Raw genomic sequence first — 72089 nt, 5'->3', positions numbered from 1 at the left:
GTTGAATTTAATAATCAGCAGCTCTGGTGTGTATAGTTTTTTTTTTAAATGCTATTTTCATACTGATTCTGATTTTATACTCCTTGATGTGCTATAAGTAGCACAGTTATGTTCTGTTTTATTGTATTTTTGTATAGCATTGTTGATTTTTGTAATTGCTACGTGAGACGCGGTGGCATTAAGAGATGAATTAAGTTCAGTGGGTAAATCCCCACTGAATGTTGAGGCCCACCACTGTCGTTCATAATTAATAATTTGAACAAATATGGAAGTGTGACTGTGACCTTTAAATAGAATTGACATGAGTTTGCAGTGTATTTATCAAGCAATCTTACCATGGTGTTAATGAACACACTGACCTACCTGCCTTGTGACTACTTTATCATTCTCCAGTGGCTTCTCCCGAACACGCTGAAGACTTGCCAGCAGTAAAATGGGGAAAGATGCCAATCCACGTGTATGACACACACACACACACAAGCACACACTTTAAACACACACCGTCTGAAGGTCGCCATCGCTCATTCAAGTCCAGGAAAGGTGCCCTTCAACACAGAAGTGCTCGACTGGTCCAAAATCAATGATTTTCGGTGGTTATGGATTTTCTTTTTCAGTGTTAATATTTAGGCCAAGGACTTTAATTACAAAAACGTTTTGAACTGACGCTCATAAAAATTAAACTCCTTTTTTAGACACAGCTCTGAATCTGATCAGTGTACAGTGAAATCTCAAGATTGTCTCAAGAATTCTAAAGTCTCGCATAAGAATGTATGGTATGATATGATTTATGCGTTTTTCTAAAATGTGAAGACCATCAAAGCCTGGAGAACATAATTTAGGACGAGGACTTTAACCCTGGATAACCCAAGAACCCTTTTCTTCTTTGGAAAATTATGAATTGTACATTAAATGACTGCTATAAAGTTCACTGAACACCAAAATATATGTTTTTTCAAGGTTTTTTTCAATTTATTCCCTAATTTAGGATTAGGGCGAAATTTGACCCTTTGGGATTTAGGGGTATCATTTTCGAAAAATCTGAATAACAAAAACTGTCAGTACTATTTAGAATTTAAGAAAATAATCAATCAAATACACAGCTACATTGAACAAGATAATTTTTTTGTTTTATTTGTTGCATTTTAGCCATCTTGTCACCACCACTCTGGCTCATGTAAGTGCAATATTCATCCACTAGATGGTCCCATGCAGGGGTCAGAAGTGGCACTCTGGACTTTTGAAGTTAAATTTGTAAAAAAAAAAAATTGTCTTTGTTATTTGAAAAGCAGAATTTATAGGGGCCAAATTTGACCCCGTGGGTTCTCCAGGGTTAATTACAACGCCTACTTGGACAGACTCTTGTAAAAAAAAATTGAAATGTATCTGCCATTGAAGTGTTCTGTCAGCTTTTGACATTTCCTCATCAAACGGGTACTCTCATTGGTGTGACGGCCAGAGGGCAGCGGCCAAACCGGGAGAAGGGGAAAAAGTAGCTTCTCAGCGTGAGAGCGAGGTCGCGGCAAAGAAGCTTTAACAAATGAAGGCTTTTTTTTTTTTTGCCAGAGCCTCCGGAGACAGAGTGTGCCGGGATACCGTGCCAACGCCTCGTCTGTCGGGGTGAAGGATACGCGCTCAGTCATACGCGTCGTACACACTGTCATCCCCTTGTCTGAGCAGGACCCCCACCAAGCTGGCTGAGCTCCAACACGGAAGGTCTCTCACCTGGCAGGCTGGGCAGTGGGGGTGGGGGGGGGGGGTGCTTCGGTATTATTCCTGGACCTGCCGGACCCCCGTCCTGGCCTCCTCGTCTCCCTTAACCCCCTCTCTGGGAGCGCACGTGGCTGGAAGACAAGCGTCCTTCAAGTATCACCGGCATCCTTCATTGTCTTTAAACGACGGGCAGGATGTATGGAGGGTCTAATTGCTGGCGTAGATCACGAGAGGCCGCAAGTGCCGAGGCGAGCGTCCCACACCATCTGCAATGTGTTATTCTTATCATGTGACAAATGTACACACAAACTTACTTCCATTGGTCGCTCTTTTGTAAAATAGGAGATTCTCATGGAAATACAACCATAGTTAAACAATGTGTCTACGGCAAAGCAGCGCCACAACATAACCGAGATCAAACTTCTAATACCTGTCAATTCATTTTGCTCCAGAATGCCTCTTGAAATTTCATTGTAGCCTGTATTGCAATTGGCAAACTAGCCCAAGAATATAACCAAGACCAAGATTTGTGACATTGGACAGCACAATTTGCTCCCCTTGCTAACAGGGCTGTAGTCAAGTCAACCTTTATCGAGTCCAAGTTAAGTTCAAGTCACAAAGGTCCGAGTCCAAGTCACGTCCGAGTCCACAAGGTCCAAGAGTAAGTCCGGACGAGATCAATAGTAAACCTTAAGACAGAAAAATACCACCATATTTTCACAACCACAGAATTAGAGAACTTTCCTAATGCTCAACACTCCTCTGGCATGGAACCCTTTCGTTACCCTCTTAAAACAATTGCCTCAGTCATTTTTTTTTTTGCCTAAATCATCTCCTCATGATGCAAATGGTTAAATTTTTTTGTGTGTCCTGAAAAATCTGAAAAAATGACTTAGGCATTTATTAACTCATTCACTCCCAGCCATTTTCACTGAAGCAACCCTCTTCGCTCTCGGATGTTTTACTGGATTTTGACCGATTTTGCAAGGCCCACAGAATATTGTGCAATAAAAAACATGGAACCTACCAAAAGATTAAAGTCTCTTTTTTCATCAGTACTAAAAGTATATTTCTATCTGTTTCCGTTTCACAGCAATTAGCATTAGAATATCGCTAAGTTTCATCATTATTCACAAATCTGTTTAGAACTGTGGGGAAATGAACTTGTTGCAACATGGCCCTGGTTGATCTCTCATATTCTGCTGCTACCTGCTGGCCGTTTTTTTGTAATTACTGCTTCACCTGTTCTCTGCAGTTTAGAGGCTGCATTAAAGCCTTCTGTATGCTCTAGCATAAAAACAAACAAACATAAAAAACGTAGAAATGCGTCTTTGGGATACTTAAACATTTAACATAGAACGTATATATCCGTTTTTTGGAGCAAATGAGTTAAGAAGGCGTTGCTTTAATATAAATAATAAAAAACATAGTTGGAAGGGTTTGCAATATATAACGGTAACCCTTTTGTTACCCTCTTAAAACAATTGCCTCAGTCATTTTTTTTTTTTGCAAAAAAATGTTAGTTTTTTTGCCTAAATCATCTCCTCATGATGCAAATGGTTAAATTTTTTTGTGTGTCCTGAAAAATCTGAAAAAAATGACTTAGGCAATTATTAACTCATTCACTCCCAGCCATTTTCACTGAAGCAACCCTCTTCGCTCTCGGATGTTTTACTGGATTTTGACCGATTTTGCAAGGCCCACAGAATATTGTGTTCTATTGCAATAAAAAACAGGGAACCTACCAAAAGATTAAAGTCTCTTTTTTCATCAGTACTAAAAGTATATTTCTATCTGTTTCTGTTTCACAGCAATTCGCATTAGAATATCGCTAAGTTTCATCATTATTCACAAATCTGTTTAGAACTGAAATGAACTTGTTGCAACATGGCCCTGGTTGATCTCTCATATTCTGCTGCTACCTGCTGGCCGTTTTTTTGTAATTACTGCTTCACTCGTGCTCTGCAGTTCAGAGGCTGCATTAAAGCCTTCTGTATGCTCTAGCATAAAAACAAACAAACATAAAAACGTATAAATACGTCTTTGGGATACTTCAAACGTTCAACACAGAACGTATATATACGTTTTTTTTGGAGCAAATGAGTTAAGAAGGCGTTGCTTTAATATAAATAATAAAAACATAGTAGGAAGGGTTTGCAATATATAACCAGCAACATAATGTACATTAGTGGAGTAGAGAGTGCAGTTTATTTATCCGATTCATTTAAATGACCTGTTGCTTTGTGTGTTGTCTTTTCATTTCAAAGGGCCCCATGCCTACCTTTGCCTGGGGCCCCAAATTTCTTGAATTCACCCCTGTACGAGTCAAATGCCAAGGACTCCAAGTCAAGTCAGAGACAAAAAAAAACCTATCTTGAGTTGGACTTGAGTACTACAGCACTGCTTCCTAATTTTGAGATTTTGTTATACCTTGCTGAGATTCATGAGCACAAGCAGCCGCAAAACATACCGATCTTGTTCTCTTAATTGTACTATTCATTGTAGAGCTGGTGTATTTGCCAAAAGAGTTCTAATCGTTGTGGGCTTGTCTTTTTCTAATGAACAACAACAAAAAAAAAGTCCACATCTGTATAAAGTACTGAGCTGACAGTGGTTGAGGAAAAAACAGGAAATGTTGCAATGTGTGAGATTTTCGAAAGGAGGCGTCCAAGAGCTTCTCAGGGGCAAGAGGAAATGAAAGAGGGAAGACAGGACCAGTCAGGCCCTCGGACAGCAGGTGAGTGTATGACGGCAAGGGGATGACAGATGCTTCTGTCAGAGTTCCAACCGTCGCCGCTTTGTGGGAGCTGCGCAGATGCCCGCAACATCCCCACCCCCCTTCCAAGCACCACCTTCTTCCCCATCCCTCCATTCCTGTCAACAGGCCATGAAGAGGGGCTAACAAGACAGGAGCGCTCCCTCTCAGCGGTCAAGTGACCGCGTTGGCACTCCGGTGATGGAGAGGGCCCCGGGCCTGGGCCCGAGGCTTTGAGGGGTAATAAATGTGGGGGTCATCGCGCGAGGACAGCGGAAGGGCTCGCTCTCACCGGGGCCGCGGCGGCCAGCTGAGGCGCGGGGGTCCGCGGCAGTCGCGCCCGTGAGGAAAGCAGATGTTTTCGCTCGGGGGCGAGCCAAGTTTGCCAAGCAACCTTCAGCTGCTTGGAGGTCAGCTGTTTAATAAGGGGAGGGTGCCGGGCGCGGGACATTTCTGAGGCAAACGCTTCAACTTTGATACGACAACATATTAATTACAATGCTGGAGTGTCGGGCCAGAGGGTTGTAGCGGAACATACCACCCCACTGCTCCGTTGCCTCCATCAGGCTGTCATCAGCCAAGAATGGCTGGCAGCAGTGCTGGCGTCCTAGCACTGACCCTCAACTTGACCACTGTCATGCAACACAATTGCTACCTTTTAGGTGATACCCAACAAGGAAGTTCTATTTCAGATTGTCTTTGACACGAGGTGCCCTATTAAACTGCTGGGTCAAAAGTAATCCAAATTGGCTGAAATAGCCAGAATATTAGAATGCTCAAAGCTTGTGGTTTTAGGCTTTAGACCTAAAATGGCAGCTGGGGAATATTTAGCTTTTCCCAATCTTTTCCGTCATTGTAAATGCTCCCTGGTTCAAAATTCTCCATGATGCTTCTCTCCCTGTTTTTCTGCCTTAGTCCCTAAGAAATCAATCAATCAATTACAATTTCAACTGCGGTTGACCTTACCTCTATGTCATGTGAGGTGCGAAATTTGGACTCCAAAGTAAAAAAAAACGGAGTCTTTATGTACAAAAATACAAAGTAATAACAGAGCTGGACTGGATGCAATAAAAAAACTTGACCAGTATCCGGGGGGTGAGCACAATACAAAAAAAAAAAAAAAAAAACTTGACCAAGAAAATCTGCACGTGTCTAACTTTTTGGGAACAGTTTAAGTAAAGCTAATTTTCTGTTCCCGGTACCCAAAGCAAAGTTCACTAAGGCATGCTTGGATGAGTCTTGATGAGTTTATCCCTTGAACTGAACTGGAACTGAGACTAGCCAGCAGGCCCATTCAGCTATTCGTGACTGGGCCAAGGGTCCCAATCTTTCTTTTACATCTTAGGCAGTACATAATGAAGTTAATCATCTTTTCCTAAAAGGTCAAAATTAAGAGAATATTTGCCTTATATGGTCCAAAAACAATCCGTACCAAGACCTGCTGTAAAGGACAACCTGTGAAGCGGCGAGAGAGCACGAAATCGCACCATTAGTTTCATCATGGCGCCACTGCGATTGCAAAAAAAAAAAAAAAAAAAAGTGATCCCAGGACTTTATCACTTCCCAGCCCGATGAGTTAAGAGGGAAGTTTCACCCTCTCTCAACCTCGGCATCGATTTCCGAGAGAGTGGGAGATCTGGGGATTACGTCGATGAAGACCCGGCTTACTGGGTCTTTTTTTGTATTTGGCAAAAAGATGGGGGAGACAAAATCTAGGGCTTACGGCCATGGCACCCAAATGGGGTAACTTGAAAGCGGCGGCGGGATGGGAAGCTGGGAGAGAAGGTGCCTCATTTAGGAGCGGTAAACTTGGACGGGAAACGCTCTAAGTAAACCACCGAGGCCCCAACAATCGTCAGGAATTGAGACGTTTTTAAACCTTTAACGGGGGACTGTGATCAAAGCCGCCGCCGATCCTCGCTGAAAGCAGAACCGGAGGGAGCAGGGGAGGGATTGCGGGGAGGGATCATGGCAGGTTGAAAACGTAAAATCAGCACATTAGCTTTTATAAGGGGCGTCGGAATACAGGATGATCGGAGGGGATCACGGGACCCGTGGGGAGCCCGGCGGAATCGGGCGTGTTTCTTAGCTGAACGCAAGAAAATCAGGCCACTGTTGAGAGGAGAGCATCTCTTATCAACTGTGCAGTGAAAGCACAGAAAGCTGGGAGGCACAATTCCCATAGAAAATCCACACATTAATACAATATTTCCGGTCGTGGGATGTTCATTTAATAAGGGAGGGTCCCCCTTATTTTTTGGATTCACACTAAAATGGTATATTCCAGATTATTTTAAATTGATCTGGAGTTTAAAATGAAACCAAAGTGACTAATACAGACTATTTTTTTACAACATTGGTCCTTAAACATCAGCAATTTTGGTCCCGTTTTGACTGTGCTGTAACCTTCGCACCTGTAGGAGGAGCCATGGAGCACCAAAAAAACCAAAAACTTAACTTTTCCTTCTGAAGTGACTGCTCCCATCTTTCATTTATTCAGTTCATATGCTTCACCTTCTTTAGTTTGTCTCTGTACGCCACATTCTGTGATCTCACGCCTCGCAGGTACAGGTATGGACCTCACGTCTCTCCTTCCCTTTTTAAATCCACCTCAAACGGAGCGCAAATTAGTCGGCTTCTTTCGCTCGAGCCCCTATCCTCCGCCTCCCCTCCCGCTGCTGCACACTCTCCCAGTCGCGGGTCTCATTCCGAGTCATCCCCTTAGCCTTGGGTTAGCAAGGGGGGGTGCTTGCTTGCTTGCTTGCTTGCACTGAATTATAAATCAAAGCGCTGCTACGTGAAACTCTCTAATTGCGCTGTTTTCTTTCCTTAGAGTGTCGCTTTAGTCTGGCACTGCAAGGTGCGGGGATGCTTCAGAGCGACCATTTTCCTGTCATTACCTTACATTGATGTTAATGCTCTCTACTTTGGGCCCTGTCCATGTGTGGCCCAGTGGTGGGCGGACTAGCCCAGCAAGGTATTTCATTTTTTTCTGTTGTTCAATCAGAAGCCCTTTTCTTATTTTATTCGATACATATTGACTTCAACTGCTCTAGATGTACGATGGCGTATTAGGGCCACGTATTGAAAGAGGAATAAAATTATTTGTCCTCTTTGCGCGTTCCAAAACTTGCAGACAGATTTAATGTAAGAAAAAACACCTTTGCAAAAATGATTTTAATCTAACAGAGATCTCTGGACATCGTGACAGTCTCCAATTCATCACTTAACAGGTGGAATTCAGAGCGCTGAATGTGCCTCTTCCGCGTGTAAAATGGCTTCTTATAGTTAAAACCGACCGCCTCTCTTTCATTTGTAGACAAAACATACTCTCTGGGTACTTTTCCATGAGCGATGGCGAAAACAGAGTCAGGGGTGCGTGTTCGAAACAGATTCTGTTCTCAGGGACCAAATGTGTTTTCCCACAGAGAAGGAACTTCTAGACCAAATAATATGTCCCAACTTAAGGTCAAATTATACTGAGTTCAACACTACTTGCTTTACACGTCTATAAAACCTTTCAACATGGTTAATATAAAGAATTAAGATGTTAATAATGTATAACAATGGTTAATATATGAAAATAAAGAATTTAAATGTTAATAATATCTAACAGTATAAATATATATATTTTTCAGAGGGGTGTAATATTCCCCAAAAAACTAACCAATTTACGAGAAAAAAATGGTATACTTGCGACATTAAAGTGGCAAATTTGCGACAAAAAAAACGAATGTATTTGCGACATTAAAAAGCAGCAGTTTTTTTTCACACAAATTTACGAGAAAAAAATCGCAGGTGTGTGACATTATAAAGTGGCAAATTTGTGAGAAAAAACTCACAAATTCACAAGAAATAAACTCGCAAATTTGTGACATTATAAGCTGGCAAATTTGCGCGAATTTTTTTTCATAAATTTACGAGAAATAAACAAAAAAATTCTGAAACTTGCGAGGAATACAAGTAGCATACTCGGATGTTTGTGCCAATACTTTTTCGGTTGGGTTTTCAAATAAGGAGATAATGATTGCTTTAGCAGAGATAAATCATATCATATTAAGCATTCACACTTTGAAGCATTGGGGAGAAGTCGCTAAATTATAAGTCATTCACTTGTATTTACCTAAAGTCTGCTAGCTTCTGATTGGTTAGTGTTAGTCAGCTGATAGGAGATCAGGAAGTGTTGTATAGCTTGCCGTGTGTAACGAGTAAAGTTCAGAAATCCGTCTCCATCCTGCCTTTTCGTTTTATAAAGATTGTTCCATGAACCACCAATGAATCTTCACGTTATATAGCTCCAGGTGGACAAAAGCCAGCACCTCGTCCAGACTATAGCTATGCTACGTCTTGCAAGTTTATAAGGTTCGTTCTGGCAAATCTACGAGTTTATTTCTCGTAAATGTATTAGTTTTTGTTCTCGCAAATTTGCCTCTTTATAATGTCACAATCCTGAGAGTTTATTTCTCTTAAAAATCGGTGAGTTTTTTTCTATGAATATTACACCCCCTTTAAAAAATATGTATACAGACGCTCCCCTACTTACGAACATTCGAGTTACGAACAACGGTACATACGAACATTTCTGCGCGTACAGTATGTCGAAAAATGTTTGGAAAGAAATGCTGTAAGTTAGATTTTGCATTGCGCGTAGTGCTTCTTTCCGCCGCTAATACCGACGCTTGGCGCTGTGAGCGCTCATTGGAGGCTGAGCAACGTGGCGAGGAGGAGGAGGAAGAAACGCCGGTCCCCATAAAGGAGGAAATAACTTTTGAAGCCGATTCCAGCGACGACGAAGACCCCCTCTCATGATATAAAATCCTCCTCTTCCTCCTCCTCCATCATCTCCTTAAGCATCGAGTACATCTTCCAAAAGTAAGTTAAACTTCATTTTATTTATCTTATTACGTACATGTACATACTGTGTGTGTCTCTCGCTCTCTGTCTCTATCATACGTAGTACAGTACAGTACTGTACGTATTCTCTCCATTTTATTAAAAGTTTTTTTCAGTACAAACCAATGCAGGTTACTTGTACAAGCCTTAAACATACTTATATAAACCTTCAATATACTTATATAGGCTTTAAACATAAATTATAATACAAAATATAGCACTGAAGCAACTTACGAACAAATTCACCTTACGAACGATCGTCCGGAACGTAACTCGTTCGTAAGGTGGGGAGCGTCTGTATTTATACATGGCCCTAATACGCTGTCATACTAGATCTGTGTTCCAGAGTTGCGTATATTTCCTTTTTATTGTAGCAATAGTGATGGTATTAAGAGGTGAATTAAGTTAAGTCCCCGCCGAATGCCGAGGTACCATTCGTTGGTTTGGCCTCCGGTCCAGGAAAGTGGAGCAATAAACACAAGATATTTTTACCTACAATCGCATGTATTTGTGACTTCCTCATCCCCTCCGTGTCCTCTGAGTGTCATTCTCTGCCCTCACATCCCAAGTCTGCGAGGCAAACCAATTTATCACTAGTCATCACTTGTAGTCAGTTTTCCGGGGGCGCTCCTAATGAAAGGGGGGGTGCTGAGTCCTGACCAGTCCGCGGAGACTTGAGGGGGCCAAGAAGTCCAGTTCCAGAGTCCAACTTGGGGAAGTAATTACCCCTCGGATGAACTGCTCACACAAAAACGTCGGCCCCCGTTGTTAGAGAGGTGCCCCGAAGCTGGATGTCATCTGACCTGGATAAGGGGGGGGGGGGGGTCGGACTCCGCAGGCCTTGGCTCGGAGTAGCTGGTATTGGCGAACACACACGAGGTTGAGTGCCAACCTCAGCGGAGACCAATGCGGGGATGGGGGTGGGAGGGGCTTTGACAGGAAGAGGGATGAAGCGTTCCAGGGAGATAAATAACGATGGTGAAGAGTGGGCAGTGGGTGACCCTCGACAGGGCGGCCTCGTTGGGACAGCGACCGACTGACCTACAGGCTGACTTTTGTGGGTCGGGGGGGGGGGCATTAAATGGCCATCAACACAGTAACGTCTTTTGAATAGACAAGTTTAATGCTAATGTTTTGCAAAATTATTTAGTACATATACATGAGATAATAGAAGATTACATTTTTTTTCCACAAGTCAATGTGACTTGAAGGCAGGAAAAATACGTTCAGAGCATTACGTATACATGAATGCCAAAATGTCCTCAACAAGTCACAAAAGAGCATTAGCTAACGGAGCAACACTTTTGCTAGTTTGTGGCTTGAGTGGCCAATTATGTCATAGCTTGACGTAGAGCCAATCACAAGCTGGGATTTCGAGGACTGGGTGTAATGCTTCACATGATAGGTGGAACCAGGTAACATTCACGGGTTGAGAAGATTTGACCAATGAAAAAATCCAACAGACTCATCTCCACTGCTCACAAATGTTCCTTAAAGGGGAAGTACAACCATCCATCAATCCATCCATTTTCTGACCCCCCCTTACCCAAAAAAATAAAAAATCTTGACAATGTGTTCTATGCAACCCCACTAGTCTAAATATGGTATTTTGGTTAATATTGTTAGTGGAATATGAGTTAAGCAGCAAAATCCAGCAGTTAAAAAAAATTATGATTAAATATCAGAAGGCGGCCATTTTGCCACTTGCTGTCAAGTGTCAATGACATCACAGTTGCTCAGGTAACAACCATTCACAGCTCAGCTTCAGAAAACAGGTGAGCTATGATTGGCCATTGCCTGAGCCCTGAGCAACTGTGATGTCATCTTCAGTCGACAGTAAGTGGCAAAATGGCCGCCCCCTGAAATGGATAAAAACGGCTGGATTTTGCTCCATTACTCATAATCCACGAATGTAATATTAATCAGAATGTCATGTTTAGACTATTGAGGTCACATATAACATATTATTGTCAAGAAATGGTTAAAGCTGACTTCCATTTTAAAATGTGGCACCATTAAAAGAAAAATATACACATTCCAATGTTACAAGTTAATGTTTATGTGCCTTGGCTCAATAAAGGTTGGGAAACACTGCTTTAATCTGCCTAATCTAAACAATGAGCCTCGAGAAGACACAGACCAATTAATTAAAACCGCTGCGACGAGTCACAATGTTTAATCTAACACGTTGCAAGAGGATCCCGGAGACCACATTGGCTCACTTCCATTGTCTTGATTGCAGCACGGTTAGTGTGAAAGGGGCTTCTGGGAGACGGTTTACGAGTCTCTCGCAAACACATCATCGACAAGCCAAAATGGTCGCAGGGTGACAGGGAGCTGTTCTGCGACGGCCGTTATGGAAAGTCGATACGCGGTGTTGGTGTCAGTTGGGTTACAGCTGAGGGCGGCGTGCACGGGTTGAAGGAAGAGCCGATCAATTTTGCTGTTTGATCTCGCACAGGCTCTGAATAAATGTATATTTTATTCTCTCTCTGGGCGCAAACATTGACATTCTTGGTGTTGATTCTTTTGACTTTTGTGGCGAGACCTGATGTTAGCCAACACGACCGACTTGTTATTCCTCAAGCGCTGCTTTTTACGGCACTTCTGCTGTGAATCTGGTCACCAAACACCACCACAAGCACGTAATTCATGGAAAAACTGGATCCCTCAAAGTCAAATCCCTCATAAACTTATTTATATTATTTGTAAAAACAAAATTTTGTGTTTCACTTTAGAGAAAGGTAACCGAATCCCTACTGGAATGTTTCCAAATTGCAATTCAGCCTCCATCAATGACCCCTGCTTTGCATCCAGACCCAAATAGGGACTATTGGTACTACTCGTATTTCGCTCTGTGCTGGACAGAAGACACTCTTCTATTCAGCCCTGACTGATGCAAGCGTGATGCAAAACGCCCCAACCCTTTGGACAAATAAGCCATCCACAAATGGTAAACAGTGTTGCATCGGGTTGCATTTGGCTCCGGCAGCTCTATCACACGCGCGGTAAACAACAAGGCCTGTCAGTGCGGATGTCGGTCAGGGGTCATTTCTATTATCTACTGGTTATGGACAGTGGTGGGATGTAACCAAGTACAAATACTTTGAAAAAACAAAAACAAGGATGATGCCGTGATATGGTGGAACGTGAACCAGGGTAGATTAACGGTGATCACAACAACAACAGCAGCACAGTGGCTGACTGGTTAGCACGTCCGCCTCCCAGTGCAGAGGATGTGAGATCGAGTCCGGGCTTCGGCCTTCCTGGGTGGAGTTTGCATGTTCTCCCCGTGCTTGCGTGGGTTTTCACCGGGTACTCCGGTTTCCTCCCACATTCCAAAGACATGCATGGCAGGTTAATTGAACACTCCAAATTGTCCATAGGTGTGATTGTGAGTATGGTTGTTCGTCTCTGTGTGCCCTGCGATTGGCTGGCAACCAGTTCAGGGTGTACCCCGCCTACTGCCCGAAGCCAGCTGGGATAGGCTCCAGCACCCCCGCGACCCTTGTGAGGAAAAGCGGTCAAGAAAATGGATGGATGGATGGACAACAACAACAACAGACTCGGAGAAACGAGATCTTCACGCACCCCGTAATAATTTTTTGTAATTGCCTATAGATGCCACAAGATGGTAATCAAAGGACCACTTATGACTGAACGAAACCATCAACTCACTTCACTTTCCTTTCTTTGGTCCTTCCTCGGGTCTCCTGACGGCCTCACGACTCTGGCTGGAAGTGTTCGGTTTAGGTGAACAGTATGGGATTTTTTAGGTTTTAGGTGAACTAATGAATACATACACACATAATCACCCACATACAAAAAAAAAAAGAAAAAGGAGAGCAATGATGATGACATGTCAAATCGGTAAAATTACCGAATGAACAATACTGAGCTCTCCAGAAAAAAGAAAGAAAAAAAAACACCTCACTTCAAAATTCTACCTGATACTAAAGTATGCCATCAAGAAGCAATAGTTTTATTACACTGGCTTGACCACAAAAAGAGCTAATAGACGACATTTTCAGAGAACAGACCCCCCCCCCCAGAAAATATGCAAATTCATGAATACAGATCATATAAATATATAGGGTTCACTGTACTTCCTCAAAAGAGCGTCCTTGAGCAGGTTTAAAAGATCAATGACCCCCCATGTCGTCATAATGATTTGATCTCCATTAGCAGGCCGGATTAAAGTGTTTCAAGGCCGCAAGAATTGGAAATAAAAAAGGATTTGGCCCAGAGTTAATGAATTACGCCGAATGGACATTGGTGTGAATTATTTATTGTATGATATTAAAAGCTACGTGGTGATTAGCAATTTAAATGTCTTGAGGGGTGAGTTTTATTACGTTCTATATAATTAAAGGGAAAAATAAAATAATAATTTTCTGAAAAAGCAGCTTGTCAAGTCGTGCCTCTGTAATGTGCGTTCAAAAGGCATATTTATTCCTCGGCTGCTTGGCTTTGCATGAATTATGCATAGCAGAAGGGTGTGAAGCTGTTGTATTTTATGAAATGCAGTGTAAGTGCAACAACACTCAAATAAAGTGACATCGATGAAAGGTGCTGCTGGGACTGTCTACGGGTTCACCATGAACTACTAAACTCATAGCGTTATTGTGCAATATCCTAGGAAGAAACTCTTGGTTTGAAAAGATCAATGCACGACTGATGGAACAAAATACCATTTTGTATGCATATTGACAACTGGAAACAAATTAATATTGTTCACATTTAAAACTGACTGTATTGCTTTAAATTGTATTTTCATATTCATATAATGTATATAATTTTAGTAATTAATTTAGATCTCTTAGTATTTGAAATAGCTAACCAGAAATGCTTAATTAGCAATGTTAGTAGTTTGTTATTAAATTAGTTATTGAATTGGTTAAGGAGATAGTTCAGCAGCTTGTTGATTCTTTAACTATTTATTATCTAGTTATCTTGTTTGCTAGTGAATTAGTTAACAAGCTAGTTAAATTGCAATAATTTTAGTTAACCTGCCCGGTCAGTTACTTTGTTAGTGAATGACTTATAAAATTAGCCAGCTAGCTACTTTTTTTGTGAAATGGTTAGGTAACTAGTTAATGTATTACAGGGATTTTAGCTACCTTTTAAAACTATCCAAGGTCAAAAAGAAGTGCATCCCACAATTTGGGTACAATGGACTGCAAGGCTCTACCACTTTTGGTTTGTAATTTCATGTGAAAGTAAAAGTGTCACGGGTTCATTTCCGAAAGGGGAAAAAATGATGGCGCAGTCGAAAAACTTCAGTGAGGTGTTTTTATTTACACCAACACCCCAAAAATATTTACAGTGCAAATCCAGTGCAAAAGCAATCCCCACAATATTCACTAGTTCCATTAGTCTTTTCCGTAACTTACTGTGGTAGCCAGTCACTCACCATCCCACTTGGCTGCGCACCCCCTACAAATGAATTTAGATCCCTTTAAATACCCCTAGCCCCTTCCTCCGGGAAAACCATTTAGGCAATCATGGGGTATAATACTAAAAAGTAACCAAAAATAACTAACGCATGTAAATGAATAATATCTGCAACATATATTAACCATAACAAAAATCATCCAATCACAATCCATAACTTAATCTCTCTCTCTCAAAAAAAAAAACCCCACCTCATTAAAATATAAACCGAACTACTTTTGTGGTATAGTCCATAGTCATGTGACACTTCAAGCGCGGCAAAAGCGTATTTAATTGGGATTCCGGAAGTGCTTCGGTTTGCTCCAGTGTTTATTGTCCAACGACAGAACGCAGGTGAGCGTTTACGGTGCGTGACGTGCGTCGGTGTCGAGTGTGCACCCTCGGCACCAACAACGGGGAAAAGGAATAAGTCCAGGCGGCAGGTAAGCAGTTTGTGAAAGTGTCGAATTACGGGAGGAATTTGTGTGGGCTGTGTGAAAACAGTTTTGACGGAGCTCGTCTCCGCGAAAACGAAGAGTGAGTAGCGCGCGCGCGCTCGCGTGGGCTGCTCGCTCTCGGCTAGACGGGAGCGCGCTCCAGTCGGGGAGTGGCGGACAGTCACAGGCGCTACGTCACAAAAAGGTAGACAACAGACCTCAATGACCTAACAGGACAACCAAGTGATACCAAATTCGCCTGGCCAGTGAGGGCTGTTCATGATGACTATATATTAAAGTCCCAACTGTAAACATTTTGTTCTGAGCAGTGAGCCAGTGCAAGGTTGACAGTAGAAGTTGAAATAAATAAATAAAGAGAATGGGAACCAGAAGGAATATTTCATATGACTATAACCATGTGAGTAAATGGCACACACTGTGACATTATTTAGCATTCCGTTGTTTACACCACGTGTGTGTACTCACAGGCGCTCACTTTGGACCACCGTGTGCGACCTGGCTTGCTAATAATACAGCGGCCCGGGCCCTCAGGGCTGTGTGACCCGACGACCCAGGCCCAGGCTAATGAGCAGGTAGCGTCGTTGCACTGGCGCTGTGCAGCTGCCGATCCTTCCTCCGTGGCGACGTGACATCTGTCCATGAAGGCGGCGTGGATGTTCAATTCGGGGAGGCAAACCGGGACAGGGGCATTAATTATTCACTAACCGTAATTATGACATGACCGTGTCTCAGTTTGGCGGGGACCACCCTACTCCTCCTTAGCTCGTCTTCGCGCGACCAGCCACCGCTATCGGCCAGCCAGAGTCCGAGAGAGACGGCCACCGGGGACCTAATTAGCACAACATAAATTATGGGATGCTGATAAAGCAGTCACCGGTGCCATCGCAGGGCAAGCGCGCTGCTGAGCCTGTTTTCGCTGTCCATGCAGCACAACCGACATGGCCGACTGTGCTCGCTTGCCAGACGGAGTCTGTTTTGGTGCGTGCGTTTGTATGTGCATGTGTGTACATGCGTAACGCCATCCTTGTGAATGCGAATAAGACACTAGATTATTTATTATTTATTATTGGCACGCCCTCTGAGACAAGCTTATGTGCAGTTAACACAGCATTGAAAGCCCAATTGATACTGATGATTGGGTGCCATTTTTCCCTCCCTTGTGATCAAAATCTGCAAAGACCCGATTCTCTAAAGTCACTCAAATTTGTGTTTCTCAAACTCGATTTAGTGTTGCCAACTCCGCAGTAAGGAAAGTAGCTATTGGCTGTCCTAAAAGTTGCTAAATGGCATCAGGGCTGGACTGGCCATCTGGCATACAGGGCAGATGTCCGGTGGGCTGGTGTCCTTTGGGTGCCGATGTGGTGCTATTCATCGACTATTTTTCTCCATTTTAACCACAAGAGACCGGCCCACAATTTGGAAGGAGCAGCCCATTCATCCATTTACGATAAAGAGATCAAACTGAACTAATAAACATCAGTGGTAGAGCTATGTGGTAGCCAAGGGCGGTCAGGAATCGGGGCTGGGCCAACGGGCCCAAGTCAAAATGTGAGGGCCGAATATTTGTGACAATCCAGTCCTGAATGACGTCATCGCCTTATTTGCATAATTGCACAAATAAATGTTTAGAACTACAAATGAACTTTTTTCTGTTTATTTTCAATTTTTTAATTTGCCTTTAAAATAGGCCATCACTTCTCAAAATAACTTCATGACTTAAATACTTTTTCTACCAGAAAGTTGCTTTCGATAAAAAAAAAAAAAGTCAGCAAGCAGCTTTGGAAAGTCGCCCGATTTAGCGAAAAAGTCAACAAGTTAGCAACACTGATTACAAAAACGTCATCAAATTTGACCAAATAAGTGTAGCGTAAATATAAGTCATTCAATTCAAACTCCAAACGTCAGATTCATGAGGCGGATTTGCTAACCACTGGCGCACCGTGCCGTTTGTTGAATGTCATTTCTTAGAAATATGCATTTATGCCCATGTCTTACCACATTGATCGATTTACAACAAAAAGTACAACAGAAAACGGAATGCTGGTTGAGTTCTGGGAGTCCGGAGGCAGACAGCTAATCTAGACGTGTCGGGGACCGGCAGAGAGACAGCAGACGGCCGACTTAAAAACACTGCGGGCATGATGGCTAGTTGAGAAGAATAAAGTGAAGCAAACTGTGAGCTGATGAGCCATGAAAAGATGAAACCCACCTGCACCGACATCCCCGCCAAGACACAAACAAATAAAAGGCTATCCAGGCGGCGCTCGGGCAGCCTTGTTGTCTGTTTATCCGGGAAGGAGCGAGGGGGCGCGTTCCTCCTCCAGGTGCATTGTGGGCATTGCCCATATGCCCTCTCGGACGCGCTGCTTGATTCGCGCTCGGCCTCGCTGTTGTGCATGTCGGTGAGCTCTTGACATGTGCACCGCCGCATGAATAATTGAGGCCTCGCACGCAGTCAGGCTCCAGCGAGCTCTGCTTTGCTCCGGAGCGTTTGCGTTCCCCCGGACTCCAGACTCCCACAATCCAAATGCCTCACTACTCCCTTTTCAAATGGACTCCCGTAGTCTTTGTGAAGAAGTCGAGGCACTGCAAAGGTTTCTCCATTACGTTTACTTCCTGGTCTTAGGACTAATGCTAAACATGCACAATAAGGAATTCGTTGCCATTTTGTAAATCTGTGATCATTCCTGAACATTGTGGAATTTTGATTTACGAGTAGAGCCCGACTGATATGGATTTTTTTTTTTAAAGGCAGATTCCTGAATTTGGCAGAATACAATTACGATAACTGATTAATTGGTCGATTAGTTACAAACTATTTAAAAATTATTTTCAACATGTTTTCAAATTATTTTTTTAATTGTTGTTTTTTTTTTTCATTTAAAACAATTTAAAAAAAATTTTTTTTTAGGTTTATTTTTCCTAGAAAGTCACATTTTTCAATAATTTTTGTGGGTTGAGGAAAATGTGTCAGATATATGCAGATTTTTTACCACTTTACCATTTTTAGACCACTGTAATAAATAATAAAACATTTTTTTTGGTGCCTTACCCCTGAAAACAATAAAGATTTGCGAAGAATTGCGGCCAGAAAATTAGACTGTATTACAGTATTTCAATACTTTTAGTATTTGGTTCTTCCAACAGAGAGAAAAAAATCGGCCAATTTTTTGGCAGATTTTTATTTTTTTTCCCTTGGAGGTGAACGTTTGGAAAATCATTATCTTGTGTAATAATAAGTTAATATTAGTTTAACTGAATTTTTTTCTAGCTAGGAAACGTTGCAGGTAATGCGACAGTACTGTCCTTTTTTTGAATTGCAATTTTGGTGTGCTAATCTTAAGCCAACGTGCTACTGACGAGCTAACTGACTAGCTGCCCATTATCACTTAGCACCTCTAAACTTCTGATCCTAGAATCGTCCCTGTCTGACAAGTGTAGCGGCATTATTATGATTCCTACTAACAGGCCCTAAGTGATTTGGGGCCCGAGGTGTGAACGTGCAGGAGATTACCCCCCCTGGATGCAGAAGGATGCAGCAGCCAGTCATATTGAAGTGGGGCGTGTCCTGTCTAGAACCCTAGTGGGACTCACAATTATAATACACATTGTGAATGTGAGTGTGTATGCTTAATTGTCCAAAGTCAACGGAATACAAAATGGCTTCCAGTGCCACGTCTTGTTTTGGCATTCTATGTACAGATATCTTTTTTTTTAGTCTGTAGCCACACTACTGCCAAAGTTTTAAAGCAAGGAATATGGAATGGAGATTTCCGAAACGCATCCCTCCACAGCCAGTGTTCGGGATCGACAAATAAATGCTCCTCAGCCTTGTTTAGCCTTTTTTGACTGACACAAGCTGGGCGGAGGCTGCTGTCAAGCCCGCAGCGGCGCTCTCAGCTGGAGCGCCAGATAAAAAGCCACGCGTTAGCCGGGGTCAGACGTGATGAAGACGTGCTAAATCATTGAGGAAAGACCAGAGGAGATGGAGAATATATAAGCGTGTTGGGCGTCTCTGTATCTTTTTTGATTATTATTTTTTTTTACCTTTCACTCTTCCTCAAGTCTTTGGGCTTCACGCGGGCTTGCGCAGTTATAAGCCCAAACAGATAAAACCGCTCGGCTGCCAGATATAACTCCAATATGTGGGACTCAATCATAACTCGGCAACAAGCGCTGGGAATATACGACGGGTGGGAGGGAAATAAAGACTGCCGTGCCCACAGGGCGAAAAAAATCCCAGGTCCCTTTTGGCAAAGCACTATCACTTATTTATCTAGAAAAAGAGGGGGAAACACACCTCTCATTGAATGTATCTGTGAACACCGTCTGCAGTAGTTTTTATTTTATATACTGCAGCAAAGAAGACAGGCACATCCTCGAGATCAGGATGGCCGGTTATTCCATCTTCCACTTCTTTAGCCAGCGGAGATATGTGATTTCCACCTGTCGGCAATAAGATCATTTTAGGGATATTCTATTGTCAGGCCTTTAGATAGTTTTCTATGACAAAATGTGTTTATTTTAAAACAGCATACTTCTCCTTTAAGGAACTGAACAAAAAAAATATTTATTTAATTTAAAGTAGCACTGAGGAACTTTTCAACCTTTAATAAAATATTTTCATAGTTCTGGTGAAAAATTGACTTAAAACTAGTTGAATGGTACCTTTTCCGTGGCCTGAAGGTGTCCGTATCATTTTTACTGGTACTAAACAATTTTGAGGAGGATGGTAGGAACACTGCCACACAAAAAACTACAAATGTGCTGACTGCTTTATGGCATACGTCACTTCGCCTTTACGCATTTGTTACAAAGACGGAAGTCGATTTGAATGTTGACGCACGATTACTGCTTTTCTGGCAGCAGCTGCAAAACAACTGAAAAGTTTTGTCAGAGGAGACAAAAAAGAAAAAGGATCAACATTGTCCCGGCTTTCACTCGCTGGCGTAAGCTCAACGACAACGCAATGCGCTTGTCCTCATGGGAAATGTGGTCTTCCTTCAGGCATAACATTACCGCTTTTGTCCATATGGTGCTGCCATAATAAACATAAACTGAAAGTTCTTTAGTGTTGCTTTAAAGCGTTAAATGTTAGTTTAGGTGTTAAAACAATTTGAAGAGTGAAAAATTATATGTCCAAGAGCTTTGGCTGGACTCATTTGACATTGAAGGCCTTGGGAAGGAGAGTCAGGCCCAAAAGTCCAGAGAATCTCGAAAAAGGAAAAAGACGAAAAGGTGGTAAGGGGGGTTTGCACCGCCAGGGGCTGCTCTCAGCTTTGAAGCAGTGACTAGAAAGGGGCCACGACCACTCTTAGCCCCCTTGATGTGGTTTCATCATGTGTCACTCGTCCGGGCATCGCCTCGAGCGATGGACAGTCGGCTTCTTTCAGGAGGACGGAAGCTCACCTTGATGTGGGGACGCCGATCAATAGTCGGACCACTGCTGTATTATGTAGCACGTAGTTGGAATGCTCAAGAAAGCAGACGAGAGAGCTCTGCGGCACAGTTTTTGTTTGTTTATGCATCTGCAATAGATCAAGTCATCATTTAAAAGCTTCCGTAATGAGTATTTGCACCTTATAACGCAAGGAATAATATTTTGATTTCTTCAGTGCCTGGTTTAAATAGACTGTGAAATACAATTGTAGTGTTATTATTAATTCTTTATTATGCTACTTTTTAAAACATCACTTTTTTTAATTTAATTGTTTTTTTTAATGGCAAACAATGACCACATTTAGTAATTCATCTGTTGACAAAGACATATCACAATTTTTATTACTACAAAAATAACTTCTTAAAAATTAAGATTTTTGAATTAAAAAATAAAATCACAATTATCTAAATGGATATAATTATTAGTAATAAAAAATTGTTTTTGGTTATGTAAGTGGGTCCCCAAACTGTGATTAACAAATGATCAGATTTGTCTGTTTTTTAAAACTTGTATTTTGTGACGGTTAATGGTTTACATCATCAACTTTTGCGAGAATGAATAATTGCTATTGTGTACATGCAAAGTTATGATTGTAATTAAAAAAAATAAAATACTACTTAATATTTGATAATGTGGCATTCTGCACTAAAACACTAAAAGATATTGAAGATGGCATTAAACTTAATTGTGTTTATGTTGTAAACTCAAACCCGCACCCAAATTACTTGAATTAAATACAAAAGCCTGTTTATTATTGTAGATGCTACAATAGATGATTCATAATGCTTCTTTTTGAGAACCACTTTTCCCCATTTTGAAAGTGGGTCCTAGTCGACATACAGACACTTGCTATAAAATTAACATAGTCTGCTTTTGCTGCCCGGCTCAATAAAGCCCCCCAAAGCTCCCACTAAGTACTATTAGTATTTACTGCCTGTGTTCCGGCCTCGCGTCTCCCCAAAGATAGATTATATCCAAGACAGCCTATGACCGACAGAAAGGGGGCCACAACGCCGCAGCCTTTGGAGAAATATGCGCTTATGAAATCATAAATATGATCTCAAAGACTAATTAGCATTAAGAGCACCGGTGATTGTATTTATCGACTTTAGCCACAATTAATAACCGCAGCCTTGAGAAGAGCAGCGGGCAGATAGGCAGGACATGTTTAGGCGCGTCAAGGCCGTAAACCCATTACACGAGCGTGCTGATTGAGGCGAGCCCCGCCGGGGGGAATAAGTAATTGTGCCGGAGAATTTTTAATTGCTCTGAAATGCGTTCTAGATTACACTACCTTGTTTTTAAGATGGGTGGAACATGGCTAAAGGGCTGGGATAATAGTGCCGTGTCGCGGCTCCGCTAATGGCCTGCTAGACTAACCATGATTATACAGAGAGGCCTGTTAGCTTAGAATGCTAATGGCCAAGGTTAGAATATGTTAGAGCTTAACGGCAGAGTTTACAATTCTATACGTGCTGCAGACAGATGGGTAAGTTAGCTACTTAGAATGCTCACAGGAAATATTTGAGGTTGGGTTTGAGCGTTGTGCTAAATAAAAGCAACCGGTTATCATTGTTTGGATTCTTCATGTTAAATTGCTAACATAGGAAGGTAAATACATTTGGTTACAAATTATTTTCACTGGGTGAATTTGAGTCTTTAGACAGATGAAAGTTTTCTTGGGATGCTAACATTTACTTTCTTACTGCTTAATCTGGGTCAACAATCACATTAAAATGATCTCAAAATGGTAATGGTATGCAGTATTTTGGTAAAAGAAATCTGGTTATATATGGTGATGGTGGAGAATTTGGAATGCTAACAGTTACATTTTTAATGGTAAATCTGGCTCTACAAGTAGATGAAAGTTGCTAACGGTTAGATTTTGAAGCATAGTAAATTGCTTTAAAGTACAAAGTACATTGACCAATTAATTTTGAATACTAAAGTACGCATTTTTTGGGTAAGGTTCTGGTTTTAAATGCACACAATATTTAGCTTCTAATGCTAAGTGTACCATGTTTTTAGATAGCTGTTTCAAGAAGTGGGGCATAGCGTACATAGTCGTACTAAGTGATAATTTTAGGTAGTTCTTCTACAGACAGGTTAGCGTAAAATGCTTAGGGTTATATTTTGAGGTCAATATTCCATAAGGAGAGGTCTGTTAGCATTGACTGCTAAAAGAGACATTCTTAAGGGTAAATGTGTTGAGGTTCTCCACAAAGGTTAAAATGCTCACATTATTATTAATAATAATTGTAGGTAGATCTATTTATGCATTGTTTATGTGAATACCAGTCAGGTTGAGATCATTTAACACTTCATTCTAAGGCGTTAGCCAATAATGCTAACAATGAACTGGGACAAACATGACAATGTGCACTGTGCTTGTTGTTGGTTTCTTTCACAGTTAATGAAATGATCATCTTTGTAATGGTGAAATAGTTCTTAAAGCACAAATGGGGAAAGATAACCAGGGGGGGATGCAAGGCTATGGGGCAGCCAGCGGTCTCATTGCTAATTATCTTTAATGTGCTTCTCTGGCAGTTTTTCTGTGCGGGGCTTGTCGTTGGCTCTTGTGTGGGATGCTCTCCAGAGCCCCCCCGCATCCCCACCCTCCACTTTTTTTCAGTGGCCTCTGGCTAATAACCACTCGAGGAACCATTGAAGGGGTCACAAGGCTTGATTCAGTCCTGTTTAGTCCCTGTTGGTTTCAGCGCGCTTGCAGGAATTTGTTTGCAGGGGCCAGACAGGCATTCATTTGTGGATGCGCTTTTTCGAGAGCTTTGAGTGGTTGGGCATCCAAAGTGTACCCTGGAGTGTCTGCGGTGTCTTAGGGACTGTTGACAGGAGAATGATTTGAAATTAAAACAGGAGCAAATTTTGGCCAATGCTTACTTGAAATTTGGAACCAACACGTCTGGACATACACAGAATTAAATGTGATACTAGTAGCATTAATAGACAAACCAGATGGACCCTGTCAATGTGACAAACAAACCTAACAGACGAATGGATGCTGCAACTAATTATGTTATCGCAGAATTACTCACCATTTCCTTGTTGAATTTGAACAGCGAAAGGCGTTTCGTGCATTTTTATCTGGTAAAGATGTTTGTGCCCCCCAACCAAGACGAGACAGAAGGCGAGATTTTCATCCGTTGCCTTAATTGGGCAAAACAAATGCGCAAAGATGCCGCATCGTCCAATCAGCTCGAAGTATTGTACAGCAAGTCCCGCCTTTCCCAAACGGGTCAGCCTAGTGAAGTACCAGATTGATAATGTGATAAACTCCCTTTCGCCTCAATTATCAATCTGGCTGGCGAGGTTAGTTGTTTGTGCTTCTTCTGTGATATTGCTTAAGAATCCAAGTGCCACATTTCTTACAAATGTTACACTCTAAAGAGGAAAAGAGTATTCGGATAAGACGAATTTGAGTAATCTTAGTAGAAGTTCATGGTGCGCATTCGCATTATGCTATCGCCAACTACTGGCCTGGTATTCATATTGCAGTATTTTCATTGGTTTTGACAACGCCGTCATCTGTATATGAAACTTTTCAAAAACACTTTTTACTTGGTCTCTCTCATGTAAACGCACCCTCAGCACACAGTGTCATGCTTTTGAGAAGACCTGAGGGTGAGCGACTACCTCCTCGACACCCCCGCACTTGCTGTGTGGCGGGGCGTCGATAGGCCTTGAAGAGTCAAGTAAGTATCATGCAGAAATTTGACAGCTCTCCTGCTGCAGGAGACAACGGCCTGTCTCTTTTTGCCATCCATGACACGCATTGTGTTGAATTACCTTTCATTCAAATGCTTACACTCACGCTTGTCTGGTACTCACCTCGAAGTGCTTGCTGATTTTTGATGATTTATGCTCCTCGGAGCTCTTGCAGCCCTGTTTTGAAGCCGCTGGTTGTTGCTTGGGTTTGCATCACCTACAAATATATATTTTTGGGGAGGGGTGAGGGGGACCTATCAGATGGATGAAGATTGAATTGATGTGTTTGCAGAAAATGAGTAAACAACATTAATTTCATATGAAAAAGAACGCAGCAAGTGAGTAATTCTCAAGCTGATAAACTTTTGAGGTAGAAGTCCAAGTTTTGAAGTACACCCTCAAAGTCGTTTGACAGCAAGTGCGCTGATTTTACCCTACAACGCGCATTCCCTGAGAGAAGACGTACCGAGTGATTCATCAGTCTGAGGCCGTATTGAGGCCGCAGAGGCAGCGAGATGCTGATTGGGGTGCGAGCCTGCCAATTGTAGCAAAGACCTCTCTGTACAGTACACTTCTGCAGAATTAGCACAAGAGCCAGTTGATCTTTGTCGCTTGGGGGGGAAAACAGGCACCCCAAGTAAAGCCCGATCTAGTTTGAAAGCACCCTGAGATCATACACTGTCTTTAACATCAAAAAAGGTGTCCACACGGATATTCTTAATGGGTTTAACGTGGATGAATTATTCAAATCTTCCCCGAGTGCCTCTCCGGCGAGCGAATCAACTCTCAAATGGTCGCGGCTAAATGTTATTTTTCTCATGCTGTGGTGATCTTAAATGTAAATGACATGAAAAACGTGCGTGACAGTGGGAACAGTTCAAAGTCCGCATTAAGGCGTCAAAGTGTCAAGACAATATCACAAAACATTTTAACCAAGCAGCCCTGAACCTTAGCGTTTAGGGGCATAATGTATTCCCTTTATCACTCGCACATTACACTACTATGTGAGCTGGCATTATTGCATCATTAATATTTTTATCCAGCAGTGTGCAAATTCAATTTGAAGCGTAGCGCTTTGGCACGATGAAGAGGCACGGGCTGAAAAACTGGTCTCAGAAACCAGGAAAAACAGGCCCCCTGCCGCAATTCGTCCAATTGCATATTTCTTGACTTTCTAGGAGTTTTTTAAAAAGGCGCTGCCGCATGTGGTCTTTTCGGAGAGCCCGGGAAAAGAGGTGGCTTTGAAAAGCTCTGTGTGGGGGGGGGACCTGCTTTGATACCCGACCCAACTCGGCTTACTGTGACAACGTGTCACAGGGGTGCCTCTGTGAAGCTAATCTCTAATAAGGGATGAAACGCTCTTTGCGATTGAACAGCCTCGCTGATCTTTAAAGGACTGCTACGGGCTTGACTGCTAATGATGACTTCTTCAGGTAGTCGCGATAAGTGACGTGTCTTCCGGATCTGCGGCTGTTTAATGGATTTATACATGACCTGCAGGAATCACAGCTATTAGGCTGTGCTTTACTTGCTGACTTCACTAACAGCAAGGACAGCATGGGCATGACGGAAAAAAAGACTTTCTAGGATGAGTCAGTTTCTCTACATCAAAGGCATAATTGCAGCAGATAAAGCTTAAAAGGGTAAACACAAACCTTTACTCTTTACGCATCAGCCATTTCAATTTAGAGGACTGCATCGTATCGAAACCATTTCCACCATTGGGAAACACAAGGGCGCCAAACGGATCGCTTGGTCAATGGTGCTTGTCTATAGAAACAATGGAGCCATACTGCTTATAGCTGCTTAAAAGCCTTTTTCTCATTGCCTGTAAAAGCCAGCATACCACAGAAAGTCGACCTGGAAATTTGCCATCCTTAGGGGTAGTATCCAAGCTGTAACGGAGTATGAATCAACAACCGACACTCAATTGTGTTGAATCCTGTGTTGAATACGAACCTTTCTGGGATGAGTGGATGCTTTACTTACTTTGTGGTACAGTTCAGAGCGATTTGGAACGGTAAACAGACGCTTCTCTGTCGAACAATCAATGTGAGTCGCAGTTGATTCTACCACGATGCAAGGGTGCGGTATTGTAAGGATCTTTTTTTTTTTTTTTACATCTTCTGTCAATAGAATATGTTGTAGTCTGTTGTACCCAAACTATTGGTTCAATCCTTGTTTTTTGGGGGCGTAAACGACAGTAGTACAAAGACGTTTCCCAGCAAATAAGCAATAAACGCCGCCGATGATCTTGCTGTCAGAGCTTACCGTTTGGTACGTAACGGATCAAATTATGAGAGACCTTGCAGCGCGGTGGTCGGCTCAGCGTGGGATTAGGGGGCAACTATCTCAAGGCTGCGCTTCTCAGATAACTGCACCTAGAGCAACCTTTCCTCAAACACACAATTACCCACTCCCTCCCCTGATCCCCTTTCCGACCGCCTCCCCTTTGAATTTCATCAGGGGCTTAATTAGTATACAAATAAAACTTCCCTTATCTCCTGCTCGCCCTAATTGGCCTGTCTTTACTTATGCCTGGCGAATGTGTGAGAGAGTCGGGGCCCCTGTAATTAGAGTGACCGTGTTCACCTTTCCACTCAAGACACACGGGTGCTCAGGCGGCCCGTTGGGAAGCTGCTGCCTGCGCTGGTGGTGGGGTTCTCCTCACATGAAAGTATGTGAGTGTTTCTATCAAGGAGGGGGAGTTTGCTTAGGATTATTACCCCACAATCATCCTCGGACTGTCCCAAAAGTGCTCTCATGAGCCAGGAGGGCTTTGGGTGCTGCCGGTTCCCACTGAACAGAAACGGCATCGTTACTTTCATTCTTCGCACTCTCGCCGCAACTTAAAGTGTTTATCGATTATCTCGGGCCGGCTCCTCGACAACTTAATATTGGGTGACAGTGTGCCGTGTTCTCACCGTAATTAGAGTTCAGAGCTGAGGCGGGGGATGCGGTGGAGGTTGCAGGGGGCAATTAGAACCCTTTGTTATTAAACTTGATTTGTCTCCTCCAGCGTGCTCCTGCCCCGCTCCGCTCGCCGATGTTTACCAAGGGTATCGGGCCATCCAGCCCACTGAAATTGGCTAACCTGCAAATTATCGCGTCTACTGCCAGACGTCCCCCTGTTGTCTGCCCATCCCCATAACCCCCGCACCCTCCTACACCCCCGCACCCTCCTACCACCCCGCCTTCACAATGCCATTAACACACAGTAATAACTGTATAAAGATCCACCAGTCCATCCACACAAATCTACTGGCCTAACAAACACAACAAAGGCCCTAAGAAGCCCCTGACAACATGCTCTGTGAGGTAAGTCTTTAATAAAACTGTTTCATGTGAATGTGACGTGTGTGAAGAATGTGTTTTGCAGCGTGGTTGTACAGTTGTTAGCACAATTGCCTCACAGTTCTGAGATTTTTGGCTAGTCTTGGCATGTCCAGTGGCTGCCACCTGTCCCTGACCCGGCGGCACGCGTCCTGCGGGCTCCCACCCGTGCCTCTTCTAGTGGCACACGTCTTGCGGCTGCCACCCGTCTCTTGTCCGGCGGAGCACGTCCTGCGGCCGCCACCCATCCCTGTTAGAGTGGCACACGTCCTGTGGCTGACACCCGTCTCTTGTCTGGCAGTGCACGTCCTGCGGCCGCCACCCGTCCATTTCCTGGCATTGCGTGTCCTGTTGTTACCACCCCTTTTGGTGGTGCACATCCTGCGGCCACCACTGCATTGTGTGTGTGGCCCCTGCAATGCTGCACAAATGAACTTTGAAAAGCCTGACGTACTTGGACCCTGTACCCACTTCTGGGTTTTTGTTTAGTCTGGTATTCGTCCTTTTAGAGAGAGGTTTAGTATATTTAGTTTGGTTCTTGTTATTGCTTATTTTCTTGTGTCCTGTCTTGCTCGTTAGGTCTTTTGTTTCCATCCGTGCTTGTCAACCTGGTCCCATGTGTCTTCCAGTCAGCCAATCAGCCTCTCGTCTCTTATCCAGGTGTTCCTGGTTGTCTTGTCAATTGGTTTGTATTTGTTTTCCTGGTTTTGTTCAGTCTTTGTCGGATCATTATTGCTGTCACCTTACATGTACAGGCGTTTGTTTTGTTTCCTCGTCTTTGGTTGTTACTTGGGTTTTAGTCTTTTTAGACCTTCATTGGTTTGGACCTTTTGCATCCCTGCATTTGCTTCCCTCCATTTGGGTCCTCAACCCCCCACCCAACATGACAATTGCGCATCCATCTATCCATTATCTGAACCGCTTATCCTCACGAGTGTCTCAGGCATGCTGGAGCCTATCCCAGCTGTCTCCTTGAACTGGTTGCCAGCCAATTGCAGACAATTGCGTATCATTCTATATTTTTTTCATTGTGCTGTTGTAGCACCATCAAGTTAGTTGGAATCCTGCGTGTTCTCTATTCCTTCTCATCACTAAACATTGTTAGTATGATAACATGATGGAAGTTGACAATACCCTTCATCTCCCTCACTCTCTCTCCCCCCCTCCACTGCATCATACCTCACCTCTCTGCCCACTCTTTATCTACAAATAGTCTCCAGGAGTTTGATACCGAGCTTAAAAAGGAGAGAAAAGATCAATCCCGGTGTCAGCAACTCAGTGTACGCCTCTCGCAGCAGTGGCAGGACAAGTGTCAGCTGGAGGAGAGGCAGCCATCGTGTGGAGAGGCAGGGCAGTGGGGAGGGATGAGAGCCCAGCCTGGGGGTGGGGGTGGTGGTGGCGGGTGTGCGGTTGCAAGCGCACCTCTGCTAGACAAGAGATCAATTCCCTCCACTTCACTCTCAGCTCCTGATAACAAGCAAAAGTTCAGCAAGCCTAGAAGCTGTCTTGCCTTTGAAATGTGCATTCTGCCGTGCTGCGCGCGTACAGTGTGTACACTGTGACAATAACGTTCATTAAAAATCGTGGACTAGGTAAAAGAGAAAAGGAAAAGCATATCACATCAGGCATCCGTCAGTTGTCTGTGACAGTGGGCAATCCAATTTCAATCTTCTGAAATTAGGACACTTCGGAAACTGAAGCAAATATTACGCAAATATACGTTTGAACATATATTGCGACGCTAACAATTAAGTGAGCATCTAAAGCAGGCTTCTGGTCGTCAAGGGCCAAAGTACTGCAGGTTTTTTATGTTTCCGTCTTCCATACACACCTTTTTTTTCTTTTTTTCTGGAGAGCTCAGTATTGTTCATTCGGTAATTTTACCGATTTGACATGTCATCATCATTGCTATTTATTTATTTTTTTGTGGGTGAGTATGTGTGCGTGCGAGTGTGTGTGTATTCATTAGTTCACCTAAAACCTATTAAAAAATCCCATACCGTTCACCTAAACCGAACATTTCCAGCCAGAGTCGTGAGGCCGTCAGGAGACCTGAGGAAGGACCAAAGAAAAGAAAGGAAAGTGACACACCTGATTCACATAATAAGCTCATCAGCAAGCTCTGCAGAAGCCTTTTAACAATCCTAATCTTTAGAACCAGGTATGTTGGAGGATAGAACCATCTAAAATCTACAGAATTCCGGCCCTCGAGGACCAAGATTGGGGAGGCCTGAGCTAAAGGATTAATACCACAAATGCGTTAGTTCTTTTTTGTATTTATACAGGAGATCGTCATGGAAATATCTGAGAAAATGGCGGCTTTTCCAGGCAGAATCCCACTTCCATGGCACTCTATAAAGAATAGCGACACAGACACAAGAATGGGAAATGATAGATTTTACAGGCAATAAAAAAGGGGCTTTTGATACAACAAGAAGACGGAAAATTTCTGAGAGTTTGATACTACCTCAAATTCGAAGGTCGACTTCAATGCTCATTCAGTGTCTGTGCCATTGACTGTAAACAGAACAGCAGAGCTACATAGCAAATATCCATAAAAGTGGTGGCTTTCACAGGTAGCCTGAAAAGATGTCCTGATACTGTCCCAGACTCTAGAAAATGTCCAGGTTGATGCAAACTAGTTTTTCATTTACCTGCTTGGTCAGTTTGGCAAGTCCTCATTGCTGCTCGCCGTAATCTGCCGCGACTGCTCGGACGGGTCTGCAGCCTTCCAGAGAGGCTGATGTTTTGTGACAGTTCCAGAGCTGGTTCTGCTTAGAGACAACCACAAACGGAGAGTCCGTTCAGCAGAGGGGAGGTTGGAACACTGCCGCTTCTCGTCAAACTTGAAACTCAAGACGAGGATCGCCCCTGTGAAGATATTCGGCGGACTCACAGTGGTCTGACATTAATCACATGTTGATAAGCTTGGAATCGGTGTTATTTCATCCCTTCGCTCTGCATTCTTTCTTGTTTTGAAGTCCATATGTCACAACAGTCTGCTTAATGTATTCCATGATGAGGCTTCCCTCAGCAGATGGCCATCACATCTTCCTATAAGTGCATTTAAATGGCACAACTGTCATCCATTGTTTGTGTCACGTTCTTCTTGGAGAGACAATATCACACAATTGACCTTTTACATGATTTTCAATTACAGAAGAGAAATGAGACGGGTCCCCGCGGTGCAGCTGTCTCTGCCGTGTCCCGAACATCTGCCCGTCCAACGTGACGGCATCTCATCCTCTCCCCCACCTCGCGAGGTTGCCAGCCCGGCCCGTGGTGGGCAGGTGCGAGCCGGGCCCCTTCTGTCATTAAGCGGCCCAGCTGCGCTGTCACGTCTGGCAGCGAGGCGGCGGGCGTCATCCGTGACCCCCCCGTCAGGGCTCCCTCGGAGGGCGGCGCGCAGACCTTGACAGGGCGGCTGAGGGTGAGGCCCACGCGTGGAATGTCTATGAAGGACAACCGTGCCCCTTGTTTTGTGCCACCTCGGCAAAATTCCCATCATGCAGTGCCAGTCACTAAAAGGACGGTACGTAAAGCACTTTGAGAGCACTCGGTGATTTTTTAAAATTTATCACAGAATTGTAGGACATGTTCTGCCCCAGTCATGAAATTTCATATCCATGTACAAAATACAGAAACATGCACTTGCCCTGAGAGAAAATGTAACTGAAGGTAGACAAAATGCTATACAACAGAAAAAAAGTTTACAATTTTTTGTTTGATTTATCAGACATATTTGAGATGGTAGTAATTATGCTCTGAAGTTGTAGTAGTGTCTCTCAACATAACCCTGTTACTGAAACCTTTTCAGCCAGAGTAGGAGGAAGAAAGTAAGCTAAACGACGCAGCCAAAATGACATCATCCAGCTAATTTCTCTAAGGGTAGACGCTCAGTCCTCTTTTCTATTTGTCATATTTGATCAATGTCATGTGTCATTCAAGCCAACTCAACCCTGTTACTCATTAACGGAAAATGCTAAAACAAAAACAAAACTGTTATACAGACTTTATTGAAGGCCAGTTCGTACATAATTTCTCTATCAAAAGCAATTGCGATTATTATGTGAATTCCAATTTTTCGAGATCGGGAATTTTGGACTTCCATTAGCTTTTAGCTATAATCAATAAAATCATAAGAGAAAAAAAAAACTGTGTAGTGAATCTACACTATGTAATGCATTTGATTTTTTGAACTAAACTACTTTAAAGTAAATTCAATTTTCCATCGTATTCACACCACAGTCAATTGTTATGTAATGCAAGTAAAAAATTATAATTGGTAAACACACTGGGTAACAGTCTGGGTTTTAAAAGAAAAAAAAAACACTTTTTCATAATAAAAAAAAAATCTGATAAATTACAGAAATAATTGAGTCAAACTTTTACAATAATAAAACCTTTTTAGCTATTGAGACTTTTCCAATGGCCATACAAGTGCTAAAATAAACTCATATTTTATAATTAAAACAAACTATTCCACTATTAACTCTTGTTAATGTGCGCTCGCCAGCCATCTGATTCGAGCTATAGCAAACACTGGATCTTACTGCCTCAAACGGGAGTCTGCTTACTTTGCGTAACTTCGACTCTTGACTCTTGACACGTTTCTAAGGCTATTCGTCCTCTTGGAATACGGATAGCGAGAACAAAAATCACAAAAATCTGAAGAAAAGGAGTGAAGGAGGAGTTAGTCAATCGGTGCTAGCTGAACAAAGGTCTAGTGAGGTACTGAAGCCTCAAACAAAGGTTTTAATTTCTCATTTGACACACTAGAAGTCAACACAACAGTTGGACTTTTTTATTTTTTTAGCATGTCCCAGCTTCACCTTGTCCACACACACATACACGCACACTGGTATTATTGGCGGCGCGCCTTTATCTGCCGACACCTCTCGGCGTCCCTAGTGGCCTTTGTCACAGAAGAAAGAGAATGATCAATATCCCAGTTAAACTTCACGTTCAAAGCCAATGGCGGGGTCTTGTTCGTTGAGGGGGTTTGGTGCTCCTGCTTTTAATGAAGCCTCTTTCATTCCGTGCAAGTTTTTCCTGAAACATCAAACAATAAATCGGCCGCAGCGGCACCGTAAAATATTTAGATCTATTGACTGTTTGAAAAATGCAGAAGGCAAAAAAAAAAAAAAAAAAAACCTGTCTCCAGCGGTTTTATGCTGATACGTTGTGATCGCTTCAATCCATCCGAGCGTTTGCATTTTATCTGGCCAGGTTTTTTCTCTCAAAAATGTTCTCGAAGATCCAGAAAGTTTCGGCTACAAGATCCACATATGCTAATAAATCGTCAGGTTGTGCCAAAAACGATATTCAGCGGAGCCCCTTTCACGCAGAGACACTGCATAATCAGTTGCAAAACAGGGAGGATTCACAACTCTGTGCTTCCCACAATCAGATAATTACATACATGACGTATAGGCTAGAGTAAATTTTGACACAACAGGGTGGGAAAAATTAATGACATCCCTGTCCCAACATTGCGGAATATCCTGCCCTTAAATTTTTTTTTTTAACAATACTACCTCAGTAGCTATAAATTGCGTGTCGGAGCTATTTATACAGAAGAGTGACAGGGCAAAACAAGTGGACAAATTATTGCTTTTTATTTTTTTATTTTTTATTTTTTTAGCAGAGTAGAGTTTGCTGATCTGGCTCTAGATTGTATTCTTCCTCAAATACTGCCTACCAATAGATACACTAACTCGAGTTATCTACTGGAAGAATTAAGCGCCACACCTCAAATATGGGTTGCAACATGCATCACCTGCAGAGAAGACATAGCAAAAAAATTCGGGTGGAGAGCTAAAGGCGAAAGTGCTACAGTTGATCCATAACAGCTTTCAACACAAAAGGGCAGAAAAAGGGAGTGACGTTAGCATCACATATTAATAAGTGCCATTCCTCAAATAGACCAATAGGTTAAAACAGTGACTGTAAATTTATTACTATCACTGACACATATTTTAATCTAATTGCTTCCAGGGGTGTGTAGACTTAAAAAAAAAAATTTTTTCATTATCTGCTGTAATACCATTTTGTTTTCATAAGTTTAAAATGGCCCTCGAAGGACTTTAAAAAGTTCTTTTGAGGTCATTGCATCTCTCTGCAATGATAGTTGCTTGAGTGATGCTTATTTTGGGCTAAATTTGCATACACCGAATCTTTTTCTGCTCCGAACATGGTAACAAAATGCACCGTGTGCGCACTTGCCTTTGCGTGGCGTGCCGGCGTGTGCGTGCGACAGCCTGGCCTTGACGTTAAACATCTGCCGGGTCATCCACTTGGCCGTGAACACGTAGCGACACGGCGGCCCATCTGCCAGGCCAGGCCAGGCCAAGCCTGCAACCTTAGCGATTGCGTCATCCTGCCGTCTCCCAGCACGGCTGCTTCACCAAAGTGACAACCGCCTCCTCTCCTCCAGTTGTGGACACGGCAGGGCGGCAGATGCCGAGCCTCTGGGAGGTTTTTAGACATGGCAAACATAATGAACTTCAACTACTTTGTGTGTTTTGTAGGGATGAATAATTTTGGAAAAAAAGCAGTATGGGGGACTAGTGGTTTGCACATGTGGCTCATTGTTCTTAAGATCTGGGTTTAAATATGAAGATTGTGTTGGTTTTTAATCTAGATTTAATAGCATTTATACTTACTGACTTAACTTCTGTTGACAACTTATTCCATTTGTACGCAGCATAACATATAAATGCTGCTTCTCCATGTTTGCTTGGGTTCCGCTAATTGACCTAAGTTTGCAAACCCTACTGTGTTTATATTCAATTAGTATTCAGGCCCTAAACCATTCAGTGATTTATAGAGCAGTAGCTAAATTGTAAAATCTGTTCTGCATAGTTTGAACTTTAACACCTGGTCTTAAATATGAGAAAATAACGTATTTCAATGAAAATGTATTGCAAACAAAATCTTTTATGAAACAAATAATTATGATTAATTATTCTTACGCAAGTTATGATAATGTAGTTGTATTTTAAACAATGACTAAAAATATAGTTAGAAGAGCCCTCCTGCTTGCCAAATAGCGAGCGCACATTTATGTTTACTGCTTAGTAGTCTACTTGCCACAAAGTGGTTACGGTTAATTATTTCATGTATTTGCTTTTGTATCCTTTTAGGTGACACTTCAAATCAGCCAAATAATGAACTCATGTGTAAAAAATTTTGCTTTTATTATTGACTTATAAACACTTTTAAACACAATTATAAATATATATTTTTTCTAATAACACCCTTCTTACTATTTTTGGTGGGCTGGCATGATGAGACTAAAAGACTTGAGGTGTGCTTGATGCTGTCACTTGCGCGTCCCAGATGTTCCACTCCTTGTTTATTTTCACCGGTCACATCTAACTATGATATATAAGAGTAACTTTTCATTTCAAATAAATAGCAACACTTTTATATTTTATTGCCTGGTTGAGCAATGGGAATCTTGTGAGATGATCACATCTCATCTCCAGCATCACGGAGACGTCTCCTGGTTTATTATCCATCGTTTCATGTTGAACTAAATGTGCAACTCCCAAAACATGTCGCTTCCCTCAGATGCCGTCCCCGTTGAATTAAAACAGAATAATCATAATTTCAAGGCGCTCGATGAGGGGTAGATATGCTTGTGGCGGAGGGAGACCAGTAGGTGGCAGTATGATACCTGAATCTGCATTCAGGGTATCCAAGTCACAGCAGCTGATTCTGGTGGCAACATATGAAAATTGTATTTATGTGATTACAATTAATGGCAGTCCTGATTATTATTGCTGCTGCTTCTTTTCTACATTTATTATTATTATTATTATTATTATTATTATTATTATTATTATTATCATTATATTTATAAATTTTGCAAGGATTACAAAAACACAGCTCTATAAATAGTTACAGTGAACGGTAAAATATGGACACTATTTATACATTACAGTATACTTGATTTAAATTAATTTATTTTAACTATATATAATATTTATTCCTTGTAAATTTGTCTGTTAACATTCTTGAAAGTATCACAATTAAGACCGGAAATAATAATTTATCTCAAGCCATTTTTTTTGTTTGTGCTTGGCCTGAACTCTTCTGAACTAAAACTATTCGTTCACACACATTCCTACCGCACTTTTCCACTCTACAACCTTTATTTATTTTTTACTCTTACTCTTTTTTTCCCCTGTTTTTTTGCGTTGTCGACGTATCACTCATCCAACTGGCAGGGTGTGCAGTATCATTTTCTTCACTACATCCTCACCAAAAGCAATTAAAAGCTGGTCCAATCTGTGCCTATCTGACCCTTGCTTCAGTCTGCTCACAGTGATTTATCGTGCATTGTTTTGACTGCAGGGCTGCAAAAAATATATAAATACATCTTTTTCTTTTTTTAAATTAACAAAAACTCTCAGGGGTTTGCAACCACTGAGAAATTTGCAAAAAATATATAGGAAAAAGGGCCCACAACATTTAACCCACCAATGCGACTAATTACATTTGCAGCATCATATTTTTTAAAATACATTAGAGGACTTTGTAAATATTGCTTTGGAAAAAGATTCCCTACTCCTTAAACACTGTTTACATGTAAGGGGAAAAAAAGAACTTTGTTATGTTTGCTGCCTCCTCTCAGAATTAGAAATATATTTGTAAGGAGGAGAAGAAGGTAAAAAAAAAAAAAATCAATTAGTGCTAAATTTATTCATGGATTTCTTGCGATCAATGCGTCCGCTGTGAGGGGCTCGCTGGGACCCGGTTCATCCCAGTTAATGTGTTTGAAGGGGGAATTACCATTGATGTTGTTTTCTCTTCCTTGCAGGTCAAAGGCGAGCAAAGGAGCTGTCACCGCGGAGGATGGAGGAACTCGCCTGCGCTCCGGTCCTTTACCCACAAGGCACCTGGACGGCGAGGGAGGATGCACTCGGCGTGACGTAAATACAATAAGGTCAGTTGGCTGTGTGTGTTTGAGTGGAGTTAATTGTGAATCCAATTTAGGATAACAGTTTAGGAGCAAATAACTATATATTTGGTAACTTATAAATTTGATACCTCACTGTGAGGCAGTGAACTCAGGAAGTGGTTAGCTAAAATAAACATTGGGACAAACTACATACAAATGGTAAGAAAAAACTATTGCACTAAATTGAACACGGGCGCACACACATACACAATTTAGTGTTAAAAATGAAAGTAATGTGTCGAAAAAATCTTTGCGATTTTCAATAATTTTTTTTAAATTTTTTGTCATTTTAAAACATGTCATTATGACTTGAAAGCATGGTAAATATGTTGTAGCTAATCTGTGAACAAAATCAGTGTTCGGCCCCATCTGACCCGACTGAGGAAAAACAACCAATCAGAGACAGAAGGCGTGACTCACAACGTGTCGATCATTTGCTGCACTCAAAAAATATATAATTTTGTGTTGTCTCTCATGTTCCGTACGCTCCAAAACATTCATGTTTGTATGTTAATTTTGGAGGAGGGGAAACATACATTTTTGGCTTGTCATTTTAAATGTGCTGCAGCAGATTATGTATTTAAACATTATTTTTTAATAGAATAGGCTATTTTATAGTATTCTTAACCCAAATGTATTATTTCATATAGTCCCCCAGGCTTGATTCACGGCTCCTAAATTACGAGGTTACACATGGTGTACAATGAGCTAAAACCTCGTAAATCACAATGTGGCAAATTTCAGATTTTTCAAAAATATATATGCTACTTTTGGTTAGTCCACACGTGAGGGTGTAATTTTTACGAAGTATTGGCCAAACTAAAGAGTTGAAAATGCCTTGGTCTATTTGAAGATGCAATGTTAAAAAAAAAAAAAAAACACGGCATATTTGACAATTAAGGTTTTGGTCCGACGGCAGCAATAATATGCAGCAGCGTAAGAATGTGGTCATGCAACACAAAAAAAGCACACTTGGATACTCACTTTTTATTTTATTGTTTTATATTTATGGCATTTTCACTTAGGGATGTACTCACTTTTGTTGCGAGCTGTCTTTTGTCAGACATTAATGGTTTGCACTTTGATGACTTTTTTAGTTCTAAAGTGTCATTTCTTCAGCGTTGTCTCATGAAAAGATCAAATTAAATTTGTATAAACTCAGTGTGCTTGTCTTTGGGACATCCATGTTATCTCATTCTCAGCCCACCATAACTGTGGATTCTGCGAAGTGGGAATTTACGGTGTTTCTCCAGCACACTTGTGAACCTAATGAGGATAAGTGGCGTAGAAAATTAATAGATGGCCGCGTATAATAATTCCTCGTTCTCCTTCCACTATGACAGTGCGAGCCAAAAAGTCGTTCAAAAATCCAGCTCAAGCCTGGCATTTTCCCTCCTTAACTGGTTCTCCATCACTTAACAAAGCTGCACATTCATTTTATTTTTTTATTTTTTTTAATTTAAATTTTGTTTTTTTCTCCTGGAGAGCTCAGTATTGTTCATTCGGTAATTTTACCGATTTGACATGTCATCATCATTGCTCTCCTTTATTTTTTATTTTTATTTATTTATTTATTTATTTATTTTTGTATGTGGGTGAGTTTGTGTGTGTGCGTGCGTGCGAGTGTGTGTGTATTCACTAGTTCACCTAAAACCTATTAAAAAATCCCATACTGTTCACCTAAACCGAACTAGCTAAAGCTGCACATTCAGAAGTAGAAGACCATTTCAATTTGTGAAAATGGCGGATGTATTTTATTCGGTGCACTCATGAATGTCAAAAAAAAAAGAGAATTCAATTTTTATTTTTTTTTTTATGTCAATGTGAAACAGTAAAGTCGACACGTATGCCCTGCCTCTTGTGGGACCTCAAATGGCCCTCAGGCTGCAAGTTGCCCACCCCCTTTTCTCCCAGCCAATCGTCACAAGGTAATGCACCATAAGAAAATGTTTGTTTGTTTTTCCCCGGAGAGCTCAGTATTGTTCATTCAGTAATTTTACCGATTTGACATTTTGACCGAAAAAAAAGAAAATGTTTTATTGTTGTAGAACATACGCATAAAAAGGTCTGACAATAACTTTCTAAACCATTACTGTACATCAATACAACATACTCAATAAAGTGTGGCATAATCCTGCTCAACTGGTCTGAGAGGTGAAAAAAAGATTTTTCTCCTTTTCTCTCTTCTTTTTTTTAAATTGGCTCCAACCCATACAGTTTTAATTGACCTTCCGTGACCTCCTCCTCCCATCTTCCGCGATTCTCGCACGCCGCTTGACGCCGCCTCGGAAAAAATGCACGGCGCGGCGCCGTCGTCCACCTCTGAAATCAGTCTTCAAGGCCATCCTTCTCGCTCTCCGTATTGATTTCAAACAATTTTCGCACACCGAGCGATATTTCAGGTCAATTAAACATATTTGTGCATTTGCAAATCTTTTTTGTAAAATATGATCCCCAACCCCCCACTCAACTGCTGCATCCGCAGGCTGTGAAACTGCACTTTTGGCCTTACAGCGTTGCACACGTTCTCGGCGGAGCTTGAAATTTTGATCCGCAACAGAGACTAAATGATAACAGTTTCCTTGTAAATACGTTTGCCTGCGGGGGGGGGTTTAAATAGACCAAGGAGGACTTTTTTTCCTCCGACTTATTTATATATTCGCAGCTCATCTGAATGTGAAAAGCCAAAGCGTAGAGCATTCGCTGCATTGCATCGGGGTGCCACAGTGTGAGATCGACCTGCGAGGAGAGCCCCGATAATTACTGGCAATGAATGTTAGTAATTGACTGAAATCATCCGCTTATTTAAAAAAATTACACAATTACTGCTGTTTTTACTCCAGGCTTTCCTCGCTGTGCACCACGCACAATTAAATCTCTTTCCCTCTTGTCACCCCTTGTGCTTTAGAGGGAATAAATCTTACGGTTATTTTCTGTTTCTGCCGGAGCCAGCCTTATCGTTTGAAGTGTTTGGCGAGCGTGTGATCGCGCTCATTAAGGCTCTCGGCGCCCTCGCTCCGAGTCGTTTATTGGGATTCTAAACATATCGTATCACGCTGCCGTATGAGCTTGTATGCACATTGAAGAACAACAGCAGAAATTCTTCATATGAAGTCGAGCTGATGGTGCTCCAATGAATATAAATGGCGATGAAATCAATCCAGTTACTTATTATTATTGCCAGTTATTGCTTGTCTGCAACTGGAACAAAAGTGGAACTGCCAAAGTCGAACACCTCAGAAGTCAAACAAAACGTGGAGGACCAACATTTTGAGGAAAGAAGTGACTTGAAAAGCAGGCAGTGTGGGTTCAATTCACAAATCAACGACAAAGGATGATATGCAGCAGATTCCCTCATTCTCTTTAAATTCAGTGCAGTCGTCTTTGTCATTGCAGAAGCAGGAATTGACTTTCTGGAGTCCAAGATCGAAGCACAAAAAGTACGTTCATAAGGAACTGCTAGTAGACTTTCACAGGTGGATTATCACAGATCACCACTCTGAAGACTTGGAAGACTGCCTTCCATCCCAATTGTTTGTGTCTGTCTATGACACACCCCCTCTCGCATAACTGTTCTGCAGCCTGCCTGCCTGCACGTCTATCAAATCCACCAGAATCGCATTACACTACTTGCGCCACAATTTAGACCTGCTTTTAGCTGGTCTCGGGTCTAATGTACTTTCTGTCACCAAAATGTCAGGTGCACTGGGGGCGTGCAATAGTTAAACGGCAATGCTCTTACTTTGCTGGAATGGCCAGCAAAGCGCATCAAAACCTTAAAAAAATAAAAATAAAATAACGTATAGATACATCGTTGGGACATTTAAAATAGAACGTATTTATACGTTTTTGGGAGCAAATGAGTTACTTGTAAACTAATGTACACAGTTACACCGTTTGTTACATATTTTTGTGTTATCCCTTACTCCTACTCTCTCATTATATGTGTTTGTATTATTTTAAAAGTCTGTTTAAGTAAATAAATAAAAAATAAGTGTCTTGAATGCTATGAAAACATGCCATAGAGAATTTAAATAGTGTTTTCTATGTTGTGGATTCCACTTACTGCGGGGGTGGTTTAGAACATAAGGAGGGCGGGTAGACCGTATTTCCCATAGGAAAACTTCCACCTTAAAAATTCCACCATACATAATTTCTTCAGCGCTACAGTTTGACCCTCATGTGTAGTCGCGACAACCCGTGGCCAGCGCATGACGACGTCCTCCTCCTACCTACCGGAAAAAGCCTGACCATCTTTTTTTTTTTCTTTTCAAAGTGAGCTGCTGTGTGATATTGATGTCATTTTATTATCCCCAGCGGGGGTTCACTCGTAAAAGATCTAGAAATGTATAATTCATATGCTTGCAGATGGGATAATGTTACACTTTTCATCGAGCGTTCCCCGATCGCTGATAGTGTTTAGCGCGGTGCGGCGTCTGGCTCCGGGGGAAACATTGCTTCGTGTCACATCCTTATCAAAAGACTGTTTTGTTCCATCTTATTCTGTACTCAAGGCCTGAAAAACGCTACATACATATATCCCCCCATCCCCCCCCCCCCCCCACCCCCGACAATCCGCTCTGCACGAGATCAATTGTGATTGTGTTCTATGTGAATGTGTATGAAAGAGTCCCCGTAGTCAATGCCTCCACTTATAAGGTAATTTACAGACACGGGAGAGACCATCGGGACTGAGCGGAGGCTGCTTGCAACCGGGATAGGCCAAAGGAGAATGGGGAGGGGGTGGGGCTGCGTGGGAGGAGGTGAAAGGGGCGGGTGCGTGTTGATAAATCACCCAACTTACACAATCTAAAGTGGAGAGCAAATATATGCATGTGGAACATCGTAAGAGGCTTTTTTTCCAAAATATAACCAAACTTGTTGATTTATATTTTTTATAGTGTCTGATTTTGTCGATGGAAAGAAAGTGAAAAACCTCTAGGGTACATATTAGGGGTCAATGACTCGACTTTACTCCTCCACAAAGAGTGACGTAAACTAAGATTTTAGTTTCATGTAATGTCTTATTTTTCTCTCCCATGTTTACGTCTCATCTGCTCGTTAGGTTTTGAGCTCCGCCTGTTCTCGTCAGCTCATCATCTCCCTCCAGCCACTTGTCTGGTTCAGGTGTGCCTACTTGTGTAATCAATTTATTTGTATTACTTCCCTCTTTTCTTTCAGTCTTAATTGTAGTGGCATGTCGCGTCTTGTTTCACTAGTCAGGTTTCCATCCAAATTGTTACAAAATTTTTAAGCAAATTGACTGAAAATGCGCAAACCGGACATGCGAGTTATGCCCGTTTACATCTGTTCTTCTTTTGCGAATATTCAGAGGGGACTCCGCCGCTGTAGGTGGCGCTATACACCATAGAGAAGGGACACACCAGTAATTTAAAAGAAGAAGACCAGGAAGCAACTGCGACCGTGCGATGACGACATATGAGTTTGCGTTTGTAATTCTTGATAAACCGTAGCGTTTCTTTGCTGTTTTCCATCTAAAATCACATTCATATTCCAAAAAGATTTCTTTCTTTCTTTTCTGTCCCCCCCAAACATACCTTACTTTATCGTCACCTGTTTCCATTCGCATTTTCTTTTTTTTTGGTACGCTTCCAAAATCCACTCCCTCCAAGCGTAAAAACTTTTTTTTTTTTTTTTTTTTTTTAATTTTGGGCCCTTTTTTCACATTTCTAGCATTTCCATTCAGTTTTATTTTTGCATTTTGCATTTGGAAACCCACTACTGAAGTTTGTAGTGGTGCGTGTTTTGCTTCTTGAGTTTTGGTGTGGAGTGGAGCTTTGCTATTTAGCACCTTGATCCTTGCATGCTCCTTGTTTGTCTTTTAGTTTTTAAAAATACTTTTTTTGAGATTGATCCTTTTCCCTTGTTTTGCCTTCCTGCTCCCCTGCGCTTGGGTCGTTCACTTCTGCCACCAACACCACCTTGCAAATACGCAATGGGCCGTGACATCTACATGTACGGAAAACGTTTTTTTTTTTTTTTTTAACTCTTTCACTGCCACTGACGTTTAAAGACGTCAAGTAAAAACCTACGCTTCACTGCCAATGATGTCAAAAGACGTCATCCAATGATTTTTATTTTTTTTTTGAAACGGGTGCTGGGAAGGCTTGCGGAGCTCTCCTGAAAGTTTTAAGCAGGTTTTTTGAGCCTAATGACTATTTTTGGCCCCTAGAGGGCAGCGATGACTCTCTTTTGACAAGATCGGGTGGGCGTCAGTAGAGGCGGAGCTAGAGCGTTGAGCAGGAGATCAGAATGGAAAACAAAGGAAAAATGGCGGCCGGTCGCGAGGAGCTAACGCCAGAGCCGTTTTTTTCAAAGACCAAAAGCATCGCTAAAAAAGCACATTGTTGATGACATGATCATCATCGATGATGAAGATGATGGTGACTCCGTGGTTGGAAAGCATTGACGCGGCAGTAGAAGACGTTAGATGGAGCTAGATGGAGGAGGGAACGGGCAATGGCGAGCGTTTACAAGCAGCTCTACACTTACAAGACGAAAGGCATCGACCAACGCTAAAATAGTACATTTATGACGACGGTGATCATCCTCGATGATGATGAAGGTGAATCCGAGCTTGACGGCGAAATTGGAACCGCTGATGCGGCGGCTATGACGGTGTCGTAACGCGGAACGCAACCGAGCACGCACATGCGGACGTTCGATCGGACGACGGAGAGTGCCCCGAGTCCAATGCATATTCATCGGAGGAAGTGTGTACAGTCTGCTACTTGCTTTTTATTCCCCGGAAAAAAAGCCCGTCAAGAAAGTGTAACGTTTGCACGCAAAACGGACCAATGTGAAAGTGAAAGTAAACTGTTGTGCGAGTCCTGGCGTCTCCTTGCACGCAGGAAAGCGTTACAAAAGGAAAAACTGTATTTGAAACATCCACATAATTGTAAATAGTACCACAGTTGCACACATTTGTAAATAGTTTGCGAAATTGTTTTGTCAAATTGTTACACTGTTGAATGGAAATAAATGTATTTTGCAATCAAAAAACACTTTTTCATTGTTGGTGAAAGCGTTTTACAGAAGTAAAGCACTATTTAGGTGTTTGTGGCATCATTCATGGACAAAAAGAAGTGTACAATTCACTAGAGTGCATGAAATAACATCGTTTCACAAAAAGCTCTTTTTCTCCGTTTTTTGTTTCAAAAGAGAGAATTTCGGTGAAAGTAACCATTTTCTATTGTTGATTACTGAAGAACGGAATAAGGTAGAAACAAACTTTTTTTTTCTGATGAAAGCTGAGAGTCCAATCTTTCATTTGGTAGTATGTGTGTTTCCATAGTCCAAACACAACATTTTCTGTGGACCTTGAAAGATCACTCAAAATGCTTAAATCGGCTGGCAGTGGGGACAACCCGTTTCTGAAAACGTCTGGCAGTCAAAGAGTTAATTTACAGAGATTGTGATGTTGCTTTGTTTTATTAAATCTTATTTAGGAACGATCCAGGGTCGGGTCACATGGTAGTCCAGACTTCCCCAGCCACTCCCCCAGAAAATGGATGGATGGATAGATATGGGAAATATTGCAAGTTATCATATTTTCCCCGTTTAAAACAGTGATTATAGTGTAACCGCTGCAGTGTGATTTTTTTTTTTTTTAATCATCACTGACAACATAAAGCAACAATACAATTTTGAATTGCCATTTCATTCTCCCTGAGCTACTTTCATAAATCAAATTTGAAACCCTGAAAAGGCTGACGAATCATATTTCAAATGCAATTTTGTGCACGTGTGAGAAATTCTTTGTCACGTCTACTTAATGGCTTTAAGTCATTTTGAAAGTTCCATGAGGATCGTTTGGATGATTGTTTTTCCGTTCAATTTTTTGAAACAAGACATGTTTTTGCAAAGTCGTAGTCATATTAACCTAACATGAGTGCAGGACGGCTGTCCGCCTCCAGCGGTAAAGTCGAGAGGACCGTATTGAAGGGCGGCTGGTGTGCGGAAAAATGTTCACAGGAGCAAAAACACTCGCCTGCTTGCTTTATTAATTCTGCTCACTTAACGGTCAGAGCTAATTTAGGATGAGGGGAATAATTCCCATGCATCCCACTCTGATATTGACCTCCGAACGAGCCAAGTTTAAGTCATAAATCTATACTTACTATAGAGCTCCTCCTTCTCTGGCGGCTGAGGTGGAGCGGCAGGTCAAATACAAGGCCGGGATTTTTTCTGGATTTCCAAGTGCCTGTATGTAGTTCAATGGTAGCCTTTTGATGTGTTTGTTCGTGCGCATATGACAGAATGTGACCTCGCCACCCATCAGAGCGTTATCATGCCCGATTCATTTGCTGTAAACCCGCCTCCACTGGCTGTCAGCGGAAGTGCTTGGACACTGTGAAGTCTGACGGAGTGTTTTTGTTTTGTTTTTGATTTTTTTTTTTTTTACCTCTGTAACCATACCGCAGCTTTGCAAAAAAAAAAGTTCAGTGACAGGTTCTCAAAAATCACCCGATCTATGAATATGCAAGATAAACAGCCAAAGAGCCGCAGAAAGGAAGGAATAAAAAAAAAGGGGAAAAAACCTGCTTGATGTGGCTGAAAGTGAAAATAAGCGGTTTTGCCATCTTCCGGCAGCGGCGTTGACACTTTGAGCTGCAAGGTGTTCTCCTGAAAATCTCGCAAAAGAAACCCGTTTCATTAGAATGTATGAAATGATATTTCAATTAACTCTTTGACTGCCAGACGTTTTCAGAAAAGGGATGCTGTGGGTGCCAGCCGATTTAAGCATTTTTGACTGATCTTTCAAGGTGCACAGAAAATTATGTGTTTGGACTATGGAAACACACATACTACCAAATCAAAGATTGGACTCTCATCTTTCATCAGAAAAAAAAGTTTGTTTCTACCTTATTCCGTTTTTCAGTAATCAACAATAGAAAATGGTTCGTTTCACTTCTGTTTTGAAAAAAAACGTTTTTTAACGTCTTTGGCACTCCTCCATAGGATTTTACTAAACGTTATTTAACGTTTTTGGCAGTCAAAGAGTTAATTGTCGCAACACACTAAAAACAAGAGGCATATGCTGCGGGATAAAAAGACCTCACAATATTTTTGACAACTTCTCCCTAATCATCAGATTTTCGCACCGGTAATGCCTCTTGACTGATCGGGACGAGAAAGCACCTCTCGGCTCCAAATGTGCTCCCAACCTCGCCTCTTTAAATGGAAATTAAGCAAACACGCGCCTTTGATATTGAAATCACTCCGCTGCATTCCGACAAACACTTTTAGCTGGCCTGGTGGAAACGAGTTACCCCTCTAAACAGGTCCCTCACCCCCAACAGGACCCGGACTCACTTTTAACTCTTTGACCGCCAAAAACGTTAAATAACGTTTAGTAAAATCCTATGGAGGAGTGCCAAAGACGTTAAAAGACGTTTGTTTCAAAACAGAGGTGAAACTAGCCATTTTCTATTGTTGATTACTCAAAAACGGAATAAGGTAGAAACAACTTTTTTTTTCTGATGAAAGATGAGAGTCCAATCTTTCATTTGGTAGTATGTGTGTTTCCATAGTCCAAACACATAATTTTCTGTGGACCTTGAAAGATCAGTCAAAAGATCAGTCAAAATGCTTAAATCGGCTGGCACCCACGGCATCCCTTTTCTGAAAACGTCTGGCAGTCAAAGAGTTAATCAGGGGTGTCAAAATTAGTGCATTCATTTTGAGTTAATTTAAAGTACCTTTAAAACCATTTTTTTTTTTTTTTACGTACGATTAATGACCGGCCGCCCCTTACTTAGAAAGCCTGTACTGGGGGAATACCATTTGCATAAACTTTTTTTTTTTTACTCACTCAATTTTATGAATTATTATGAAATATCTGTATCAATGACTAAAAGATGCAGCCATACTTAGTTAGTTATTAATTTAGCATGTTCCCCCACTTTTATGTTAACAAGTGTATAAAAACTTTTTAGAATTTTTGTGTACACTTTATTGTACATTTAGAACAGATATGAAATTTTGAGATTAATTGCAAGTTAACTATTGAAGTCATGTGATTAATTACAATTAAAACATGTAATTGCCTGACACCCCTACTTTTATTATTTATTATTTTATAACACTTAGAATTATTATTTTTTTCACCTCCACACGTCTTGATGAATAATTGAAACAAGAAAGTATGTGCCCAATATAGTAGCCGAGGTTGATAAGCGAACATTAATTTGTGCTAACATCTACAATTGAGTGAGTTACTGTGTTGGTTGTCCAGATTTTCAAAATAAAAAATTGCGACACTACAATTTTGTTGAAACTCAAGTATACAATAAATTCTCACCAGGAACTATTTAAACAAAAATGTATTGTTTATCAATCTGGTGACTGGTGGTTGTGTTATTTCTTTTGCTAATGCTAAATGCTATCTTGGTTGACAGCGCCAAACAAGGCAATGCATTCGCCACTATCCAACATTTAATGCTGGCAGGCAACAGCATTAGGCTAGTAGGACTACATTTCCCATGATTCTTAGACACTGAAGCAGGACGTATGCTGCATTCGAGGAAATGGCAAGTCAGACTTTTCCAACTTCAAACCAGGAAGTGTGTATGGGAAATCCCACTTGCGAAGTTGGGGGAAAAAAAAGGACCCCAACTTCACAGACCGACTAATGTGATGTCACTCTACAATTGCGACCACTTTGGCAACACAGACTGTGAAAGGTAAAATGCTAATTATTCGAGTATAAAACCAGATAGATTTCTTAATTCATAAATTCACGTAACACAACATACGTGACAGTATGCCGCTATTTCCCTGCATGAAATTATACGGTGAACTACTGAACTGTATGGAATGCTTATAAAATAAGATAAATACAATAAATGAAGCAAAATTTGCTGGAGGTCAAAATGTGTTTTGAGGACCAAAATAAAAAACAGTTTATCACCATCTGCAAATTTTGGTTGTTTACTTTCTCCTCAAACGCTTTCAGGTCTGAACAGGGATAAGTGTGATTCCCACTTTTTATCGAATGGAGCAATAGTTCTATTTCGGTATGACAAAAACATGCCGGGTGAGAATGTGAATATGAAAGTAAACGGGAAGGAATTTAACAGTTCAATTCTTTTGTTTTAGGAATCACAGTGACAATTGTGTCATTGACATACACAAGGCTCAAAATTGGGACGCCGGGATGGGACCTGTGAAAAACAAGGCACAAAACTGAGACCATCCTTGTTAAACTGGGTAATCGGATACTGTATTAAACTTAAATGAATCCTTGCAATTAGTTTTCTCAAACCATTTGCGTTGAACTAACTCATCAAGTTTTACAGTGCGCATAATATCTTTATGTCCCCTTTCATTTGCTTGTACTGTAATCCTGTTTGGGAGTGTTCTACCTGGAACTTGAGCACATAAACCTCTGGTGGGACATTAGCGTGTCCGGGGGCCAGACATCATCAAAGCTCTTCAAGTCGGCCGACGGTCCTGCACGAAGGGAAAGGTGTGGCAATGCCATTAACCGGACTGCTTTCCTGTTTAGAAATCATTCCAGCACAAACACTCTCACTGACGGGCACTTATGCAAAGATTCTGGAACGTGAGCGCAAGTACTTTTTATGTGCTAAACAAACTTTACACTTAGTATACGTTTTTACGACGGGCACACCACTCGCGTGTCTAAATGCATGCGCACGACTCGCCGTCTTCCTGCTACTTTGTCTCTCTCGCACTCCCTTTACTGGAAGGCCACTCTGATGGGCCCCGTCCAAAGGAGACCACCATCCCAGCTGATTCCGGGGGGAGTCCTTCCGAGGCAGCACTTCCAGTGGCCTCAGTGCATTAAGGCTTTTACCTTTTGCTCCTAAAGGCATCGGGACAAAAACAGGCCGAGCTCTTTCTCTCCACCAGGGAGCGAGAGAATGCATTGTCTTCGCCGAGGACACCGATCACTTAGAAAATCGCTCATTCATTATTCAAAAAATGGCCTGCACCTTTAGTGACAGGGCGGCCTCTCAAGGCTGGGAAGTGCAGAGACACACCCTGCCCCGGTCCACAGGAATCAATACTTTCTTTTCTTTGGTCCTTCCTCGGGTCTCCTGACGGCCTCACGACTCTGGCTGGAAGTGTTCGGTTTAGGTGAACGGTATGGGATTTTTTTTTTTATATGTTTTAGGTGAACTAATGAATACACACACACTCGCACACGCACACACACATAATCACCCACATACACAAAAAAAAAAAAAAGGAGAGCAATGATGATATGTCAAATCGGTAAAATTACCGAATGAACAATGCTGAGCTCTCCAGATAAAAAAAAAAAAAAAAAAAAAGGAATCAATACTAGGCCCTGGGTCGTTTGCCGGCGTGCTTATCCTTCGCCATCCCCCGTCCCACGCGTGGTGTGAGTTTCAGGGCATTTCTTGGTGAAAACCTTGAAGTGCCAGCTGCAGGCAGAGGCCACAAGGCTGAGGCAGGCCACCATGAAGGCCTGCAGGCTTTGGAAAAAACGCCCTTGGCATGTCGCTCACTGCGCTCCGCCGCCACCGTCTTGTCAAATACTGCCCCGATGGCTTTTTGGTGTCTGCGCCGCCGCCGCAGCTGATTAGCTACAAGTCAGCCTGCTGAGTTTCCAGTGTTCAATCTCTGCACCTGGAGGCTGACGCTGCCTAAAAGATGGACACATAAGAGAAAAAAACGGAGAAAGCGGGGACCAGTCTGGAGATGGGACCACCCAGGATTTGAATACTTGAGGTTTTCAACTTTGCTTTTCTTCCTTCCCCTCCACTCGACGTTGTTACCAAGTTTTCCCTGGACCAGACTTCTGGAACACTTTGTACTCCTCAGTCACTGTCACCGGCGAGAGCAGCCCTGTGTCCTGTCCCAGACTGCCAGAACCCCCCAAATACCGCCCCCCCGCCCCCATCTGTCTTGGAAGGCCTCCCTTCCTCATGGAGACATTTCTCCTCTTACTTGGCCTCAAAGCCTGAGCGTTTATTTTGCACAACCACAGCCCCCCAGAAAAGGTCAAGCAGCTCACACCAGTGACTCCATCAAACAAATGAAGTGTGATTCTCACTTAATCGGCGACAGCGAATTCTTTATTTTACTCTCGTTCAGCAGAAGCTCTGTAGTTTCAAAATGGTGGTCAATCTCTATTTTGATCGGATTTTGAAACAATTTTAGCTTTTGGATATAGAAATTTTCTATTCCAGAGTAAAACCATCACCGTCTTTAATGACAAATGTACTCAAATGTGTAATGCAAAGGCATTTTGCATATTATATATATATATTATATAAAAATAATGTGTGAAGAGTTGATCATTGTATACTCATTAATCCAGGGGTGTCCAAACCTTACATACAGCAAAATCAAAGGATGCAAGGGCCTCTTTAAATTTTTATTATTATTATTTTTACTTGAATGTATTCAGCACACCAAAAGAAGTCAATCAAGAACTTGTATATGTTTATATATTACAGCTAAAAAAAACAACAGCAACCCTTTCGACCTGAACAGCATTCTAGAAGGCAAATACAAGATTTTGGGTGGTCAGAGACCCACTAGGAAATATCTGCCCCTGTACTTAACACCAGCCATATCTCATGTCAACATTGAGAACCAAAACAGGAACAATCTATCATAAGCTAACAATTTTTTTAAAGCAGTTACTTTGCAATCATTCATGTGATATGTTCACAATTTGGACCTTGACAAAGCAGAAAGTGTCTTAGCATATTTAAAAAAGCTTTACAGCATACAACATATATATATATATTTTTTCGCTCATTCACTGCCATTGACGACTATAGACGTCAAAGATACTTTTTTACCGGATTGGCAGTGAATGAGTTGATAGCAAATGTCGTTTTTAGCATATGCTGCGGGCCGCTTAGAAATGGACGATGGGCCACAAATGGCCCCCCAGGCCATAATTTGGACATCCCTGCACTAAGCAGAGTTCTTGTGACTTCATCCTTTCATTGTTTTCACGCCAAACTGATCTCATGTAAAATATGCTTGGGTCATGTTTGGTATTCTGACAGTTTGCCAAACAACTGTCTTCTTTTTTTTTTTTAGCCTCCGACTAAGAAAAAAAAATGAAGAAAAAGTGGAATTCATTCCAAGACTTCATCCTTTGAGTTCACTGTAAGTTCTTACTCGTAATGCATGACAACTGTCATAAAATAGAATTGAATTAGCAACATTTCCACTGGTAAGTTTTTAATTTAAATGATGCTGCTTTCCAAAAACTCATTGAGCGTTAGTCGCCTGGTTTTACATGGAGCCATGTATTCCGATTAGAATGAATCCGAACGGCCAAACGGAATGAAAAGGCTGAATCCGAATGGAATTTCAGTCGGAATCACAGGGAGGGTTTATTCCTTTTGTCAATCCGAACGAGCGCCATGTATACACTTGAATCGGAATGGCAACGTCTTTCTTGACGTAAATGCGTCACAATGTCGTCGTTTCCACCCACTAAAATGGCGGCGTCTCCCCAGAGCTTGTCTGCGAGGGGAGAACTAGTTTTTAAGTGCTTTCAACTTGTTTTTATCAAGACGTTGCTTCAATAAATGTGCTAACACCATCACAAAACTGTGCTAAATGATGAATGAACTCCATCTTGCTAAAATCCCGTGATAGATGTCCGTGCCTCGTGGCTGCCGCGGGGCCGATCCAATTAAAAGAGGGGGGGGGGGGCATATAAACGGCAGATCGGAATGGATCACATGTAAACAAGTGACCAGAGATTTTCATTTGGAATGATTTCACTAAAAAGTCTCCATGTAAACCCGGCTAATGTAACGCTCCAAAGTCATGCTAACAATGTAGCAGCCATAGTTTTTTTGTTTTGTTTTGTTTTTTCTTCTGGAGAAAGCAGCCATGGTTGACGATGGCATGTTTATAATAGAGTTTGTTGAGGGGCGTGGCTTCGGTCATGAGTGAACTGAGGTTACATTCAAATCTTGCTAGCAGTTTTGACATTGAAAACTAGCCCTTTAATGTAGCAAAGAAAAATATGAACTGAGACTTCATCCTTTCATCCTTTGGATGTTGGATTGAGCCCACGGTGACTTTAGAGCCATATTTTCCCTTTGACTGCCAAAAACGTTAAATAACGTTTAGTAAAATCCTATGGAGGAGTGCCAAAGACGTTAAAAGATGTTTGTTTCAAAACAAAGGTGAAACTAACCATTTTCTGTTGTTGATTACTGAAAAACGGAATAAGGTAGAAACAAACTTTTTTTTTCTGATGAAAGATGAGAGTCCAATCTTTCATTAGTAGTATGTGTGTTTCCATAATCCAAACACATAATTTTCTGTGGATCTTGAAAGATCAGTCAAAATGCTTAAATCGGCTGGCACCCACGGCATCCCTTTTCTGAAAACGTCTGGCAGTCAAAGAGTTAATTGGAATTATACATCTTCAGGGACATTTTTCGAGGTTCCACTGCATTCCTCACTTGCTTGCCAACACTTCACCTTTGTCGGCTTCGGGTCAAACAGTACGCCGGCGCTGTTTATTTGCGGTTTACTTGGCCGCTTGGAGCGCGTCTGTGGTGTAGCTTGTGTCACGAAAGAGTGGAATAAAACAGAGTGTGAAGAGGGAGGGGGGGAAAAAAAAAAATCAAAAATGGTGAGGAAAAGTATGGGCGGACACCAGTAGAAGAAGGGGGGGGGGGGTATAGTGGAGGGGTTGGATAGCACTGGCGGGAGCCCAAGGCTGGCTAATAGTATCTGACACACTGCAATTTTGAGGCTTATATCAACATTGTTTTTACAGCTGTAATTAAGCCACCTAATCAGAAGCACATTGGTCGGGACAGTCTGGGGCCGTGAGGGGGCAGACACACACACACACACACACACAAGCGTGTTCAGCCCTGCGGCAAAGCAGCAGCAAGCAGTGGCGAGGTGGAGGCCGGCCAAGGCAGCTGTGGGTGGGAGATCACCCCGAGTGTGACACAAACTCGCATTGCACGTCAGTGAGCCCAGGCCACGCCGAATGCAAATGTAGCATCATGTGTGTTTGGCATTACATTTGCTTGTGTCCGTGGAGCCTTGCCATAAATCATCCTGGTGTGCGTGTGTGTCACGGTCGTCTAGTGGCGTGCATATCCCGTGTTTATCAAACGCTCCCAATCTTACTGGCATGTTTTTAGCACGCACATGTGCGTGCGTGCGGTTCACCCCACCCTTGTCAGGGCTCGCTGCCGAGTCACCCAAGTCTCAAATGGCAACCGAATACACACACACACACACACACACACGCACACACATGGTGCAGGACGCGGGGCTCGGCGGGGGCCAAAGTCAACAGATGAGCTGGTCTGAACTGGCTCGTTGTGTGTTCTGATTGTAAATTGTGCTGGTGATGATTAGAGAACTCCAGCACAGGATGTCGACTCTTAAAACTGTCCAGAGAAAATAATTTTCTACCATGTTCAGGAAAACTTTTTTTTTTTAACTACCCCCCCTCCTCCTCCTCATCCGTCTTTAATTTAAACATCATGGGGGGATGTGGATGAAGTCGGTGTGTAAATTGGTTTAAAGCCTCCAGAGTTGAAAAAAGAAGCCAGACAACGAAGGCGGTTTTAGAGTTTAATTTTTGCGAGTGAATACCCCTAAAAAATGGGCCAAGAAAATAATACTACCAGTTCAGAACAAAATCATGAAATTACAGTGGCACCTTGACATATTGAGTGACTGACTTTTTGAGAAAACTAAAAATTTGAGAACACTAAATGGGGTGGCAACAAGCTGAACAGAGCATTGGGCAAATAGTGAACAATTCCTGAGAAGCGAAAACAAAAGAAAAATGTATAAATTGTGTATTTAAAACAATAACATCATTTAGCATCAAGTATGCTATCTTAAAGGTACAGTCTGTAATCTGCAATCAAAATTTGAATGCAGCCCCCAACACTGTGTACAAGCAGACGTTAGCCAAGGCTACTACGTTGGCAGCATGGCTTATTCATATTACAAAGTTGCCAAGTTTGGATAAGATATATATAAAAATACATCACTAGAATGAGGTTTTGTGAGACAAAAGTTAGAATTTTATGAGAATAAAATCTAAATAGTTTAAATATGAGAAAAAAAAAATCTATTAATATTTTTTCTTTATTTTCCTAATATTTTGTTAATATTTTAAAAATAATATTGTCCTGAGAATAAAGTAATGATCTTAGGAGAATAAATGTGAGGAAAAAAATCTAAATATTTTGCTATTTTATGAGAGGCGAGAAAGTCAAAAAATCAATTGAATTATTTTATCACAAGAAAAGGGGTTGTAATACTGAGACAAACATTAGAATTTTGCAAGAAAAATGTTTTTGCAGATTTTTTTTGTTGTTGCTGATAATAAATCTGAATATCAAAAAAAAAATCACGTTTCGATGTAGACTGAATCTGGTTTATAATAACTTTGGATTTCACGTTTTTATTTCATTTTGACTTTTAGAATTAGTTAGATTTTGTTTTTAGAGTGTGTTAGTTATTTTATTTTAGTTTCAATTAGTTTTTTTTCATACATAAAGTATTTTTCAAGTGCAAGGTAAATACAATCATCTCAATTTAATTCTTGTCAGTTTTCTTTCGTAATTCTTTTGTGTTTTGTGATAATAAATCAGAATATCAAAAAAATCACGTTGCGATGTAGACTGAATCTGGTTTATAATAACTTTGGATTTCACGTTGTAGTTTTTATTTCATTTTGACTTTTAGAATTAGTTCGATTTTGTTTTTAGAGTGTGTTAGTTATTTTATTTTAGTTTCAATTCGTTTTTTTTCCATACATAAAGTATTTTTCAAGTGCAAGGTAAATACAATCATCTCAATTGAATTCTTGTCCATTTTCTTTCGTAATTCTTTTGTGTTTTGTGATAATAAATCAGAATATCAAAAAAATCACGTTGCGATGTAGACTGAATCTGGTTTATAATAACTTCGGATTTCACGTTGTAGTTTTTATTTCATTTTGACTTTTAGAATTAGTTAGATTTTGTTTTTAGAGTGGGTTAGTTATTTTATTTTAGTTCAATTCGTTTTTTTTCCATACATAAAGTATTTTTCAAGTGCAAGGTAAATACAATCATCTCAATTGAATTCTTGTCCGTTTTCTTTCGTAATTCTTTTGTGTTACTTTTTTGTAGCCCTTAGTTGTCTTCAACACACACTTGTGCATACACCCACAAGTATCCCTAAAATGCCCCATTTATGTGCGCACATCTGCGATCGCTTTGCCTTATTTGTGTATCTTTGAGCAGAGGAAAGTCTTCCACCAGCTCCTCGCAGTGCTAATGTGCGCATAATCAGCCTTATCTCTCTTTTTGTCATTATTATTCCAGCGTAGCTGTCAGAAGCAAGAAAGATCAATGAGGCTGCGTGTGTAGCTTAGGCAGAGCTTGATGGGATGATTTATTCTTCTTCTGCCATTACATCCCACTCGCCGTGTCATGATGTCATCACCCCGAGACGCGCAACTCTGACTTTTCGCTCGCTGACCGCTCCGAAGATTCGTTTGTCCAGAGAAACAAACTAACAAAGATGGATGACTGTTGATACGCTTTCTCTTTTTTTGTATCTCCGGCGCGTTTTTTTTTTTTTTTTTTTTGTGTGTGTGTAAAATGTTACTTTTGGCGTAAAAAACAGGCACCAGTAATCCAAACTAGACACTTGAGTTGTTGAGCATTGTGCAGCCAGCTGGCACTTTGGAGTCTCGCATTCTTGATCTCCTGCTGCGTCCCCCGACTTTGGTGGCCGGGAATGTGTTAGCGACTACCGAGACCTCTCACCACATCCGCTTACCTCATTTAGATTTATTCCCCTTCCCCCCCCCCCCCCCTCCTGTTCAACACACGCAGCACTTTGTAGAATTGTCACTAGTTAAGTTTCCATCCACCCATTTTTATTCGATTTTTCAAGAAAAACGCGAAAATAAAAGTGAAGGGAAGTGCTAGAAATTCAAAAAAGGGCCTAAAATTTGCAAAAAAAAGTTTTTACGCTTGGGTGGATTTTGAAGCGTATCGAAAAAAAGGAAAATTGGCTATAGAAGCACGTTTTGTGAATAACCACTGACAAGACCGGATACACGTCGCACATTTTGACCGGGTGTTACGTCACATGCACGTTTGTGGTCCCAAAGCAATGTCGGATGATAAAGTAAGGTATGAAACAGAAATCTTTTTGAAATGAATGAAATATGCGAATATTAATGCTATTTTAGATAGAAAACAGCAAAGAAACGCTACGGTTTAAGAATTACAAAAGAAAACTCATACGACATCATCACATGGCGCAGTCCTGGTCTTCTTCTTCTTCTTCTTCTTCTTCTTCTTCTTCTTCTTCTTTGAAAGTACTGGCGGATCACATCTCTATGGTGTATACCGCCACCTTTGACACAATTGTCAAATTGTGCTCTTTTTTTGTATTGTCATTTTAAATGTCCGAAATGAGTAAAAAAAAAAAAAAAAAGAGTAGTTTCAGTTTCAGCATTTTTGTTTTTATTTTTTTACCAAAAATCTTTCTTTTCAATTTCAGTTTAGTTTGATCTTGGATTGGAGCTGGTTCATCAATTTAAAAAAAAAAAAGTGAGTGAAACCTAAATGGATTTCACAACCGGCATACAGTAATGTTAGATTAGGCCTCTTAATGATGAGATCGATGACTTGAGCTAGGCCGTTGTGTCGCTGTGACCTGTCCTGGCTTGCCGTGTATTCCTATCTTTTTGCATTCTGGAACACTTTTCTAATCAGGTCACGCATTTTCACATGGGCTAGGCTGAGCCGTCCCTTGTGTGGGTGGGCGGCCAAGACAGTATAAGTGTAGAACCCATTTTGAACAGATTAGACCTTCTTCCGCATCCAGCAGAGAAGAAGATAGTTCAAATGAGAATATGCAGACATTAAAGATAAAAGAACCGGTGAAAGTTCCCATCAGGACTTTATAGTAACAAATAAAAATAAATGATTTAATGTCTAACTCGTCATGTCTGATAATGCTCCTCATCGAAGAAAAATAGTTTGCCGGGACTGTATTTGTTTTCGGCCAATTAAAATGATATAATGCCGACGTTCGGCCGTCGGTTTAATGCGGTAAAGACACATTATGGCTGTTGGGCAGTCGTTGAACATATATGGGCCAAGTGTCTCCGTCTCCCTAAATGAACCAAAACAATTGATTCTGAATTAATTCAAAAATGGAACATGAACACTGTCCAAGTTCTGAGTTCAACATTCCAATCAATATGATAATAATGAAGCAAGTCATGTCGGAAAGCAGACTTGACTCCGAGCAGCAATTTAACATTGCGGTACAGCAGTGGAGTTTAGGGAGAACCTGAGCTGTGCTATTACAATGTCAACACGGGTCGTCCAATGCCGTGTGAAGTATGTATTCCAACTGCGGTCCCGTGTCCGCGGGGACCGGCGTCTCGCGTTGTTGAATGTGCTCGAGGGGGACTTGGAAGGAAAAAAGCCAGATTTATACCTTCTGCGCCTGGAATATCCTGGAAGATATATTAGGCGCGACCGGGGGGGATTTTATGAAAGTCCGCTCGAGTTTCTCTGGTTCAGCATTTTGTCACCGTGAGGATATTAAGTGGCGACAACGGCAGCCATTAAAATATTACCTCCCCTCGTCTCGTTTACACACTCGTATGTCTTGCTGTCTTACTCATGCTCTTGGCTAATTGTTTTCCGTGTCCGGGCTTAAACGCAATCGATTTGTATTTTACAGAAAAATAATAAGGCTCAGACAGCATTCAGGAAATCATCCTGCTGTCCTGTTGCAGCTCGCTTCAGTGTGTAATGAGCCCCCACCGTCTCTTAGCTACGTCGCTTCTTGTGCAAATCAAGCCAAGGCCTCATTTCAAAGGCTTTTTTTGAAGCTAAATACTGCTCTTATTCTAATGATATTCCAAGGAAATGGTTCCCTTATCCTGACGTGAATGGAAAATGTGGAACTCGGTGTACAGTAAAAAATGGGATGTAATAATGTAAAAATTCTTTCGATCATATTTAAGAGTTCTTAATGATGACGGCCAAAACTATTGTACAAAAATATATTTTTTTCACATAATTATTATTTTTTTTTTTAATGGTGCGACGATATATTTATATTTATTTTTATTTTATATTTAAACTAGCGCAACACTGGTCACCTTATCTTTACTCGATGACTTTCCGCATTGTTTGCACTGTTCAGTTTTATGGCATTTGATTCTCTGCGCTTTTGTGTCACATCTTTGTTTGTCGTAGTTTAGGAAAAAAAAAAGCAAAATTTTTAACCTAGATTTATTAAATGCATTTATACTCAGGGGACTGATTTCACTTCTGTTGGAAGCAAATTCAATTAGTGTACAGCATAACACCCGAATGCAGCTTCACCGTGTTTGCTTTGAAATCTGAGCTCTACTAATAAACGTGAGTGCAGACCTCAGAGCTCGACTGGGTTTATTATTCAATCAGCATTTCTTTAATAATGACTTGTTATGGTAAAATTATTACTTTGTCCCTGTAAAGTCAACCCCCCCAACTATTTTTTTTTTTAACAAATTGACGGTATTTTCATATAAACAATTGTACCTCCTAAAATTACTTGTCAAATTAAATGTTTTTCACACAAAAAATGCAAAATTTATGACTGTCCTTGTCCTTTTCGCTTGCGCTATTGCAAGTTTCTATCCAATTTTTCTATCTAATATTTCAACTTGATTCTTTCCCCCCCAAAGTTATGACTTTTTCGTTGCTAAGTTGCACATTTTTTCATTCAAACATCTCTTTTTTTTCTTTCATAAAATCTAATCTTATAATGATTTTAGTTTTGTAAAAAATTACAGCTTCCGTCTAGTAAAATTACAAGTTTTTGTCATTGAGACCCCCCAAAAAACTTACAACTTTATCCAGAAAATATTATTTTATCCATCTTAATCATGACATTTAACCTAGTGGATCACACTTTACGTATTATGACTTTGTTCTCATAGCATTAGAACTTCATTTGGTGAGCTTTTCTTGTCAAATAAAAAAAAATTGTTTCTCAAAAAATTGCGACTTTGCTCTTCTAAAATGATGCCCATTTCCTTCCATTTTTGCTCATAAAATTATAAGATTTTGTCATAATAGCCCAACTTTATTCTCGCCCAAAAGTTATGTCACAAATTTTACATTCTTGTAAAGTTACAGCTTTCTTTTTTCACAAACGTTTCTCTTGTTATGTCACAAGATTATTATAAAAACAATAAAGGTTTTTTTTTTTCATTCTGGCTACATGACAGCATTATTGGTCTCCGTAGCCTATCCCAGCTGACTTTGTACAAATGGCAGACTACATACAGGTCTGGCTGGTATTGGAATCACTGGAGAACTTCTAATTTAGTAGGAGGCAACGATGTGGCGCCGGCGTAGTGTGCAATAACACGGCAAATTGTAACCAGCGGATGGTCAATATCCTCGATCGATGCTGGTCAGATTTGGACTTTGCAGCCATGAGTTGTTTTATTTCAGGCAGAGTAAAGAAGGAGGGACGGATTGGGATTTTTGAGTAGTGGGAATTTTGGAAACCGATGTTTATTTTCTTTGCGTTTACGATGTGGAGTTTGGGAGGGATTCGAGGCAACTCTTTTGGGTCAAAACACTTGCAGGCAAACAAAACAGCAGGAATGTGTATTCTTTTGCACTGTGTGTAATTTGGAAATACACAAAGGGCGTCCGAGTGCTTCGTTTGCTAACGGTGAGGTTTCTGAGGGTTCAAACTTATGGTAGGTTTTGACTTCAGATTTTTCAACTTCACTAGTCCATAAGGCCTAATAAGGGGGGAAAAATAAGGTTGGTGCAATACATTCAATCCTCAATTAAAACATCTTTTCTAAATTGAAAAACTTCATTTAACCCACGGCTAAACAACACATAAAAAATGTTTTCTAAAATTCAAATAAAGTATATACCTTTAAAAACAAACAAACAATTTGAGTTAGAACTGTAAAAATATTGATTACAAATTAATTAAAAAAATATTTAAAAAAGAAATGAAAAATTAAGTACAGTGGAAGAGGTTTCTTTTCATATATATATATATATATATATATATATTGGGGTCCCTAAACTTAACAAGACGGTTATCAAATACATTTAAAATAGTAATTATAATCTTTTTTTTTTTTAATAGTAGTTTTTAAAATATAAAAGGAAAAAGCAAGGGAAGTGGACTAAATTTCCCTTTTGTGACATTATTTTACTTACCTACTTAACAAAAGGTTGATCAAATATACAGTATGTACCGGTAAATAAAATGTACAATAAGCATGATTTTTCAGTTTTATTATTTTATTTTATTTTTTTAAAGGAAAAAGTAATAGTGATCACTTTTTATTTATAGAATGATAGATAGATAAATAAATAAATAAATAAATAAAAGGTAAAATGTAAGGTCAATGGAAAGTTTATTCCTATGTTTTAAAATCACTTTTGGCTCAATATATCAAATCAATTTTTATACTTTCGCCCGACCCCCACCACAAATTACTTTCTTACAAAAAAGAAAAAAAAAAATAAGTCGGGTGGAAAAAAAATATTCCCTATGGGTTGTTTTTTGGCGGGGGGGGTGCATCATCAAACTGTATGTATACACAATATGTGTAGGCCTATATACTGTATACTGTATGTACCTATGGAAAACAATTAGCAAAAAAGCTTAATTGCTTAGTTTCAATGACTTCTTTTCCATGTCAATATGACCTGCAACATACCCGAAGACTTAAATTAGGAAGACAACAATTAGTCCAGCTTGCGACCATCTGTCAGTCCAACGTAGGAAGTTGCTTCACCAAGTGAAATCAAGCATCAGAGCAAAGGGGAGAGGAGGTGTAGCACGATGGAGATGCCAAGCAGCCAGAGGACTACACGGCGAGGAACTGAGTGCCGGGCAGGGAAAACACCGCTGCGCTGTTCGTTTGGAGACATTCTGTCAAAGTCGGGCTTGGGCCTGACACCGCGGATCACAGTTTGACGGACGGTAAGAGTAGCTCTCGCTGACTGGGTCCTATTAAGGTGGATGTTTTCAAAGTTTCGGCCCGGCACTGGGGAAAAAATAGGAAGGACACAGAGGGGAAGTGGAGCCTGAGTGGAGTTGACATGCTTGAAGACCCTCTTCCCCAAACGCGCTGTCGGGGGTCAAATCGCTTTCCTTCCTTCCTCTTAAGTCTTTCGCCCAACCGACTGCATGTCTGATGGAGAGCTGGGAATAGCCACACTCACTTCTTACAGTCACAAACAGGCTCCTGGATATCAGAGGTGGTAGTTGGTCACATATTGAAGTCAGAAGTTTTTGTGGCAAGTCAAAAGAAACTCATTTGCTCATTGAGACATTTTCAACAACAAGAAGATATTTTGCCTATAATTCATGTGATAACCATTTTTTTTTAAATGAACAATTAATACTTTTAAAAACTAAATTTGCCACTTGTTGTCGACTGAAGATGACATCACCTGTGCTGAGGAAATAGGTAACGACCAATCATGTCTCAAAATCCAGAAAACAGGTGATTGGTCATTGCCTGTCATCTTTAGTGGACAGCAAGTGGAAAAATTATTTTTTAAAGCTATTAATTGTTCATGAAAAATAATGACGTTATCACATTAATTATAGACAAAATATCTTCTTACTGTTGAAAGGTGCCCTTTAAGCCGAGGAGGTGACTCTAAATTTCAAGCAGGCCAAGTCGGCTTAATTTGAATTCTTGCATACTCTTAGTTTGGCATTTGCAGACTTTTTTGGGGGCGGACGGGAACCTACCCTCAGTTATTTGCAGAAAAATCACCTTTTCGCTTTTTTTGTGCTCAGGCCAAAGCCATGTCTAATGTGAACATTTTGCTTTGGTGACATCTTGTGGCGTCTATAAGAAATCACAAAGCTTTTTGATTGGGTCATGTCATCGTGTTTTATTTATGAGTATGACAAGCCCCATGCATCGAACAGTTTGAATCATTTCAAAATCAATTATTTGAATGTATTATTATTATTATTATATTTAATGTAGAGTACAGGCCAAACGTTTGGACACACACACACAGGCCTATCATTTAATGTGTTTGCTTTATTTTTATGACTATTTACATTGTAGATTCTCACTCAAAGCATCAAAACTAAGCATGAACACATGTGGCGTTATGTACTTAACTCATTCACTCGCAGCCATTTTCACTGAAGCAACCCCCTTCGCTCCCGACTGTTTTACTGGATTTTGACAGATTTTGCAAGGCCCACAGAATATTGTGTTCTATTGCTATAAAAACATGGAACCTACCAAAAAAAAGATTACAGTCTCTTCTTTCATCAGAAAATCATCTGTAGCTGTTTTGCTGCAATTTGCATTATAATGTAGTCAAGTTTCATCATTATTCACAAACCTGTTGAAAACTGGGAAAAAGAGCTTGTTGCAACATGGCTGATCTCTTATACTCTACTGCCACCATTGCTTTAGGCGACCTCTTCAGGTCAGAAGCTGCATCAAAGCCTGTATGCTCTAGCATAAAAAACAAAAAACAAATGTATAAGTACGTTTTGGGGAGTGCAGGACAAAGTATTAAAAAATGTATTTATACATTTTTGGGTTTAAATAAGTAAAAAAATAACTGAACTGTTTTAGATTTTAGTTTCTTCTAAATAACCACCCTTTGCTCTGATTACTGCTTTGCACACTCTTGGCATTCTCACCTCCTCCTTCAATACAGTTGGAAAACCGTTTCAGGTTTAAATGCCGAGACTGTGCAAAACAATCATCAGAGTAAAGAGTGACTATTTTGAAAAAAATAGAATATAAAACATGTTTTTAATTACTTCACCTTTTTTTAAGTACATAACTCCACGTGGTCATTCATTGTTTTGATGCCTTCGCTGAGAATCTGCAAAGTAAATAGTCATGAAGATAAAGTAAATGGGTGTGTCCAAACTTTTGGCTTGTACTGTATTTTTAACAAACCAAAAAAGAAAACTCCAAACATGCACAGCTAAATTAAATCCCTTGTAGTTCAAGTCAAAGTTGAGCCATTCCTCAAGCAAGAGTCTGACTCGAGTCAAGTCACATGACCCGAGTCCTCCGCCAAACCCGCGCAAGGACGTGCGAACAAAGTCACGCACGGGTCCGCCCAAGCGTAAATGCGCACAAACGTGCGATTCCGCACGTGTCGTTTTGGGTTGTTCCAAGCCCGGCGTGTTCTCTACGCTGGGACGCCAGGCGAGACCTTTTCATAGTCCTCTCCTGGATCAATGCTCCCCCGCTGTCACAGTGCTGTGAGCAGACAGACTCAAGCGAGAGAGGCCCGCTCGAACCGCAGAGGCACAAAAAAGCATTGAGCGCTTAGCGGAGGCGGCAGGGAGGGAAGGAGGGGCGTCGGACTGCCACGCTTGGCTGCGTATGCGGCGGGTCGTCAAAGCCAGAGGGCCGAAAAAAAGCAGACACGCCGCACCTTGACCACCTATTATGAAGCTCTTTGCCACGATGTCAAGTGAAAGCGAGTTAATTGGGTGAAGCTGTAGAGCATGCGAGGGCGGCGCTGCAAGCCTCTGGACCGCTTGACAGTTGAGTGTCAGCGGGACCCAGTCAAGTGTGGCTGAGAGACAGAGCCCTGTCACCGGGCCCGAAAGCGGCGCCGCTGGGGCCGTTAAAGCGGTAAGACGCCCACACCCGCTGCACACGCGCATACGCGTGACACACACCCAATTATACTCGCTCATGCCCTGGTGGCGACGCCCACTCATTGTCCCAAATGATTATTTGGAGACAAAAAAAAATATTCATTTGATTATTCTGTGTTATTTTTCGTATCGTTTGACTTGGTGGTGGAGTGGTGAGTATGTGTGCCTCATAGCTGTGAGGATCTGGATTTGAATCTCGGCTTTCCACTGCAACAAGCGTAATTGGAGACTAAATAAGTGGTGTCCAAATGATGGCACGGGCACCATTTGTGGCCTGCTATCTGTTTTTTAGTGGCCCGAGGTGGATACGAAAAGTAACATTTGAAGGGAGTGAAATGAGTGTGTGTGTTGGTTATTATAGTTAGCAGAAAATAGAGAAATAAATGAAAACTTGAAAAAAAAAGATAACTAACTGAAATCACATTTTATATTGATAAAACTAACTAAAATGACTACAATTACAGCGATAATGTCCTTTGTCAATATCATACATGGGCTTCCAGGGTTCATTTTACATATATTTCGTATCATGCTGTATTTTGTACAGACAAGGAAGGTCAAAAAGTCGTTTAGTAATCGTAGTTTTTTTTAAATTACATAATACTTAGTGACCTTTATTTTTTATTTTTATATTGCACTGGACAAGTACTCCATATATAAATAAAGTCCTTAAAAGTAATACTAAAACTAATAAAAACTCAACTTACAAACCCACGCTGAAAGCTATTTTGAAAAAAGTAAAAACTAACTATAATGAATAAAATAAAACTATTCTAACCGTAGTGTGTGTGTGATATTCTACTTTTTTACTTTTTTATTACTAAATTGCGTGCGGCAGCTCATTTTAGCATTTTTTGTAAACAGTTTTCTTGAGTTAGTTCGCTATTGCCTAATACTTATGATTGTTCACGTTTATAACCTGGCTCTGCACATTTTTTCCCATTTCTGAAAGAAATTTGAATGGCTATTTACCGAAATGACTTCCGATTGTTGTATATTCAGCTATGTTCTGCATTTCTTTCTTTAGTTAGTTAGCTATTTACTGACAACTGATCACACCTACAACCAGAAAACCTTGTTTTTTATTTCTAAAACTTGTGTTGGCTGTTTTAGGATTCCAGGCTTTCTCTTACGGAATGTAATTAAGTAAATAACTATAATCTTGTGATCAATAAAAAAAATAAAAATTTAATGGTAAATTTGATCATTTATGAATAATGGTAATTCTATTTTTATTCAATTAATTTATTTTGGGTTATGTTCCTGTTTTGTACTATGTACATAATTTATTAACCATTACAAAAACCTAAAAAAATATATTTTGGTCATTAATAATGTTGTTAATGACACAAAAGGTCCAAATTAACAGTTACAAATGCTCTTATACATTTAAGCACTGTATATTTAGATGGTTTCACTTTTAAATAGCTTCATAAAACAGCCATAACTATGAAGTAGGTATGTATGATGAAAACCCAAATTAGATGACTTATAAAAATGAAGTCAAACATTTCAAGTATTTATTTGTGTTTTTCTATCATTAACGCGACATTTAACAAATAACATCATTATTTCAGCCTGGCCCGAGGCAAACTCTCCATTCATCATCATAGGTATTGTCTTGGATTCCGATTCAAACATTTAATTAAAAAATGCATTGAATTCACTGCGCAGCAATTTCTGTGATTTGCATTTAATTGCGTGGGCTGAGATTGGGAATGCCTGCGCCGTTGTGGGCTGCGCGACAGATGATTCCACACAATTAGCCTAATCGGAGACTGTGGCCGGACAAAGTCCTACTAACAACCTTGTCAAATGCTTTGTGCCCTTCAGAATAGAGTCCGTGTTCTGGCCCATCAGTTTCATAAGGCCTACATTATGGATGGTTGAGTATGTTGAGGCACCCGCGGCAGGGAGGGAAATCTACTGCCTTCCTCGGCGCAAATATTATAGTGTGTAAATGGCCACAAACCGCGGCTTCTCATCTATCATTCAATCCTCTTTAATTAGGCATTTTTTGTCATACGGAGAGAAGGGTCGCTAAGTAGCACTTGTGGGGGGGGAGCGAATGATACAAAAGAGATGGTCTCATTTCCATCTGACAGCGTGATGGAGATTGAACGTGAGCTTTAGGAAGATAAATGGACCAAGCCGCCAAGCCCGCCTTGACATTGTCAACAACGCCGTCCTCCCCGGGGAGCCGCTTAGCAGTGAATATTTTGGGGGGGGGGGGGGGGGGGGGGCTCTTTCATTAAGTTCTGCTTAGGTCGGTCAATGACATGTCAGGTACGAGACTCGCAGCCATTATATCGGCGAGCGCCTTCAAAAGGAGAGAAAGGGAAGGAATCAAAGCAGTGAAAGTGGGTATAATGGTCGATATCGTCAAGGGTGTTTTTGTTTTGAGTGCTAAGATTATTATAATAAAATACTTCTATCTTTCAGTTAAATCAAGTTCTGTATAAGTCTGTTTAAGTTGCATCAAACTAAAATACTGTAGTGTGAAATTGATTTTAAAATGATTTAAAAACCTTAATCAAAGGTATGGGGGCGGGGGAAGCAAAGTTTTTAATCTGGATTTAAAATCATTTACACTCAAGACTTCTTTTGGTATCTTATTCCATTTGCGTGCAGCATAACAGCTAAATGGCGCTTCACCATCTTTGCTTTGAACTCCACTAATGGATCCGAGTCTGCAGACCTCAGAGCCTTACTGGCTTTGTTTTCTATCGGAAATGCCCCATTTTTCTACACACTCTTAAAACTGCTGGGTCAAAAACTAACTCAAATTGAGTTGAAATAGCTAAACTAGCGGAAAAAACTAGTTTACCTTCACTCTGAAAACTGTTGAGTCAAAAGTAACCTAGATTGGGTGAAATGGTTAACCCAACGCTGGGTCCTGAAGAAGATTTATACGATAGCGTTTTGGGATGAGTGATTGACCCAAAACGTTTAGTCAAGATTCTGATCTAACAAGGAGTAAAAAAAAAAAATAATTAAAAAATTGAAAATTGTGACCGAGGCTCTTCAACCCAATCCAATGGGTCAAAATAGGATGTCAGGACTGCTTTGAAATCCTTCAACTTCAATTTATTAAACCGTAAATATACTACATAATAGTATCATAATTATTATTTCCAGGATCTTTGTAACGTGGCTCAAAAGTTCAAGACCTAAGTTAGTTTGTCAAATATTTCATCTGCATCGTTTCCTTTCTACATCTGAAGACTTATCACCTAAACCTGAGCCTCAACTTAACGCAATTGGATACTTTGAAAATCGAATTCCTTCAAAATGTCTCCTGTTGTCAGAATGCTAGGGATGACTGTTAACTGTTTCATGGCTCATGAAATGGCGCTAACGGCTCGCTAAACGGCTTAAAGGACCATTCCGTCTTCTCGCTTCCTCTGGCGTAATCGGTTGAATGTACTGTCAGATAGTCAAGTTAAATGGCAATAAGCATTAGTACTCCAACGATATCACAATGTGTTCTTTTAATAGCCGTTTCCTGGACTTTTAACTGTGAACGGCCATTATTGTTCAACCGGTAAGACGATCGCTCTCCCAGCAAGTTGTCATTACTTATATTTGTTTTGATACAAAATAGTAACTGTTTAAATGTGCTTTTTAACCCGTGGGCAGTATTTTATTTTGAAATGACTTGGTCAGAACCAACAAAAAGCCCAAAAATGGTCACAATAACGCCTAGGGGTTTTCAAATGTTTTAAGTCATTAAAAATATGACAAATATTAAAAAAAAAATTTGTAGGACAGTCAATACTAATTGTTTACATATTTCAATACTCTCTGGAATCAGTTTTTATTCAACCTCCCCCCCCCCCCACCCCACCCATAAGATGCAGCGTATTAAGGTAAGTTCCTGGGATCACTTTTTTTTTTTCAAGTTTCCTAACAAAGGGCAACAAAAAGAAGGAGGGAAATCAATAAGCCATTTTAGTCTCTATCTATCAACGCGGATTCCTCCTTGTCTGTTTTAAAGCGGGGGGGGGGGGGGGGGACGTGGCACTTTAATAGGATAGTGCAGGGCGGTTTGAAATGTATGCCAATGATTCCTGTCATTTCATGGCAGCCCGGCCATGGTTCACTGAGCGCCCACTTCCTCCCTGTCAGCTCGACTGGAGACAAGCATTTAGTTGCAAACTTTGAGCAGGTTGCACAAACCAGATATGATGTGACTGCTACTTCCAATCCCCATCCTTCTCATTCATACTGCGATGCCACCGCCGGTTAAAAAGGGAGCCGACGGGAGAGCGCTTGGTTATTCGCGATTACTTTCAACCAAATGGGAGGGAAACAGAAGGGGTCAATAAATAGACCTTCCTTAAAACTAGAATCAAACAATTTAATTAAACGGTGGAACTTCATACATTACCAAAATATTCTGGATTGACATGCATCTAAAGTGACTCCTGACTTCCCATGTTCAACTGCTGTCGCATATTATGTCAAAAAGGGAAGTGCATGCTTCATTCCGACTGTTCTGAAACTTTTTTGTGTGTGGTCTTTTTAGTGTAGCGGTAACGCCAGGTGAAACTACTCTGCGTTGATATAACGACCTTAAATCAGCTGTCATGGAACCGAAAAGTTAGGGTTAGTCTCGATGTTTGTTGAACGTGCTTTACGAAATGGACCCCAAATTATTGGAAGGGGGAGTGCATGCTACCTCTCTGATCAAACACACTCTCAAAATGGTGTCAAGGCGTTCAGTTTGTAACTAAGTTATTCTTTTTAGTTTAAAATGTCTTACCTTAATTGGAATCCCAAGTCACATCGTGGCCAGAGGTAGAATCCTGATTGTTATTGCGCCTTTTGCTGGTGTGAATCCTTGTTGTAGCGTAAGAGAAGGTAAACTGCATGCTAAACTAGCGATACGATACACATTCGTTGCCATATCTTATTTCTCCTTCGTCTCCTTCTTCTTCTTCTTCCTCCTCCTCCCCAAAAAAGTCAGCACTTTGTTGGAATTTAGATGTCTCTGGGGTTGGTGAAGGACTCGGGTTGGTGGCCTGGTGGGTGGTGTCTGGTCGGTGCTGGATTTCACTTTCCTTTCCTTTCTTTGGTCCTTCCTCGGGTCTCCTGACGGCCTCACGACTCTGGCTGGAAGTGTTCGGTTTAGGTGAACGGTATGGGATTTTTTAATAGGTTTTAGGTGAACTAATGAATACATACACACTCGCACGCACACACACATACTCACCCACATACAACAAAAAAAAAAAGAAGAAGAAAAAGGAGAGCAATGATGATGACATGTCAAATCGGTAAAATTACCGAATGAACAATACTGAGCTCTCCAGGAAAAAAAAGAAAAGAAAAAAAAAGTCAGCATTATTAGGGAACGGGGATTTCATTTTTGGAAGCCAATCCATGCACTACTTTTAATATATATTCAGTAATTAGGCGTCTAGTTTGTAGTTAGTTTTATCATATAACTGAAATATTACTTAAATTGAATCTGGAATGGATCATTTCTGTTATTTTCTATGAGAAAATGTGTTTATAAATTTGAATGAAAATTGTAATTATATAGATTACACTGTATTTATTGTTTATTTTGTCTCATTGGCTTTTGTTTAGAAATCACATCCAGTCTCATTTGACAGCTATCGATACGTCGTAGCCCAGCATTTGACCAATCCCTGCGTGTCAACAACAGGCCAGTTTAGTCAGCATCAAGTTAGCCCTGCTTGGCCCCGATGACAGCGTGTGCGCGTCAAGGCCACGGGCCCTGCATTTTCTGCCTTGTAGCACACCAAAGTAAAATCGCTTGTCAGGCCGAGGTGTCTGCGAGCTGACAAGATGCCCCAGTGACATTTCAGCTCGAAAGAGCAAGTGTCTTGCAACCGAGTGGTCAAATATCAGAGAATAGGTCAAGCAGGGCGGAGCTGAGTGCTATGCGGAAGGCCGGTCTCTCCGCCGAACGCCCCCTTGACTTTGACAAGTGGGACTGCTCGGGGGGTCAGCGGGGGCGGCTTTGCGACGGTACAAAGTGATGTTCTGTTGGGCATGGTCAGACACTGTGCACCTTATTGGCTTCAAAAAGGAAAAGACATTGACATTGATTAATCTTCTTAACCCCCCCCCTCCTACATGTAGCGAGTGGTGTATGTGCTGGTAGACGGGGGAGTATGGCAGCCCCATCAGATGGGCCACTCCAGTGGTTTGTACGGAGCATGGCCCCCTGAAATGTACTCTGGCATTCATTAGAATATCTTTGACATCTATCATGGGGGAGGGGGGGGGGGTCGGCCCGGCTCGAGGGGCACAACCTCGTCTCTTGTGATCGCTGTCACCTCTGAAGTCTTTTTAGACCGCTTCACATGGGCAAAGTTGCTCCTCACTAAAAGATGGCAGTCGAGTAGTAACAGGTACAGTAAACTCAATGTTCATCATGGTGATATTATATATAGCATTTATAGCACTTTTTTTTTTTTAAATGAACTTAACTTATCTCACATTATACTTCAATAATTATGCCCAAAGATGTATTGTATAGAATAAACCTAGTCATTAATCTCTGTAGGCTTAAAAAACAGGATTACAGTTTAGGCTGTGCTGAAATACAATACTTCGGGTTTGTTCTTCTTCTTCTTCTTCCAAATGTACTGTCCCAAACTAAATAAGCGTGCTGCCATCTAGTGGTTGAAAGTGGAGAAACAGTGCACCCAATACAGTAAAACCCAGCGGTGGGTTCCAGAATCGTGATCCCGCTAATTGGCTGATTTATTTATTTTTATTGGGGGTGTGGATGGGGGGGCGGATAAATTTCAAAGAATGACGCAACAGGATTTCACCACAGACAATTTTTTGTTGAAAATTATTGCATGCCATCTTGTCATCCTGCTTTTTAGGGCTACACAAAGCAACGGCGGTAGGTTCATTTTATAATGATTTATTTGATTGTGATTTATTTAGCAAAGAAAAGGACTTGCTTACTGTAAATAGAAGGATCAGTACACTGTTTGGACAATATTTTTCTGCTATCCATTGCTCTTGTGATGCCAATATCAATATATTGTGCGTTTAATTGTGTGTGTATGATTGTAAAAGTGTGTTTATGAGCCTTTAAAAATATATATATAAGAAGCTGTAAAATGCTATAAAAACATGCCTGTAGAGTATTTGTATTTCTGTATCACGGATTTCACTTATTGCTGAGTTGGTCTGGAATGTAAGCCACACAATGGAGGGACGATTGCAATATATTGTACAGGAGACCAAAATAGAGTTATTAATTGTAAAGAGAAAATCTGTGAATCAGCAGGACCGTGACCATGGAACCTGAGATGGAGTGGCGTTTACTGTACTGTAAAAAACGAGAAGTTTTTCCCGATATAGTGGAGATTTAAAGGTCCAGGATAAAACACGGTACATGTGACTTTTCAACATTTATTTTGACTCATCTTGTCTTTGGAAAGAGTTGGTCTGTTGACGCTAGTGCTAAAGCGCCACATAGACTTTGAACAAGAAGCCATGTTTTCAGGTGCTTGTTTCTGGCATAGGTTTGTAAGGACGGCAAAAATGAAAGCAGGCCCATTTATTAAGCTTGGACTTGTTTCATGTCGTTTTGCCGTTTTTTCCATTTTTGCTGCATTTGAATGCAAACGGAGTGAGAGAGAGAGAGAAACGGAGAAAGAGAGAGCACCCGTGTCAAAGTCCTGACAGCCATCACCGCATTACAGCGCTGCTGACATAAATATTTAACACTGAGGGGCAACCTACAGCATGTCATGTCACGGCCGTGATTAGGGTGAACGGTGACCCCCCTCTCATGTAACATGGTTTCTTGTTGGGGAGTGGCGGGGCAGATGGTTCGGAGGGGGGGGGGGGGCGTTGGAGACGGGGGCACGTGTCAGTGCTTCATAGGTTCCTATCAGAGGAAGGACAATGCTCCCTTTTAACCCTCATTTCCATAAAGCCATTCCTTTGGAACAATGTTCCCCCGCCGCTCTCTCTGCTCGCTACCTGCTTATTCTTCACGTCTGCGTGGAGGGGAACTGTTGCCGATCCAACTGCCTCTAAATCATACACGACCGGGGGCCTGTTCGACGCATGTTTTGTGTGCCATTTGCCCCCTCCCGCTCCGATACCCTTAAGAGCCCGATAGTGTCGGGTCAAGAGAGAGCCGTTACTCGTTGAGCCAACATCATTTGTTTGTTTATCATCGATTGGCTCAAAGATGTTTTTCCAATGTTATGTCATTGTTTGCGTGCCGTCAAGGGTGAGCCCCCTGTGAATAATTCCAGCCTTAATTGGAAAGAAATCCATACGCGCAGGATCCACGCACCTTGAAATAATTACAAGGCATCGAGGGGTAATCGATGCCTCGGCCTCACCATCAAAATGTGTCCAAAATAACTGACCGGTAACATTATTAATTGATAAAGAAACGGAATGGAAGACAGCTTCGGTATCTTGTAGCAAGCGCGGGACATTTGGCGAGAGAGTGTCCAATTACAGGGCACATACAGTTGAACCTCGATTTAACAGACCCAGAACCAACAAATTCTGTATTCAACGGACAGAAAATAGTGCCCAGTCAACTCAAAACGCCCTTTCCAAAGTCATTAAGTTCCAGGATTGGCTACATTTGGGTGCCATTTGGGTGCCATAGTGCCAGTAGATGGCTGCCATCAACAGACGGGCTTGTCACGTGCGTCT

At 41.2% G+C, this 72089-nt stretch overlaps 1 long non-coding RNA gene across 4 annotated transcripts; it reads left to right on the top strand.

The window, feature by feature from the left end:
* The first annotated feature begins 15108 nt into the window (after positions 1-15108).
* Positions 15109-50913, top strand: LOC144055361 (uncharacterized). 4 transcript variants are annotated; one of them, XR_013294848.1, is made up of 5 exons: positions 15109-15234; positions 30906-31277; positions 36573-36698; positions 47835-47945; positions 50787-50913. It is a non-coding gene; the product is annotated as an uncharacterized LOC144055361 (long non-coding RNA). The 4 variants fall into 4 exon arrangements; XR_013294849.1 differs by lacking the exon at positions 50787-50913 and having other exon boundaries at positions 30906-31175; positions 47835-47985; XR_013294847.1 differs by lacking the exon at positions 50787-50913 and having other exon boundaries at positions 47835-47985.
* The last annotated feature ends 21176 nt before the right edge of the window (positions 50914-72089 follow it).

The sequence above is a fragment of the Vanacampus margaritifer genome, chromosome 7, assembly GCF_051991255.1.
Source record: "Vanacampus margaritifer isolate UIUO_Vmar chromosome 7, RoL_Vmar_1.0, whole genome shotgun sequence".
NCBI lineage: Eukaryota > Metazoa > Chordata > Actinopteri > Syngnathiformes > Syngnathidae > Vanacampus > Vanacampus margaritifer.
This window is presented reverse-complemented; position numbering and strand designations above follow the sequence as displayed.